Raw genomic sequence first — 72,089 nt, forward strand, 5'->3', positions numbered from 1 at the left:
GTGTGATATCATAAACATTCGAGGTTTGTCTCTACAAAATATTATTTCTCATAAAGTAGAAAACGATGCGTATATTTTTATTGTAGGTTTTATCTATCTTACGCATCCATGGTAAAAATTAGTGAAAATTAACAAGGAAAACGTATTTAAGAATAAAAAAAAACCAGTGTGATTAAATCATATAAAGTACAGGATACTAAATTAATAGCATTAATTAAAATGACTTAACAATGACTCGTTTAAGATATAGGTCTCTGAACTTTCTTTTCTCCTTACTACATAGAACCCGGAGTTCCGGTTGACAAGGACTATAAGTCATATTTACTTTGACATTGTTTTGGCCTATAGTCAGCTCTAAATCAATAATAATCTGGGAGCTTTGTTATTTTTTAATATACATTGCTTTGTTTTAATCTACATTATTTATACAAAGCTAATAAATGAAAGCTCAGTTAGTCTTTTATTTGCTTATTAACTTCTTACGAGCATGAAATTTTGGCATGAACATGATGACCTATTTTTTTCGAAATTCAATTTCACAGATAATTATTGTACAAAAATGTGATACTATAATAGTAGCGAGCTTATCTGCAACATGTAAAGCATAATACATATTATGTTATAGTTTGTTATTTACGTACCTTCATATAATATAGGTAACTACGTTAAATGATAGAATTTCGATAATAAACAGGTATGCTTAACAGTTTGCCATAGTTTGTCAACTGCTAACCGGTCCAGGGAATAACCTTGTTAGTGGTTAATTCTACAAAAATATCATTTAAATCTATTAAATATTATAATAATAATATTGCAAAAAGGAATTCTATTATCTTTAACACCCTGCAATACATTAACTTTTTACCAGGTCAATTTATTTTTATTAAATACTTACTATGAGAAGGTATATGACTATGAGCGTTGAGTGCGAAATGTATCATTTGCCTACTTTCATTACATTAATTCTGATATTAATACCGCTTTTAAAGTATTACGAACCGTACAAATTACACGTTATTAGTTATTTTTTTATACTTATATCCATATAGACATAATATAATTAGAATTGATTAGATACTATTAACGTTTATGTTAACCATCATTTACAATTACGACGATCTAGGCTATTGTAACGGTCACGATTTATTACCGTATATTAATATACATTAATGGATAATACAAATTGCTTTATTGTGATGCTGTGTCGTCAGCATAAGATTATCTTCACTATTGTTACTAAAAATAACTTGTTAGAATGATGATCAGCGTACTTTTCAATAAAGGTACGTCATTAGCCTACGTTTATGTGAAGACGTCAATATCACAATAAAACATAGCTCATTTATTAACACATGAAAGAATCTACTAATATGGAAGATACCACTTATAGAAACACAGAAATTGGAATATCCCTGTGGAATATCCAGTAGCCGCGAAATAATAACGTAACGCATCATAGCATACAATATGTACCTAGGTATAACTATAAAAAACTTCAATTGCTTTGATAATCACATTAACTTTATTGTGATTTAGAAATACAATAGGTAATTTTTATATTACCAAACAGTCTATATGTATCTTAAGAAAATCGTTGATTGTACCTTTTATAGTTGCCTATATAAAAATACATTAAAAGTAAAAAAATATTATCTAATCAGTTTTAATTCTTTTATATTCTATAATCGTATTTTTATGAAATTAACCATCCGATTCATTTCATAAAAATTATTAATAAAATTGTTGCAGAATTGTTAAGTATAAGAATTTGGTATCCATTAGTAATTATTAAAAAGTAATTCTAAGAAAGCGTTCATTTGCAGAATAACCCTCAACACACTTACTATGAATAGTCAACGGCCAGTGCCGGATTAGCCACGTAGCAAGAGTAGCAAATGCTACGGGCCCCGCGGCTCGGGGGGCCCCGCGGTCTAATACCTGTCTGACCGTAAAAAAATATCAATTTATAATACACGTACCGTAAAAAAATACACGTACCTACCACGAGAAACGTTGGTATCAAAATCTACAACAATAATTTAAAATTTTAGCACGTTTCTACAATTGAGCGCTGGCTACACCAAAAGTTGTGTTGTACTGCTTGCACTGCGCTACACGCAAGTTGGTAGCACGGCAAAAATAACAGGGGAATCCCCTGATATTGTCATCGAACGAGCTAGTCGTAACAACCCGATCAAATAAAATAGGATTCTATCGACTATCAAACCTTAGATTACAAAATAAAAGGCCCTTGTCAAAGAAAATACGAAATCAAAAACGAATACGAACCTCCGCCAGTGCTATAGCGATTATAGTGTCATGCAATACGTCAAAAGGGGTTTGCTATTTTAGTAATTAAAACGCTGTAAAATTTGTTCCCGAAAACAAACAAAAAGATGAAACATCGTTTTACAGGTTCTCTGTAGATTATTTGGCTTATTTAATTTTGTATACAAATAATAATTTTACATACACGAATAACGAAGGAATACAAAACTTCAACGTATGCTGCCAGTATTTTGAAAATGAATTTGCCATTTTTATGGGTAAAACGGTAAAATGGTTAAAAGATCTTCGAGGTAGTGCTGTTGGATTTTTCGATCGTGAATGTGATTATTTGTATAGTGCAATAAAGGTTCATGATCATTATAAGATAATTTTAATAAGCATAATACTTTTTTTTGTTACTTTTATATAGCATAAAAACGTCAGAGACGTTTTCGCCCGCGATTTAATTCATTTGAACTCCGTGATGGATATGACAAAATTATTATTATTCAGGAATTATATTTATTTATTATCCAGTAAAGCAGCTGACAATGTGGATGTCGTAAGGTGTCACTGAAAATCAGTGTTAAGGTATTATGCCTCAGGTATCCTGAGTGGCTTCCTTTTTTAGCGCAAGCAACCATACATAAATTTATGTTATTGTTTTCTATTACCTATTATTCATAATTTACAATGCTATTGTTGTGTGTTTGTGTGTATTGGAATAAATGGTTTCTTCCTTATTTCTTTCTAAAAATAAAATGTCCCGTGTTCTAGACTAAAAACTACCGCTATCCGCATTCATATATTTTGAAAATAAAAAATAATATAGGTAATCATTGTAATTTTGAAACATTTTTTTATGTAATTTATTTAATTAAAAATTTATCGTTTATGTAACAAAAGAATTTTTACAATATTATAAAAATTATCATATACAAATATTTATATTAAAATTAAAATTAAACCCTGACAGCTAATTATTTATGTAGAACGTCACTAACACCACTACCATAATAATTCAGATGATTGCAATGTCACCTCATAAATCAAAATCGGTTCAGCGGTTTATACTGCAGGGCGTGCCAAAGAAATATTATACATAGATACACTCGAAAAACATAACCCTCTTTCTTCCGTAGTCGGGGAAAAATTTGAGAAAATTTTCAATATCTGGTAACATAACACCCACACAGAAGCACCGTGTACGTACAGTTTTATTTAATACCCTTTAACTTGAGAAACTATAGCAAACGAAGGGCCTCTTGACAGAATTTGCTACAGGCCCCGCGCTGGCTTAATCCGGCACTGTGACAACGGCTGACGCTATAAAAGGCTTCGGCACTACAACATTTCGCATTTCGTCATCGATCGCAATCACATAATATAATATGATGGATAAATTATATCTCATTATACTCCTATACATCATGGAAGTGAACACTCGTACTTTATATTATCCGATTTATCATTCGCCAAGTGCAATAGTGTTCGATGGACCCACAAATTATAACGAAACACTTGGTGATATTGTGCCAAGTGATGAAAATAACAACGAAGTCGATAATGAATATTTTGATATCGATGTTCGATTTGGTGAACCTTCAAAATGTCCCTCGGGATATCAATCTGTTGGTGACTTGTGTTATCCTGACGATTAAGTGCTATTCATAAAGGTGTTAAATTTACGAACATTTTTCATTGGAAATAAAGAAGAATTGAAGATATGGAAGAGGTTTTTTCTGAATGCAAAAGTGATAAAGTGGTACTTATTGTGACATCCTTCTTTAGTTTAAGTTAAAAAAGTGAATATGTTAAGACTATTTATTCTTAGGACTCTAACCAAAAAATAATTTATTTTCTTAAATATATTTTTGCGCTTTACCATCACATGTTTTTTGTCTCTTAGCAATCAGCCTTAATGATACAAAGAGTTGATGCAAAACTCGTTACCGTGTATGTGAAATACTATGTATATGACTATAATATAGTAAAGTTTTAAATTAAATATATACGGAGAAGTTATTTTCCGTTCAAAATTTGTATACAAAACAAAACTTAGATTATCCAAACTTGGATTTTGGAACATTTATTTCTATATGAATTGAATTCCAGAAGTAGAATAGCCATAATAATTTAAACATGGACTGATTATTATAATAGATTTGTGTCAGACTTTACCATAAAAGGTTATATTTGTAACTTTGTAAATAATTTTCGGACCACTGACACAGAATAGATAACCCAGTGCTCAATATTATATTAATATTATATTTAGAAGTTCTTTTATAAATGTACCTTATTATAATTAATTACTTATTTATATGGAATATAGATTTTAGGTAGGTAATTAAAATTCCTTTAATAAAATGCTTTCATAAAAGTTTACATAAAATATCGAGACTTAATAGTGGAAAAAGTTTATCTTGTCTTATCTATACATATGTTTTAACTTTTATTTTATGGCCTCTTCAATTCCGGAGCATGACACAAAAAAGGAATCGATAAAACAAATAATATCTTATGTAAACTTGGCTCATCTTCGTAAATCAAACGAAGGTCATTTTTTATGTTCCATAAATATTGTACTCGAGGCTTTGTTACTCAATATTTGTTTCGATGTAAATCATAACCTTATTTTCCGTCTGTCTAAAACGTATCGACAACCTAAAAAATTGTAGTCATTTTTTACATACTAATATTAATAGTTTATAGCTTCAATATAAGAAAAAATATAAGTAAACAATATATACATTCAGGAATATTTATCTTGATTTTTAATATTTTTGAACTTGAACCTAATCTGTAACGTAAAATTATTTTTGTCCGAATTCTTAAAAAATACTTACTGCAAAGGAAACACACAATTTGGAACAAATTCTTCATTAATTTGAAAAATTGATTATATAAAATAATCTATGATTAAAACGAGCTTTTGGATTTTGCAGGAAAAAAGAAATGGGATCAAAATCATAATGTATCTAGATAGTGTAGATAAAGTATAAAAAAATCTCTTAGTTCTTAGTGCTTTATTTAATTATAATATTATAATAATATTATAACATTTATTATGCATTACAAAATTGCAGTTATTTAGTCATTCAGTATATTCCTACAATTTTTTGTTAAATTTTTACGTTTCTAAAACTCAATTACCTACCAGGTAAACAATGCAACTTCATCTGCGAGCTTTTTAATATTTTTTTTTTTCTCATTGAATTATAATAATTTATGTTAAATAATGCATATCATAATCATAAACCATTACATTAATTTCCTGCTAAACCTTATTAATTTGCAAAAAAAAAAATATTTTTTATACAATTGGTTATAAAAATTCTACATTTGCGGTAAGCCACAATCTAACACAAGGCGAAGTAGGTAATATGTATAGTGTAATCTATCAACATTCTTCATAACATTTTTTTATGTTTAAACATCCGTATAAATCTATATTCAGAGGTTTATAATATTGTAAGAAACTTTAATATTATGGAATTATTGGTTAATGTTTGAAAAAATGTAGTGAATTGCACCCACAATTACTATGCATAATTAACGCCCGATAGAGCGATAGGCATAATACTAAGCTGCGATAGAAGTATAATACCTATTACTCTTATTTTATTTAAGAAATCGAACATTAATCCAGTTAGCACACGACTATAACAATAGATAAGTCCCAAGTTTAAACCCCTGCAGTAGAGATTAATTAAAAATGTCTCACTCTATAGCAAGACACGGAAGACGAATACTCTTGTCCGCAAAGTAAATCAATCAGTGAATAGATGTGATACGAGAAAACACTGTACACTAGTTATGCCCGTTGTCTTACCGGCATTGCTCCTCTCCTATTTTACTTAGCGTATATAGTCTGGTGACCCGACCTCTTAGTAATATTAATTCAAAATTTGAAGTAAATCCATGCCTACTTTTTGAGCTTAGCCTGGACATACATACATACAAACAGACAAAAATTCTAAATACTATAATTATGCCTACTATTTTAAAAAATGTTCAATGCACAGTTTTGACTTTCCTACGATTTATTATATTATGTATAGATTAGAACGGCACATAAGCATTACTCTATTGACCCAACACTCTTATATTAAAATCCCATTTGTTCGACTAAATAATCTATATCGCTTATAAAATGGATTCCGAAGGTTGAGTCAACATCATTAAGACAAGAGTGTGACGTGTTTCTGCATGCTGTATGGATATGTGATGTTTTCAACACATTCATTTGATTACCGTTTACTCTTTGTACCTATAATATAATATCGAAAGAGGATTCTACATATTGTTATAAACAACTTACTAACTAATATAAAAATTGATTTAATATAATATAATTTACGACATAACATAAGTAAGTCAGCAGTGTATCCTCAATCTCAAAGAAAAATAAACATAGGGATCTCGTACGGCACACCACATTCCTTTCTCTTAAATAATGATTTTTGTCCAGCCTTCAATTCATAATAATTATGTAATCACACTTACATTTACTAATACTTGATAAGATTTTCCACCATTCTTCATAATAAAATTCTGACAAATTAGATTGCGACCGCATAGAAAAGCCACCATAAATTACTGATATCCAGATAGTAATTAATCAAGTCTCTGGAACATAGTAAATAATAGTGGGCTATTAAAAAGGGACTGGGTAATAATAGTGTCCAAAGTAAAATCGATAAAGTTTTCAGCTGTTCAAACGAGTTGGAAAGCCTTTCCCAATAAAACTGGAAGGTTTTAAATGAAATCGAAAATACAGTCCCAGCTTTGATGGATACGCGTTTTCGGGAAACTCTTTGAATGCAGTTGGTTCAAAATAAACTTGGAATAAGGGCTCTACTGTCATCGGCCTTTATTCAATTAATATTACAATAGAGAAGATTCATTGCGTCTTATCATTCATTGTATAATGAAAGAATGAAGTGCTTTTTGCGAGTTCATTTTTTATTGTTTAAATTAATGCCACTCTGAAGTTAATTAATGATGTAGATACCTATTTTCCGGCATAGTATGATGAACAAAAACAAGTAAGGTAAATAGATTATCTTTTTAGAAACTTTCGGTTAAGCGACCGGTATCTTGAATAGTCTATTTCTACTAACAAAGAAACGAATTTCTACAAGCGCGACCTTTCGGTCTTTATACTTTAATTATAAAAATAATAACAATTTAACGTCTATAAAAAACTAAAAAATAAAAATAAATAGAAGGAAAAGCAAACTCAGTGAAAATGAGCTTATAGCTAGGTATAAATAGAATAAGTTTTAACAAGCTTGACAATTGACAACACTTGAACAACAATTGAAATAATTACCTACATTCAATTTATTTATTTGATAAGTGCAATGCTTTCTGAAGTAAATAAAGTTATTTTATTTTTAATTGTTAAAAATATAATAAGTCTTCACAAAGACCATGTATCACATGCAAAGTAGCATACAAACTAGCATACAAATAGAAATTAATTGCGTCGAAACGTACTGAAAAAGGTTAAAAAGTTAGATTGTGGCAATAATTTAGGGAAGCGAGATTGATAGCGGCACAACGTGACGCACGTCTGACCGTCTCCGAGTGAAGATTAATGACCTCTGGAGGCTTTACAACTGATAACAGCTGATTTTATAGCAAATACACTATTTGTATAATTTGTATTGGTTTATTCGTTCTTGATTTGCTTAGGGTTGTAATTTAAAGAAAAATCAACGATAATCGTATAGGAGGTATCAACGTTGACAAGAGAGAATTTTAGTATAGTTGGTTCTTTGATATGCTGTTCCTCTTGCTATTTCGGTTATAGTCCGGGCTGTCTGGCTGGCCGCAGTGGTTGCGTTTATTAGTGCGCATCTTATCTTAATGACTTTTTTTTAAACGTTGGTAGCTCCCGTACCATAAATAATTAATTTTTATTTGGGACAAAATACGTGTTTCAATGGAATATGCTTATTGAATTCTTGCGATCATTAGAGCTCAACACTTAGAAATAAATTATATAGTATCAAACGAAGAGCATAAGTTGGGTTTGTAAGCTCAAAGTTTGAATTACCTATAGAAATAATTGATAAACGTTCACATAATATAATAATTGTGGAATTTTATATGCATTTCGTTGAATTTATAAATCATTTGAATTTTAGTAACTTACTAAGATAACAAAACTTGGACAATTTATTAAAAAAAAATGTTTATATAATATGTGAATGTTAAAGTTAACTCTTATAAAAGAAAGTCAAGTTTCTATTGTTTTTAATAATTGGCCCATGTTTCCGTAACTGTTGTTTGAACAACAATTGTGCGCAGACTGAAAATTACAATGCTGAACGTTTTTCTACGATACACTAGTTATTTCCGCCATATTGCTAAAAGTGCTTTTTTCTTGTACAATATCTAAGCCATTACGGATTCTTAAAGTATCATTCTGGTTCATTGTGAATGGATATAGTTCCTAACTTAAAATATAAAATAGAAGTTCTTTTATTATGCCATGAGACAATAGGCTAGCTAACACATCCTTGTCTTACAATCACAGTAAATAAACACAAGCAATAACTACTCACAAAAACTTACCCATTTCATATAAAGAAAGTTTTTTTCTATTTCCGGGTGAAAAATATGATATTTTAAAACGATTTTTATTTATAGTAATGTGGAACCCGCATCTTTGGTTCCATCCCATCGTCACCGAAATACAGATTATTATCAACGTGATTGTAAAAATCTTTGTACTTTGCATTATATGCAGAGAAAATGGGCGTATGGGACCGAAATACCACATCTTAATAAGAGATTTTGTCGCCGATCTTTATATAGTATTTTTTGTCTTCATTTAAAGTAATGCGATAATATTAAATCTAGCATTGTTTCATAGCATAGCATTAAATTTAGCATTACTACTATAATATATAATAAATACGAAACTAAATCCGGCGGAAAGAAGCCTTTTATATGTAAATTATATTGTAAGAGAGTTTACATTCTTTTGTCTATATAGTTTTTGCTAATAAGCTCTGTACAATTCAAATGAATTATGAAAATGGGTTACAACTAGTCCATAATTTATATAAACTATGACACAATAAGTTAGATCGGTATTATAACTACGGAGAAATTACTTATTAATAATTGGATCAATATCGCTTTAATAAAAATAAAACAATTTTGTTTAATGTTAATTTACTCTTCAAAGCAGCGGAATACCTCTCTAATTATTATTAAATAGACATCCCATTATGTATTCTGTCGCTGGTCGCAATGCTAAAACCACCCCGGGGCAGGATTATGAGGCAAAGAATGCAGGCTTCAGAATCTCTGGATTATTCCCTAAGCTCGTTTTAACTGATTAAATCGTCTTGGAGTTAAAACAAAGGCTAACTCAGAGTTGTGTTCTTGTGTCTTATCCTCTCTAACTAAATTAAGATCCATTCAGTCGTGAAAGATAGCATATGCCTTTATCTTATAATCGTATCTAATAGTTTAGGTTCTTTTAGTTTATTTCAATAAAATATAAATACCTGTTTACACAATATTTTCTTGTATAGAGAACGCGTATGCATTTATGATGATAATATAGGCTTTGATGATTCTGGAATGATACTTGTTAATGTACTGCTTCATTTCATTGCTAAATAAAAAACATTCGAGATATTATCATGTTGAAATATTGCCTCTAATATTTTATTATTATTCATCTTCAATACTAATGTGTGGGCACTAGAATTTTCATTGAAATAAATAAGTTTTGATAATTTTTCCATAAAAATAATATTCTATTACGCCTTTGTTATATCAAATGAGAAACATTAAAACATCTATCTATTTTGGCTATCTTTTCTTGTTTTTATCTTGATAATAAGAAGGGAGTTCTAAGCTTGTTAGCCCTCCAGCGGTATCAACATCTTTGTTACTAAAATCCAAGTTTTTCATCTAGCTATAAAAATAAAGGGAGTGAATTTTTACGCGTCTAATGGGGTCGAAAATTAAAGGTCCTTGTTGTCTTTTTAAGATTTTGTAAGAAAGGATTTGATATTACTTTGAAGATAATTGCAATTTACTTGACAAAGGAAATTACTTGATACTTAAACATCACGTTCTTTGTGGTATTTCATTAATATAGAATTATCCTGCATTTTATAAGATATATATACGTATGCTTTTCTCATAAAAAAATTCACGTTATCTCGAACTACCATCCTCAATACTAATTTTTTAAAACTATTATGTTAAAGAGAAGTGTCTCCTCAAGGGGGAGGAGATACACCCGTCAAAATGTGTAACAATAAGTTAGCAATTAACTAAATATTACTTGCAATAAATAATTTACGTAACGAAAAATTTACAGTATATTCGATAACACTCAAACAATTCGATTTTTATGAAATAAAATCACACATTTAATTGCGTATTAAAACCTTTGTCAAGCATTTCCTTTTAAATATTACTATGAGGTCTGGGAATTCACTAAGATAAGTTTATACCGGTATGGTTACCCAAAATTTAAACATAGTTAAATAAATGAAATAATCTACATGACAAGTTTGAAGCTAACTTAAATAACAAAGTTATATCTATTCACTCGTGGTTGAACAAGATTTGTTGAATAGAAGAGAATAGTTTCAGCATATATTGTGAAGTATTATGAACAGTAGGTATATGAGTTTCATACATTTATAATTCAGAAAGTGAGAAACTCCTCGAGCTAGTGCCAATCAAACTTTTAACAAATTAAATTTTGGTTTGTAATTTTTTTTCTTTACAAAATATTTGACTTATCTCTCTCTAGTTATATTTTTTTTATATTAATTATAAACGATACTTGACAAGATATTAAACAAAAGATATTAAGCAAATAGCTGAAGTACTAAAAACAGTTGATTGTATTAGGTGAAGCTTCAACGATTCTTCAATGAGTTGGTTAATTAATAAAAGCGAACATTATAAGAACAAAACAAAATCCCCTCTTCAAATAATCAAAACATTACAAGCCTCAGCCACAGTATTACAATATTATTTCCTACAGTAAGGAAACGCCTTTGATGTCGCGCGATGCCGCCGCCAGCGTAGGTACTTACGCTGCCACACGAAAATACGCTAGGGTTGCAACAAATGGGAAATAAAACAATTGTGATTATTAATATTATGATGAAATCATTTATTCATATGTACATTCAAAATAATTGCGATTATTAAATCTGATGTAATTATTTGTTCATAAATATATAATTACAGATATTGCACTGCTAAATATTATTTACGTGGACACTTTATTTTTGGATGTTCTTAATTGTACATTATACCATTTAACTAAGTAATGCATTCGCATTGGGATGTACAATCTGATTAGAAAATAATGAGGACAACATATACATAGCTTTGATTTTAATTCAACAGATACAATTAATACAATCTTTCTGAAATATTGTTTCCTTCTGGGATTTCAATGTAGATTTACATCCGTAAACGGAACAGTTTTTGCGCGCCATAATATAATATGTAAGTACCTATGTATAATAAAATTATTACACAAAAAATACGACTGCGTCGTCCCTTCGCGATAGTTAATGCAAACTCAGCGTGATTGCATTAAGCTGCCCGCGTCGCCCGACCCCCCGCCAGTTCCCCTCCGTTTCTCTGCACAAGTACATTCGTCGCCATACTGTAGGAAATATGGTAATACTGTGCCTCAGCCGTGTAATTATGTATGAAGATATTTTATCTTCAGTAAGTTCAAAACATCGCGCAATCCTACCCGAGAGACTCATAATACGAAAAAATATAATCTCTTAATACTTTTACCGCCCGTTTTATATTTGATACGAATTCTCGTAAGTTGAAGCGATGTTGGGTTAGGAATTTATAGAGTAGATGTTATGTGGTAACGATAATAAATAGTAAATACATCAGAGATTTAACGTTAGCCTTTGTCATAATAGCAATTTCTGTTTAGGTATTTTTCCTCTTAAGGTATGTACCTATTTACTTCTCTCTTAATTATTTTCCAGACAAACGAGATAGGTAATGAAAATACAAAGTAAATTTATCCTTTTATTATAAAAATTCAAGAACAACAAACATAAACTTTGAAACTCTAATATCCCTTTTAAATAAGGGCTCAAATTATTTCAAAGGGATATACTTTATAAAAGTAATTTATAAAATTTAAAGGAACATAAGGTTTTACCTTTAAAATACTAACAAATAAATATCGTTTTATCTAGTTATTATTATTCTAGGTTATTACAGATTAAAAGTTTTAAATTATTTTTACACGAAGTCAAGATATGTACATGACAATAAATATTTACACTACATTTTTCGTTGGGTTTAATATTCAATAACATGAATGGAATAAATTGAATATTACAATCATCTACGTAACGTGCTATGCACAAAAATTTACATCTAAAATTTACACAATTGTTAAATTATTATTAAACAGCCTAGTAGTGAAAGTTTATTCCTACAATTTAGAGAAGAATATTACATCCAGTTAGTATTTTATTTCATAAATTATCGATATTCCCATACATACAATCATATATCGATATTTCAATACTTATTCTTACTAACTTACTAGTTTACATTAACCACCAATCTTATATTGAGCAAATAAGAAGTTCAATAAATAAATTACATTTTCTATACTACATAATTATTTACACTTTATTTCTTGGCACACCTCACGGCTTTATACAAAGCAATTTTTTGAACGCTCTCCTAAAGTCCATATTAAATATCGTATATATTAAAGGGTTGAGAGCGGAATTTACATATCCGAGCCATGTAACAAAGTTTGTGAACTTGTTTGATAAGCAGCAGCTCGAACAAAACGGTATCACGAGATATAAGACGAAGAATGGGAGCCAACACACGACAAACACTCCCATTATTATTCCAAGAGTTCTGGCAGCTCGCCGCTCACGAGTTAATGAGATTCGTTGCTTTTCTTCAATGAACTGATAAACGGTATTTTGTTGATTAGGTTTAGGACGTTTGTATGATTTAGTGGAGCCAGCTTCCACGATTTCTATATCTTCATCGTGGGTCTCTTTGGAATTGCTTTCTGAAGACGTGTTACGATTTTCCGGATTATCTACCATGTCGCTGACAGAATTTTCATTTGATAATATAGGGACGATTAATTTGTTCTGTGATTTATCATCTTTACTCCAGTAGCGTCGTTTTGCTGGTTTTTTCTTAGCTTGTGGCTGTTTTTTGGGCTTTTTCTTCTTCTCATTATCAGATACAAGGCGCGTGACACCTTGATGTTCATTGTGATTAGCCTCGGAACTGACGGAATCTTGGTCATGATGATCACTATCTTTTGCTGCGTATTTGCTTTTACCAGTTGAAATAGTGCTTATTTTTGTAGCTTTTGCGCGATCTCTTAATCTTTTCTTCGTTGCCAAATATATTTCGAAGTATACCACCGTCATTATAACTAAAGGAATATAAAATGATCCGGACGAGGAAAATATAACGAAACCCGGCTGCGATGTCAATCGACAAGGCGTGTCGGGCTCAAACACTTCTGGCCAATCATTCCATCCCAACAATGGTGGGGAGCTAATGATGAGAGATAGCACCCATACTATACCGATCATTAAGAGCACCCTTTCCAAAGTCCTTTTTTGGGCGTAATTTATAGGGTCGGTAATTGCCCAATATCTGTCCAAAGCGATGGCGCACAGGTTCAAAATCGATGACGTGCAGCACATTATGTCGCAGGTCAACCACATTTTGCACACATAAATTCCGAAAACCCATTGTCCTAATATTGAATAAGCGACGTTTAGCGGTAGGACTAATATTGCAACGGTTAGATCGGCTACAGCGAGTGACACAATGAAGAAATTTTGAACTATTCGCAGTGGTTTGTACGTAAACACGCTGAGAATTACGAGGATGTTACCAACTATCGTAGATATAATAATTAGAGTGAGAACAATGGCTGTGCAAATAGCCTCCCATTCTGGCACGGCAAGCGTAATCCCCAAGCTACTAGGATATTTAGGATCATCAGCGACCGCACAATCGTCTTTATCCAACTCAATTATGTCATAGGGCTGCGAGTAATTTGATGAAGTGTAATTATTATAGACATGCGTGTTAGTCTGACCCATTTTATTAATATTCTAGCTTCATTTCACGTCGCTTTATTAACATTGTCTGAGAATATTCTCACATGGCACTTCCGAAAGTAACGTTTATTGGCTTTTGGATTATAGTTAGCGAAGAATGAACATTCCATTTTATATATTGACGATTAAATCATCTTCGTATACAAAATTCACTGCATGCCATAGCGAGTTTCAACGACAACTCGCAAAATCGCTTCGTTGTTTTGTTCCATTTACCTCTAAAAGCTGAATGTGTTCTTTTTATCCTTTTTGTGACAATATCTGAAACAAACAGAAAATACACATTAGATTTTCGTTCATAAAATACTCCTAAAATGATATAAACCCTAACCTGAATCTTATTTCGACAAAGTTATATCTTAGACAAAGGAATATTTTGCGCGATATATTATTCCTATTAAATCATCCGTATAATACTAGGTTCTGATTTTTAGAGATAATATTCGCTGCGATAATATCTTCAGTTTGCTCGAGGCGTTTATAAAATATGAAGCTGCGTGTGGATTTGACAGGAACGGCTTGAGTCGCGAAACACCTATCTCTAACATCTTCATATTTCCTCGGTTTTGCGGGTATAAAATCAATTTGTTTTTACAGCTTTTGTTTGTTTTTGTATGATAAAAATGTATAATCAATAATATATTCTTTGTTTAGACTTCCAAAAAATAAAATAGTTTCAATTGAAATGAGCTTGTAGTTGGATATGTGTAAAAATATAGGTTTAGCAGGTTTATCGTTCATGATCAAACCATTAAAAATATTATGCATATTATTATGTGAGTAAACCTTATAAAAGTAATTTTAATTATATACATATTATACGTTTATAAATCGTAGTTCCTCGTTTTAATATTATATTTTTTATAATAGCTTTTAATATTTCTACGAATGATATTCATTCAGTACGCTGCGCTATAAAGTCTACGGAATGTGTGAAATAAAGTGCCTTACATAACACATTTCTACATTTCTACATGATATTAAATAGAAGATTGACTGTTTTATAAGCTTGTTCCATGTAAAGTATACCCTGTCTCTTCCAATGTATTATCTCCATTACTTCGATGAAAACCAATAACCACGTAGCGTCGAGGTCAATAAGATTACAGAATTCCGAATAAGTGCTGCAAGAAATTTGTTGTACGTGTTACGAACACTTTAATTGTTATAGTTACTATTTATGCATTATAAATACGGATAGGCTAGTGGAATATATGCTTATAGTTTTAAGATGCTATGATATCAACTAAATTGTAGTGAATCTAATCAGGGGTATAATATTCCGAGTCTTGAATTTAATACATTGATGAAATAATTATGTAGATCTTCGGTATCCAATTTCTAGTCAGATTATTGTGAAACTATATATTATTAAATATATAATATACCAATATCATGTATGTGTTATCAGGTGGTATATTTAACATCCTTCAAACGACACAAAATGATGTTTCATTACGCCATGTTCGTTAATACAAAGGCATTTTTTATTATATTTAACAGTGAATTTAATATACAATTCATTTAATGAATTTCTCGCGTCACTGCTTTAAAGTGCAAATTTGCGGAAGAATGAGACTTTATGAAATATTTCATGATATTAAATGGAGGCGAAGACACACAATTTCACGTAATAAAGCAGCACTTCAGGTATTGTTTTGTTTTATTTTGAGAACCTTTTTGTTTGATGAGATAAGTTTTATGGAACATTGTGACGACATTGACTTGTGATAGATACCACGTACCCAAATGTTAAAGGTTACCTTTGATCTTTTATATTCTTATTTATATCTGCCCTTTGAAACCTTGTTAAAAGGTCGCTTAATCGGTAACAATGTTTGGTTTCAGTTTAGAACTTAAAAAACAACTGAAATTGTTTTGCATAAACACAATATAATGTTGTTTGGATATCACCCGTCTATGATAACAGTATGAACTTTTTAATTGTTCACTGGACCGGACTAACATAATAATTCGAGTGTGATTCGTTTGCGTATCGGTAAGCAAACACTGGTTTTTATTTAATAATCATGTTTTTATTCCAAATAGTGTTCTTATTTCTATCATCACCTCGTTTATATTATTAACCGAAGTATTAAACTATAACTAACTTAAGCCAACAAATGTCAATCGAATCTCTATCATATTTATTTGAAGTCAACATCGCAAGTTTTCTAAATTCAGATTTATTTATTTCTTAAATAAAACGTTTCGCTCAAACAATTTCTCAAGAAGCTGGAATAAGAGGATAAGTACGAGTCAGTAAACAAGCTCTGATGTGGTCACTTTGTGCTACACAACTTAACATTTATGAGCAAATGTTATTTCAACATTTCAGTTTTCTCTCAGGTATTTGTGGTAAATATATTATTATTTGTTGAGAATAAATTCAGCAGAACCACTTTAAGATTATAATTCATAATCAATAAGAATATTTTTATTATTGAGAAGATCCGTCAAAATAAAGTTATATAATTAATTCGCAGTTCAGTATTTAATTCATGAAGTATTTATACTTTCATACCGAACCTATCCAATAACGTCGCTCCGTTGAATAAGATTTTCAATAATTCCGTCAAAGCTGGGCTTAAATGTAATAATTTTAGGCTAAGAATTGTACCGTATTCTGACAGCTTTTCCAATACAGAAACTTTTCATCGAATTGAAAAAGTACCGTATAGAAGAGCGTTTCTTTTATACTCTGTTCAAATATACAATATGTAAAATGATAAAATCTTGGTGAATAGGTACGTTTGTATTGAATGGGCCGTTAAAATATGTTAATAAGATTCGAATGACGTATTCTTTTGCGATAAAAGCGATCATATATTTGTTTTCTTATATCTAAAGTTATCCCAATATGCAGTTAATATAAAAAATTGATAAAATCTTTCGGGAGGTAAAATTGTGCTTTAAAATAGGGACGTACACAAATACGTTTTTCGGCGTAACACATCATACCAACCATTAAGTCTTCAGCGTAGGTATTCAAAATAACACGTTATAAGAAAATTCAATTTTCTTACAAACGCTTTTACATTTGGATATCAATAAAGTCGAATTTGATCGACGTACTTATCACGAAGCTAATAAAATTGGACAGACATTTTGCAAGGGTATATATATCCAAGGCAATCAGTATTGATTCTATTATCGATATATGAAATATAAATTGAAGCATCAATATTCATGAATACATCATTGAAAATTAATCGATGTACATTAATTCATGCACATTACTTTTTGTTTTTGCTCATTCTTGTCGTTATTGGTAGATAACACTATTTGTATTTATTCATTATTTTACGTCATCTATCAAACGGTTGAATATTTTATGTAATTTTCTTGATAAAGATGGACTAATTAAAACAAATCGAATGGAAATATTTCCCTTAAAAAATATAATCTTTTAACAATATACTTGTACGCCACTCAATATAATTACGCTTAACTTGAAAATAAAGACGTCAATCACACGTCTCCAACATTTCAAGTTCCAACTTTACTAGGTCGTTAGCCATGTGAGAGAATCGCTTTAACTGACAGACTTTTTAACAGAACATCCTTACGACATGCTTTGCAAGGAAATTGAGTTACATTTTATGAACCACACAATGATATTTAATATGTATAAATATAAAATGCACAGTTTAAATACCAAACTATAAATTAATAATAAGTTGCAGTAGGTACTTCGGACTTCAGTTTCAAAGGGTCATTATTTTACTTTAAGTCCGGGACAACGCAGACACAGGATTAATAAAAGAATGAGATGAAACACAGGATTAATAAAAGAATTAGATGTCAACCACCAGTTCTTTTTTGAGTCATTATTTCGTAACAAAACAAGAGCCAGATAAAGTTAGCCTGACGGGAACAAATGAGCGGCAACTATTTATTTCACCCATTTTCTAACTTTAAACGACCACTATTAAACTTTTTATGAGCTTTTTATTCTCGAAGCTTGAGAAACTGTTCACAAACATTATTTAGTTTCTTAAACAATTTTTCCGTTATTATATTTTAAACTTGATTCTAGACGTGGCTTTTTATGTGGAAATGTTTTATGAGAGTTTGCGAAATAAAATATATTTTAAAATCATTTTAAAAGAGAAAAATACCGAGTTCTAAATTCAAATCATAAATACGCAAGACAGTAAACAGCAACAGCATTAGATAGGTAGATACTTATTTCAACAAAGAGATAAATCTACCAAACTCAAAATTCAGTTTGTTAGATAAAGCATTACTTGTGCAAGTATGCTGTGATGAAAAATAGTTGAGAACTGTTTGCTTGGTTTCACATAGATGAAGACTTCAAATTCAATTTCCGGATCGATATCGTATTTCACCGCATGAAGCAATTTTGTACAAACTCTATGTACCTTAGTATAAACTATTAGATAACTTTTCTTTAGACCGTAAATTAACCGCTTTTGTTCCTTTAATGAATGTTTTTATTAAAAAACTTTTGTTTGCTTAATTTCAGGATGAAAAAGTATGTTGTGAGATAATGCGATTACAATATTATAATCTCGAAAATAGGTTATCAGTTTGTTCGCAGGAATCACAGTTGAAAATAAGTAGGATTTATGACAGTCTTCCGTATCTATAAACATTGACATTGTTTTTTAATCTTTAAAACGGGGATTGAAGCCCAGAATCCCGGTTCTCAAAAATTACAATACAATACAACGTTGCCTGTTTCGCTTGCGTCACGGATGACTCTATTTATTCCTATACGTACCTACCTAGTAGAGGTAATATAAATAATAATAATTGTCGTACCTTAAAGAAAAGTTTTTTTTACAATTAGTAAAAAAACATTCATGCAGATATCATAATGACTACATTTATGTTTTACTCACAAATATCATAATATCTACATGCATGTTTTATTCTTTTTTTTTTATTGGTAATAGGGAAGCGCTTGACCACAATCTCGCCTGATGTTAAGCTGAGATGTGGTCTAAGATGGAGCGCGCTTCCCTAGAAGGTACCTGTTCACTCTACGCTTGAAGACCCCCATATTGTACTCGTCGGGGAACACAGACTCAGGAAGCATGTTCCAGTCCCTCGCGGTTCGGATAAAGAAAAAACGGAAATAAAATGTATTTGTGCCAATTGTGCGAGAAAAAAGGTAGTATGCCCTTAGGAACATATAACACGTAATAATTTAACGAAAAAGGTACCTACAATTCTGATCTCACCCTGAAATACATAATATAAATATTTACCTACTTCGTTCCCATTTGACAAATTGGTTATTACTTATTACAATTACTTACACGGAGGAAAAACGAAATATTCATTCAAATATTTCGTTTCTACGCAGATGAAACATAGATGTGTTTATTATATCAAAAACAGTTTACCGATTCGTTTCTTGGCTACCAAACGAGGTTACTGAGCTAAAAAATGCTTTTACTCACAGAAATCTTTATCATTTTTTCTTTACTCGGATAACTATCGAAGGTTTATTTGTTTCAGAAAAAGGTGAAATGAGTTCTCTCAATTCAACGGGAATATAAGTTGTTTATCATATTCTACTGACTTACTTACTAACCAAATTCAATATAGTACCTACTACGAAATCATAAAAGCATCAAAGTAGTTTTCCTTTACAATCGTTGCGAATCGGAACAAATAAATTCAGAGATGAAAGTCCAATAGTGTTTTGTTTTTACACAGAACATAAACTACGCTTGTAAAAGCCAACGCACGGGAACCACTCAAGAAAATTGTGCATGCAATTTTGTTAAAAGTGAAAATAAAACTAGAGATTAATTAGGATACCGTGCATCGGGCTATTCTTTACTGCCATCGATGTTTTGTTTTCTATCGCTTGCCAATTATCCTAAGAAATTGAACACTCGTGTACCTATTGTTGAAAGAGGTAATTGTTTTCTTGTTACCCCGTTTCCTATATCAAAACAAGTGATGTAATGATCTGATATAATATTTCGTTTAGCTGTTTATTTAAAATATTTCATTTCATTTCACGCAGATACGCTTTTCTTTTAGACGTGAATAAATATGTTACACATATTTTTTTTATATTTTTTAAATTACAACAAGAATAAATCTACAAATTATAATTGCAACAAAATTATTGAACAATGTAAATTGAGCAAGTTTACAATTCAGGCAATTTGAGTACCTTTTGAAACGAAAATGTATGAACAAAAATACTTTGAAATCGAACCGAGCCATACGCTTCGACGCTTTTCCCGAGTTGCGATGTCGGTAAAGCTCTTGTGTATGATTTTAATTTTTGTAAACCACAGAAATGGTTTTACGTATTTCTCTTGGATGTTTACGTCATAGGCATTAATTTTATTACCTATTTTTACTACCTTATTTTTTAATGAAACCAAATATGCCTCACGTTTAATCATTATTTTGTCATTCAATCACAATTTCAATACATTATTAATTACGAAAATTAAGTATAATAGTTTCTTAAATTTTATTGTTGAGAATATAATTAAAATCATCGAGCAATATGCCCAAATAACTTTTCAGCTCTAAATAAATCGTGATATTGAAATCATAAAATATAAAATGAGTATCGATTTCAGAATTGAGGTTGATTTCGAGTTGAAATAGATTTGATATGTCAGCGACTTACTAGATTTAGTTTGAATAAAGTGTTTTTCGTTTACCAGATTCAAAGTTATTACATAAACTAGCTTTGCCCCGCGGTTTTACCCGCAGTGCTCCGCTCCTGTTGGTCTTAGCATGATGATATATTTCTCTATAGCTGGTAAATGTTTAAAATATGTAATGACGATTCGAAAGTACTTGGTTTTCAAATATTTATTTGAAATTTAAGATGAATTCAGTATTACTTTGGTACTTCAATTTCTGGTAAAGTATTCTTCACATGTTTCTTCGAATACAATTCATGTTTGAAAGTAAAAATCTTTTGAGTGTGTGATATATAAATTTATTTCACCTAATAAATAAATAAATATTTCAGGACATTTTTCACACACGGCACGATCTGATCCCATACGAAGCTTTTCGCTTGTGTTATGGAAACTAGATCCACAAAGCAAACATCGATCACACAATTAAAGTTTCTGCCCTGAGTGTGAATCGAATCCAGGACCTCTGACTTGGTAGGCAACCAACCCAGCCAACCGGTCAGTCATTAAAAATCGTAGAAAATAAAGAATTGTAAAAGATTTTATACTTTTACTTTCAATAAAGAAAGAATGAAATATAATAAATTAAAGGCCTCTCCACAAGCAATTATTTGAGTTTTCCCCTTGAAATAATTTTAGATGACTTTTAATAAATCATTGACACGTATCTATTAAGTATCTTTGAATCTTTAGCGCTAAAAGTTATAAGTTTGTTGACACTATTTAACATTTACATAACTTTTCTCATTATCAAAATACTAGACAGTTTCATAGAACAAATAATATTGTTTTTAAATGATTTGTGCTTGACTGGAAATTTCAAGAAACTTTTTCAAATATCACTTTGCATAATCAATAAGAACATAAAATAAGATAAAAATGCGACTCATCTGTTTTTCTATCAAAAATTTATAAAAATATCAATCAATCTACCTAGCAACCTCATCAACTATCTTAATATATATAAATCTCGTGTCACAATGTTTGTCCTCAATGGACTCCTAAACCACTTAACCGATTATAATAAAATTCGCACACCATGTGCAGTTCGATCCAACTTGAGAGATAGGATAGTTTAAACATGTAGGTACCACGGGCGAAGCCGGGGCGGACCATCTTAATATATATAAATCTCGTGTCACAATGTTTGTCCTCAATGGACCCCTAAACCACTTAACCGATTATAATAAAATTCGCACACCATGTGCTGTTCGATCCAACTTGAGAGATAGGATAGTTTAAACATGTAGGTACCACGGGCGAAGCCGGGGCGGACCACTAGTAATATTATATATTTTTTGTATGAATTGTGAAAGCTAATATTTGGACATTACATTGTTTAACACGATTTTAATTGAAAAATATAATGTAATTTCCTAAATGAAGTGTGTAATGTATTTAGTTCTTAGATACTCTAATTTAAACATTCAAAAAGTTAAAAATTATAACATTAAAATATATCAAACGATAAGCGACTTCTCCTATCTTGTTATGAAAATTGCTTCCACAGGGAACATAAAGTTTATCATTAGCACATAGAGAAGCATACACAGTACAATGAATTCACGTACTAGATTCGTGCTTTTCGTGAAACACGCGTAGCATATCAAATAAAAGTAGAATTTCCTTGTGACTTAAGCTTTAATAAAACATCTTCTATGATTTTTCACATTTTATACTGGACGTATTTATGTGAATGCATCTACGTACAAATATTGTTAGCAAGCATCTAACCTTTGGGCAAGGGCATCTATTTTTATGGGACTTACTAGCTGCGCTCCGCAGTTTTACCCGCGTGGCTCTACTCATGTTGCTCTTAGTGTAATGCCTTCCTCAATGATGAGCTATCCAACACGAAAGAATTTTTCCAATCGGACCAGTAGTTCCTGAGATTAGCGCCTTCAAACAAATAAACTCTTGAGCTTTATAATATTAGTATAGATGACAAGAGCATCGAACATTTGTGTTCTTTAGTAACTAACTTAATACTAATATTAAATACCTAGGTTAAAATTTACATTATTTTATTAAAGTGAAACTTTTATTACATCGTCTCAAACTTTTTGGTCTGTGTAGCGCATGTCGCTTGTATCGCGGCTGCCGAGTAGGTATATACCTACTCGGCACGCGACATGCGCTACACAAAGCAGTGTTCGGAACCGTTCGAACAGTTTCACTTTACCTTGGTTTCATAAAAATTAACTGCGTTAAAAACAACCGACTTCAAAAACGGAAAAGTAAAAAATAAAAAAGATTTGATATTATTAATTACTACATATTATTTAGATGTGCTATTTATTAAATAGGTTTGATGTCGGTGCACGGGCTTAATACTAAGTGCTTAGTGTTTGGCACCGACTTCAAACCTATTTAATAAATAGCACATCTAAATAATATGTAGTAATTAATAATATCAAATCTTTTTTATTTTTTACTTTTCCGTTTTTGAAGTCGGTTGTTTTTAACGCAGTTAATTTTATTTAATACTTTTTAGTGTAATTTTCAACACGAATCAAACGAGCCCAAACTCGATAAAGTTGAGTCAATATATTACTGAGTTCCTATGGCCACCTTCCGATTCCATCATCAAATCAGCTCTATGTCATGATAATGTTTCATCGCTATCCAATTTACACACTTATACAAAATTTCAGCTCAATCGGTTACCGGGAAGTGAATCAAAGTTACTTGCTACATTCCAATTAAGTCATCGAGTACAGACAAAAATGCTCATAAAATAAAAACTACTGGGCCTAGCCGAATAAAATTTTTATGGGACCAATTCGACACCATCCTGCATCGAACAAAAAAAGAATCACGTAAATCGGTTCAGAAACCTCGGAGTAATCGGTGTACATACATAAAAAAAAAAAAAAAAAAAAAAATATACCGGCCGAATTGATAACCTCCTCCTTTTTTTTGAAGTCGGTTAAAAACCACACCCTTGAGGTGCGTATAAATTAAGCGCGGCAGCCGCGCGAGCCAATGTTCGACCAGAGTTGACGATCATTTGCTGCGCGAGCCAATATGTAGATATATTATTTTAAGTTGAACGTAGTTGCCGCGCGCGGCAGGCGATCCATCACGAACATCTCTTCTGTAGGACGCCAAAAGTATAGTCATTTTCTTTTTCAAGTCAGGAATAGGTATATCTATTTTTTTACTGATTTCTACCCACGCATCATACCTTACCGATTTATTGTGGTATTGGGAGGAAATCTGTTCCACAAAAATTCATCAGCGCCATACAATTGTATTTGTAAACGGCATTTTTCGTTGTCTATTTTTACGTATACGCCGCGCGAGCCGAATCACCAAAATTACAAAACGTCCACACGGCGCGCGAGCGAACGACTGAAGCTCCTTTGATGCGGTCTCAAAAACCGACAGAGAGCGGATCGCCCCGCGGCACGTTCGAGCGCGGCAATGTTCGGGTCGCCGCGCGCGGCGATCCCGTCTACATAGTGCGCGGCCGCCGCGCGCGCCTATGTTCGATGGTTTGCCGCGCTTAATCTATACGCGGCTTTATTGGATATGTCGCCATGACCTCACCTTCACCGAGTAGACCAAGTATACCACACCAAATTCCGAGTAGACCAAGTATACCACACCAAATTCCGAGTAGAACAAGTAGACCGCACTTTCATAGAGAAGACCAAGTAGACCGCACCTTCACCGAGTAGACCAAGTAGACCACACCAATTTCCGAGTAGACTACATCAATTTCCGAGTAGAACAAGTAAACCGCACTTTCACAGAGAAGACCAAGTAGACCGCACCTTCACCGAGTAGACCAAGTAGACCATACCTTCACCGAGTAGACCAAGTAGACCGAACCAATTTCCGAGTAGACTACATCAATTTCCGAGTAGACCAAGTAGACCACACATTCGAGTAGACCAAACCTATTACCGACACCGAGTAGACCAAGTAGACCGTACATTCGAGGAGACCATACCTATTACCGAGTAGACCAAGTAGACCGTACATTCGAGGTGACCAAACCTATTACCGAATACCGAGTAGACCAATTAGACCGCTCCTTCGAGTAGACCATACCTATTACCGAGTAGACCAAGTAGACCGCACCGATTAGTCCAAGTAGACCAATCCTATTATCGAATAGACCAAGTAGACCACATCAATTTCCGAGTAGACCAAGTAGACCGCACCTTCGAGTAGACCAAACCTATTACCAAGTAGACCAAGTAGACCGCACCGATTAGTCCAAGTAGACCAATCCTATTATCGAATAGACCAAGTAGACCACATCAATTTCCGAGTAGACCAAGTAGACCGCACCTTCACAGAGAAGACCAAGTAGACCGTACCTTCACCGAGTAGACCAAGTAGACCACACCAATTTCCGAGTAGACTACATCAATTTCCGAGTAGAACAAGTAGACCGCACTTTCACAGAGAAGACCAAGTAGACCTGTCCTGTGTGGAGCTGGAGCGATATATTATTGTTTGCGTTTATAGACCCCCTTCCAGTGACTATAATATGTTTGAGAAAGTCATGGAAGAAATATTAAAGCGTCTAAGCAGGAGTAAAAAAAAAGTTATAGTATGTGGTGATTTTAATATTGATTTACTTTTACAAACACAAACGGCTACACGAATTGTTAATTTATTTCAGTCATTTAATCTATATAAACTTTTTAACGAACCCACACGAATTACACCTACTTCTGCAACCTGTATTGATAATATATACTGTGACTGCATCTGTTTAGAGAAAAATATTCTCAATACATTGACTTCGGATCACTGTGGCCAGAAAGTAGTTTTTGAATGGGATTGCATACCTACATTTAAAAGGATTAATGTTAGGCCTATAAGTAAAAAAGGCATTAATAAATTTAGAGATAATATTAATAAAAACCTGCCCGTACTGAATGATCAATCCTGTAATAATAATCCTTGTGAAATGTTTAAAAATCTTTTCAATTTAGTTCATAATGAATTTGAAAAAATATTTAAAGTTAAATCTTTAAATATTACCAAGGATTTACCATTTAGTAAATGGGCGACACCTAGCATACATAAGTGTAGGATCGTTCTTTATGAGTTATATGGTATGAAGCAATATAATAAAGACCCATCTTTTCTTAGTTATGTTAGAAATTACTCAAAAATTTTTAAAAAAGTTTGTTTTACTGCAAAGCGTTTGTATATCAAAGAAAAAATACGCGACTCTGATAATAAAGTTAAAACAGTCTGGTCTATTATTAATGGTGAAATGGGTAAAAGCAAATCAAGTAATACCATAAAACTTGTAAATAATGACAGGGTTATTGACAAAAGTGCTGATGTTGCGCTTGCTTTTGAAGAATTCTTCAGTAGTGTCCCTGCTACTATTACTAATAGTTTAAATTCGTCTTCAGCACTTGCAGAAACCTTTTTGAGGGACCATGTTGCGGGGTGCAGTACATTATTTGAATTACGACACGTAACTGCTAGTGATATTGTTACTGCCTTTAAGACGCTTAATCTAAAAAATACTTGTGATCTTTGGGGAATGTCCGTAAATTTAGTTAATAATATAATAGAAAATATTGCGAAAAATTTAGCTTTCATATTTAATAAGTGTTGTGACTATGGTACATTTCCTAATTTACTAAAGCTTAGTAAAGTTATACCTCTATTTAAGAAGGGCGATCAAGAAGACTGTAACAATTATAGACCTATCTCTATTTTACCAACATTAAGTAAGGTATTCGAGAGGTTGATATTAAACCAATTGAGTAGTCATTTTGCATCTAATAATTTACTGCACACCAAACAGTTTGGTTTCACAAAGGGGCGCTCAACCACAGATGCTGGAGTTGCACTTCTAACACATATTTATAAAGCATGGGAAAACTCAAAAAATGCTCTGGGGATATTTTGTGACCTCTCCAAGGCATTTGACTGCGTTGAACATTGTACTTTGTTACGTAAACTTAATCACTATGGAATTACAGGAAAAGCCCAGAACCTCATAGCGTCATACCTGCATGATAGGATACAGACTGTAGTTGTTAATGGAGAACGTTCTAGCGGTGCGTCAATTAACATTGGTGTTCCACAGGGGTCCATTTTAGGTCCCTTCTTGTTCTTGGTATATATCAATGATCTTCCCTATTATTTGCAGGATAGGTGTGAAATAGTTCTGTTTGCAGATGATACCTCATTAATTTTTAATGTGGATAGGCATGACCCAAATGTTGACGAAGTGAACAGTGCTCTTTTACACATATCTGAATGGTTTACTGCCAATAATTTATTATTAAATGCCAAAAAAACCACTTGTGTTGAATTTTTACTTCCTAATGTAAAAAAGTTGAACAGAGATATTACCTTGAACGGGGAGGTATTGCATCCTACTGAGTCTACTGTATTTCTAGGGTTAACATTGGATGAGAAACTACAGTGGGGAGCCCATGTCAACACCGCTGCAGGTAAGCTCAGTTCAGCTGCATATGCAGTCCGAAAAATAAGGCATCTCACCGATGAAGATACGGCTAGATTGGTTTATTTCAGCTACTTTCATAGCATTATGTCCTATGGAATTCTACTGTGGGGCAAGGCTGCAGATATAGAAACTATATTTATCTTACAGAAAAGAGCCATTCGCTCTATATATAATTTACGTGCTCGGGACTCACTAAGAGATCATTTTAAGAATACTGGTATCCTTACTGTACCATCACAGTATATATTTAATAATATTTTGCATGTTCACAAAAACGCCGACTTACACACAAGAGTAGGAGATAGACACGATTATGGCACAAGGAACAGGAATAGAATTGAAATGCCATTTTTCCGATTAGCTAAAGTTAAAAATTCATTTATGGGTCAAGGTATACGCTTATACAATAGAATTCCTCTCAATATTAAAGAGTTTAGTAGTTCTAAATTTAAAACTTATATAAAAAATGTACTAGTTCAGAGAGCGTACTACAGTATTCAGGAATATATGGACGATAAAGACCCATGGAGGGTTGTCGCGTAAAAACCACAGGACAGTTCTTTGGCATATTATGATATATTATGTATAAGTTAGATATAAGTTACATATTATGTAATATTGACATGATTTTAAAAGAGCAACTATGGAGTTTCTTGCCGATTCTTCTCCATAGATACTGCTTTCCGAATCGGTGGTAAATGTTAAAAATACTTATGTAATGACGATTCGAAAGTGCTACTAAATAGTAGTCTAATTGAATAAATAAATGTTTGAGTTTGAGTTTGAGTTTGACCGCACCTTCACCGAGTAGACCAAGTAGACCATACCTTCACCGAGTAGACCAAGTAGACCACACCAATTTCCGAGTAGACTACATCAATTTCCGAGTAGACCAAGTAGACCGCACATTCGAGTAGACTAAACCTATTACCGAGTAGACCAAGTAGACCGTACATTCGAGGTGACCAAACCTATTACCGAGTAGACCAATTAGACCGCTCCTTCGAGTAGACCATACCTATTACCGAGTAGACCAAGTAGACCGCACCTAGATTACCAAGTAGACCAAGTAGACCGCACCTTCGAGTAGACCAAACCTATTACCGAGTAGAACAAGTAGATCGCACATTCGAGTAGACCAAACCTATTACCGAGTAGACCAAGTAGATCGCACATTCGAGTAGACCAAACCTATTACCGAGTAGACCAATTAGACCGCTCCTTCGAGTAGACCATACCTATTACCGAGTAGACCAAGTAGACCGCTCCTTCGAGTAGACCAAAATGCATCGGTCGAACCGTACGATAATAATTATCGTACAAATACGATAATTTTGTGCCTAAGTTTCACTTTTACCGTGGTTTCATAAAACCACACAACATTTTTTTTATTTACGGTATCGAATTAGCTGATGCTGTATTGATGTTGTATTCAATGACAAAAAATGTACTTTTTAACAAGATGAGGGTGCAAAAACGAAATTAGTTTCTTTAAATTTCTCAGAATTCAGGCTTTTAAAACATCGGATGCTGGATTGTAGCCTCGTCTTCCCAAAATTCTATAATAATCCTATCCTATCCTACTAATATTACAAATGCGAAAGTTTGTGAGGATGGATGTATGTGTATGTGTGTATGTTTGTTACTCTTTCACGCAAATACTACTCAACCGATTACAATGAAATCAAATAAATATATTCTTATATAGAAAAATGTTGTCCCTTTTAGTTAATTCAATAAACAATATCAAATCGTCTCAAGCCTTCCACACATGTTCATATTAGTTTGTATGAAGATTGTATTTTATATTGCCAAAGGTGATATTATATGTATGAACCACATTATTTGATTTTTATTGAAGACAAATTGAGTTCTTGTCATATCATAGAAATAATAACATCTCAAAGAAAGTTATTGGATCTCGGATATAAACACGGTATATAATGTTTTCGGTTCTATCTTTTTTATAAGATAATTGAAGTCATGGCCAAAAACAAAAATTTCTTTGAAAAAATATTTATATATATAAACTACAAAAGGCTTAAAATAGATCTATAGAGTTATAAAGACGTTATAAATCCTGAGCAATTCGCTTAATGTTTATAAATGTGAACGTCAGTCCGTCTGTAAACTTATCACGTCTGAACATCTGAATCGATTTTAAGGAGAATATTTTAAAGAAGAGAGAGTCGTAGGAAATATCTACTTAATATATTTTTTGTCATATAAATCAAAGTTGAAACTAGTGAAAATGGAGTAGTTTGTATGGGAAACGGCTTTCGCTTAAAAACTAGAAGTGCGCAGTGCCTGGAGCCGGAAAGCTAGGCATATAGCATACTTCAGAATATCATATTCAAAGCATATCTTTTAGGATTAATAGCCAGAGTTTGGTTTAGTCAAACGTCAATGTATTAAAATATAGGCTAAACGACTACATGGACCATAGAAACCACCCATACATAAGTAGGTATATTATAAACGAAATGACCTCTCCAAATACAGTAACTATTCAATATTAAGTGCATTATAACAAGGTTATAAATTCTAACATCGTCCACTTATTGTATAAATAAAGTATTAAACCGAAATTATTTATTTTAATAATTACTTAGAATATACATTCAACATATGTGTAATTAACCATGCTCTTTAAAATGCAATGCATATTTACAACCAATTACTGCAGTTAAATTAAAATTATGCCAGTTAGATTAAATCGTTTTGATTTAATATTTACAGTGTACCATTTTGCTCTTTATTTATTCATACCTTTTAAGTACCTATGAAACGTGTCAAAGTGATAAATATTTTCAAATAGAATTATTAATACAATATAATATGTTATGATTACTCAGGTTGTACTTACCTCTCAATTTTACCATTTTGAAATCAGTCATAAATCGTAGCATAACGTTGCATTTACATCAAACGACCGAATGCTCATTCTAACCCCACTATGTCAAATTATTTTAGTGTAAACAGGCGTAGAACATTATTTCGTTGTTCTAAAAGATGTTAGTGCGTTCGAAAAGATTCTATGCAATGTTCTTATTATGAACAACACAGATTACGAGTTTTCGTTTATACTAAAAGATCACGAAATAATGCTCTAGCTATGGTTCTATGTTCTTTTGATATAAATGCACCGTAATATAAATTTTGAAAACATTCAATATACTTACAACACGTCAAAATATAATTTATATTAATCTGCATTTAATCCATACTAATATTATAAATGCGAAAGTAACTCTGTCTGTCTGTTACTCATTCACGCCTAAACTACTGAACCAATTTTCATGAAATTTGGTATGAAGATAATTTGATACCCGAGAAAGGACATAGGCTACTTTTTATCCCGGGAAAATGACGCATTCCCGGAAATCCTACGGGAACGGGAACTATGCGGGTTTTTCTTTGACTGCGCGGGCGAAGCCGCGGGCGGAAACCTAGTAATAATATAAATCAACAAACAACTTATCGAGATATTACAGCGCTTTGATTTATTAGTACAGGCGTCAGGCTTCAATGCAAGCGCTTTACCAGCATTAGCGCTGATTTATAAGCTAGAGATGTGTACAGTTGACAACTAACGTTTGGTAGAAACATATTTAAAAATTATATATTTAACGCTTAATTTTTTCACAGGATCGAGAGTGATGACCAGGATTCCGGTATATTTTTCTACTCAATACACTGACGTTTGCCTTCCCTGTGTGATGCTGTGGAAGGCCAAATCAACGCGCCAAATACAGAAGAGACCACCGAGACAACACCGTCTATACTCAACATCCAAAAGGATAATTTTTCTGGATTAATTTACATAAATTTCTGTAAAAACTGTGAGGATTCTATACTGAATTATACCACTCAAAAAGGCGACTTTTTCATAATATTACGAAAAACTTCAGTATCTGTAAGATCCTTCAACCATTAATTCAGAAACTTTACGGATTACCCTTACATAAATTACCATAAGCCGGATATATATCAAAAGTTTGCAAATATAACTATCATATAAAAACAATCGGAAATCCTTTTACTTATAGAGCAAAAGAAATACATAATATACTATCTAACTCCATCTATGCATTTTAATCAAACTCCCATCCAGTACATCGAGAAAATACTGTTTACTTGTTTCGTAAACGTTCGTTTCGTATTCTTAAATGTATGTGTGCTTTTAAGTTCTGTACGTATACTATATTATTATTAATATACATATAATAAATCTGTAGAAGGGTCAATTCTGTACATTGAAAATATTGAAAATGTAAATAGCAGGGGGTGTTACTGGATCGATACCAAGCCCAAATATGTGATTAAAAAAATTTTTGTCTGTCTGTCTGTCTGTATGTGAAGGCATCACGTGAAAACTAACGGTTCGATTTCGATGAAACTTGGTATAATTATACCTTATTATCCTGGGCGTAAAATAGGATACTTTTTATCCCGGAAAAATACGTAGAAAAAAAATAAATCTAAATTTTTCTTAATTTTTTCCGCGCGGACGGAGTCGCGGGCGGAAGCTAGTTAATACTATGTATAAAGAATGATAAAAAGTAAAACAAAAATTGTAAAGCTTAAACCTGTAAACTTGTAAACATTAAACTGTTAGTATTTTTAAATAACCAACCAAAATCTAAAAATATAATCCAAAAAGATTTTATTTTTCATATCCATCACGGGTTCATGAACAAAAATATACTGCTAATATCACATCTTATGTTATTAAATGTATCGTTAAGACTACAAACGACACTTGACGTTCATCAGCGTATGTTTGCTTGAGTTATCACAGCCCCGCAATTTGTGAATTTTTCCCTGATTCCTCCGCGTTTCGCTGTCACAGCCATTTATATTTATCTCCTTAATTATGTCTGAACAAATATGTATCATTATTTATTCTGTATTTCTTTTATGGTACATGTTTGTTTTGATACTTTAAATGTATCATAGAACAACTAATAAACAGAAGATATATTTTTCAAGAGTTATTTAAATGTTTTCCTGACTCGTGGTGATTCATAATACCTCTTTTTCAAGTCTTTAGAATATGTTGCGGTTAAACACAAAATGCGGTCACATTTAGGTTAAGCCGCTAAGAACGTTGATGTGGAAGGTTTAAGTAAGTATTGCATAAAAGTAAAATAGAACGAGAATTGTTCATGTATTTCAATTTTTTAGTAGATGTGATATCAAGAAATTTAAGAAGAAACAGAAACTCAGGTTGTGTGTACTGTTATTTTTTAAATAATAACTTCAATACCATATTCATAGTTTATTTTTCTTTGTTATTACTTAATAGAAAATAGTCCAAAAAGTTAAGATCGCATTTTGCTCTATCAACTTTAACATAAAATATGAAGATAGTAAAATTAGAACAGGCTACTGTCATTGTACTCAGTTCCAATTTAAATTGGCAGAATACCAAACTGAGTTAAGTGGAATTGAATAGACGTTTCAATTTCTCGTATTACAGTAGTAAATTCTTTGTAATAAACAATTGTGTGAAATTGTAAAAGCATTTTCATCTCGCACCTGTGTTAAAGTCTCACCGCAGATAGAATCAAAATCAAATCGTTATTTTTATCAAAAGTTATGCAGCGATAACGCCAGATATTCGTTCTGAAAAGCTTGATTTTAAAGTTGGCTATAAACCTGAATGACGTATATATTTGGTAGTGAGTGTGTGTATGTGTGTGATTCAAACACATTTTTTATCTATATCGTTATCGAATAGATGTGGTACAGTTTTTTTCGTACCTGCTTCACAGTAATCATGTCTATAATTATAGCGTCGATGTACTCATAACTCCCATTATGAACCAAAATGTTAGTCTGTAGTCCACTAACAACATTAACACTAATGCTAATGATAATGTATGATTAGAGATACACTACACATAATTAAGGTAATGTAATTGGAGTAAGCAGTGGTGGCTCAAGAGCAGTGGTGGCTCAGTGGTGAGACCTCGGACTTTGAATCGATAAGTCCGGGGTTCGAGACCAGGCGAGCGCGCAGGAAATAAATTGATTTTTCAATTTATCTGCGCATGTTGTAACATCACCACTGCTCGAACGGTGAAAGAAAACATCGTGAGGAAACCGACATGTCGAAGAATTAAAAAGTTCGACGACATGTGTCATCCGCCAACACGCACTTGGCCAGCGTGGTGGATTATGGCCTGTACCCTCATAGGAGGCCCGTGTCCCAGCAGTGGGAACGTATATGGGCTGATGATGATGATGATGATGATGAATTGGAGTAAACTGATACATAAAATTATTCCAACGCATTAGAAACGATTGATACTTACCCTTTGTGATCTGTAATTAACCCAAATGTCAGCTGAGTTCTTACTGGGGTCTTATCCGAGATTAATGTCTTTACAGTTAGATCGAACCTGAGAGATTACAGTTACAAGCCTACAATGAGATCCTTTTTTATTTAACCCATTATTAAAGCGGATTTTGTTACTCGACTTGAATTTACGACTTTCACACATTACTTTTCATTTTACAATATATATCCTGTTTGCTTAAAAAATGTCTTGAAATTTGCGAAAATAAATAAGAAATCCTTTATTTCTTATTTATTTCCTCTCCAGTACATTAATTTATCTTACAGTTTAAAATTAAATTCAAATTTATGGTCTAATTCAGGACTAAAATATTTCTAGGTAATAAAAAAGTAATACTTTTCGTGCGTCACACTTCTTATACTCTTCTTTAATAGAATATCTGTTCAATATTCCCTAAAAGAATAATAATTGATTACATAAATGTTTGTGGGTTAGATAAACCTAAAATAAATATTGTATCAAAGATTTTACAAGCATCTTAAGGGGATAAGAATTGCAAAGTAAGGGATATAATAGAATTTGCATTTATCCTGAATACATTTATCTCACGCACGGCTGTCAATAATGATTTCGTATTCTTAGTTGAAGATAATTTCTTGCAAGGTTCAAATAAATTTCCATATATAATTTTGTTATTTTTGTTGTAAAAATATCACAACCACCCAAGTGCCACTCATATTAAAACTTCAACAATGTTGTTACAATACAATGTAACACAATGTAGTTTAAGTAAAAGGTTATAATATTATTATTTCAGAAGTATTTCTCCAAAACAAACGATAATATAATACTCATTGACTCAGATATATTAGATCGGTTCGGGATAGTAGTATGCTTGAATTATAGTTTGTAAAAGTTTAAATAATCTATGCCATGTTTAAGATTTCAGGTCAACGGTTCTGGGAATGGATAGTGCAGAAGAATTTTCAAACGGAAATGGATTTTCATCCGAATTTTCAATAAAAGCCAATCAGGAAATTGAAGTCACCTCAATGCGTGGTCGGTGAAGGCTGTGAGCGTCACTTATTCCATTTTTGAGTTTACTTAACAAAACCAAGGGGCGAATTTTTGGGTCAAGTATGATTTGGAAACTCGATTTGTTCCGAATTTTTACATCAAAACAAACCAATATTCGTTCGCTTCATTTTACAGCACGCTCCAAAAATTTGAGGGTAGTTGCAAAGTATTCTTTCTTTACTATTACTGTTACGAGGGATTTTATTTTAACGTATTTCTATTTCATTCGTTGATTTATTGTATTATTATTATAATAAGAAAAAAAGCATTAGAATCTTAGCTATATTTAAACCACCATCAAACCAATTTTATGATTCTGTTCCTCTGCATTAAAATTTATTACAACATTAAGGAATGAACATAACGTATAAATTTTATTATTTCACTGACCGAATAACTAACATTCAATATTGCTGTAATTTGAACCGAAATAACAGTAAAAATCGTCTAATAAATTCCGGTAGATAATTCAGGTGATCTCAGGAATTTTGCGAATTTAATCCGTAGGCACAGAAAGTTTAAGGTTCAATTTTTGATATTCACGTTATTTACATTTAAGCAGTTTCCTACTTTTACCGCAGCTGTTCGTCCAGTTTTGAAATGTTATTTGGTTGCTTCTAATTAAATCTGAACTTGTATAACGTGTTTCGCTGAAACCCTTTAATCGCAGACGTTAGTTACATAAGCAGAAAATTTTAATCAAAAAGTAAGATCGCTTTCGTCCCTCATATATTCAACGATCTAAGCTTCGTGGGTATATATTATAAGTAGATTATTTGGATTTCGTAAAGTCATCTATTTTTATATTTAAGTTCTGGCTGTACATTCTGTCTTAATATTAATTGAATAAAAAGTCTACGTACTATGAATCTAGGTACCTATAAGTAATTGAACCATGTATGTACCATAAAGGTTTTACACATAATATGTATTATCTATCTACTTGTTATACTTGTTGTATATACTTAAAAAATTTAAATGTAGTATTACTGATATTGTATAAAAAATAAACAAGTTCAATAAACCATTCCTTCCCCCGCTAAATGGATAACGTATAAACTTCGGCCGCATTACATGCGTCCGCTCTTGTTTATTATGATCTTGATCGTTGTTGTTGGTTTAGATTAAAACGGAATACAGTAACAAATGCAATATAGCCTGAAGTTTAATTATACCCGTGCTGAACTATCTTAATTGCTGGAGATGCGATCTGTTAACCTCGATGTTCATGTTCACGAGATTAAGATGAAGTTGGAATGCAATTATGACTCGCGCTCGCGCGTTTTAAGGTTTTGCAGCTGCTTTTGGGATTATATTTAGCAATCTCATGATAAATAATATAATTTTCTTAGAAACAACAAAAAAAAAAGGCAAACGTCTAAAAATGTAATACTGAAATACTTGAAAGTTAACTACAGAACTACAGTGTGTCTGTCATTTGTCTAAAATTCATATATACATGGAAGATTTCCTTGAAAAAAGTGTGTATATTTAACAAAAACGCACATAAGCCAAACAAAATTTAACCAAAAGTTGTGAAACTGGCTAGTAATATCATACATTTCAATGTTTTTAATTAGTTAACAAAAATTAAACGAAATATGAAGTAGGTATTCAAATTGTACTTTTCATTGTTCCTTATAAAGGTCTATAAGAAATATACAACTATAATGCACTTTTAATCAAGCATTGTATCGCTTTAAAAAAAACTCTTATAATCATAAATCTACAATATTCTGCACGAATAGTAGAGAATAGTGAAGTATTATATATTACTTTTGATACAATGGATTTGACTACAGAAAAGCTAACTCCAAATTACGACTTTTGAACACGAAATTATTTCAATCACGCAAGAGCTTGATACAAAAATAATTTCGTGAGAGGGTTGAGTGATACGGTTTGGTGATAAAGTTAGTCTGATTATATAAATGGCTTAGTAGTAATTTCTAGAAAAAATACCCTTGGAATTAAAAACTCTCATCATTTTTGAAAACGACGGTTAAGAGGCTAATTTTTTCATCAATAATTATTTTATCACTCATTGTTAGTAATATTACGACTCTTAAATAATGTAGTAGTTATAGTTCCAATAGTTCTCTTCCCCCAAGACGAAGAAGAAAAGTAGACGAACAATTTGATGAATGTAACCCACAAACCCGACGTTCAAGAATGTCACTCGTGTCACCGTTCCCTCATAAAGTCATTGAAATAACCGAAAACCAGGCATTCGTTCGCTGATTATCCTGAACGTTCTGACGATGCCTACCATTACACGCCTGATACCCCGCGATATTATGATCGCGGAGCGTTAAACGAGCACAATTACCAGCCGTTTAATTAACATTATACAACGCTGGGGTTCAACTATTTGACGCGAGTCGTCATGCCTGTTCATGTACGCTTAATCCGTACCTCAATGGCTTATATGGCCTATTCTTCAGGCATGGCAATAAGGTTAAAATCAATGTAACCTTGAGACATTCAAAATCGGGAATAATTGAGTGAGACAAAAGTTATATAGGTAGTTCTATACACGATATAAGATGAGCAGTCATAAAATATGTATGAAAAATTGGTCACTACTTCATAAACTATTTATACCTACCATAAAAACTAAAGTTTAAATTTTGCAATTGAAAAACAAATTTCGAGGAACACAATATGATGCATGAGAGAGCTCGCTGACTATAAATTAGACTTTAGAACTTGACTTTTAATGCTCATATCGCACTTAATATTGGTATAAGATTTGCATTCACTTTATGAAAAGGACACCTCAGCACCAAGCTCAGCACCAATATTTTGACATCGACCGTCACCTGGGTAGGTAGGTGAAGAGTAAATTGATGTTTTTGCTTAAATATTTCCCTAATACATCAATCTACATGCTATGGCATAAATGTCTTCCTGGTTTTTATCGTAGGGCTGACTGATGACTTTGGCAACACTCTCCTCATCTTTAAGTAACTGCATTAAATAAATTTATTGAGGCCTATTGGGACTTCCTTCTTTGTTATAGGGAGGATTTAGAGGTTAATAGTGTTGAAATTATACAACAGTGTTCAATTTTAGTTATAAAGTTGAACATTTGGTAAACTCCACAAAAAACTTACGAAGCATTGAAAGCGTAAACGGCGCATTCCATTTGCACAAAAACCCCGAACAAATAATTCATCATATAATAACGTATTACCACAGAACATGCAATTTATTCACAAAGTAATTATGACTATACATTGGTTTTTAATATTTTTTTTATTCAGTACATCATTAGCACAATTCATATAAAGCAACGTCGTTTCTATTTAGCATACAGAGTAAAACAAAGTTAAATTTACATGTACGTTTATCACACACGTCACATAACCATGTAGAGCTTTACTGAAGTTAATTAATTTAAATACACTGATTACACGCCACAGATGTACTTAATAAAATAAATTGCGAGCTCTGACAAAACATCGCTAAAGATATTTCAAGAATTGTTTGATGTCTATGTGGTGTTGCGGAAAAATTGGAATTAGATTTCAATGGTTACTTAATACGGCTATGTTTTTCCATGTAAATTGTGTAATCCTCAGAAAAGACAATAATAAATAGTTATTCGACATCGAGACAGTTACCAATGAGTCAAACAATTTAAAACACAATATGTTTATTAATTACGATTTTAAAAAAAGGTCTAATAATGATTTTTAGAGTTTGAAGTTGGTCCGTAGTACCCTTACTTTTCGCAACACCGCAATATCATAGAATTAGTACCAATTAATACCCATCTTGATAATAAAGCGTGATCAAATTTTTAATAAACATTCTCAACTACAAATAGATTAGTCTAGACTCTAGAGTCTAGAGTATACCTACTAGTGAATACTAAGTGAATAATATCATTCCATTACGCTTTATATCGTATCATCAATTTAAACAAACATTTGTTTAAATTGATCTTGCGTTATTCATCACTACCGGCAGTTAGATTGAATTATGATTTATTATTAGAACAAAGAAAAGACCCCACGCTAGACATCGACAATCTGTAGTATTGTCTAGTGTTTGATTTTACGCCAGTATTATACATTTAGATTTTAGACTAAGCATTTAGAAATTAACGATTAGGAAAACGTCGAATTAGCGAAACGTCGGGATAATAATATACTAACTATTAGGAATAAATCGCGTTTAAGTCTTTAATTTCTAAATAGACAATGTATATTTTTATCTATATCTTTAAGCATTATGAAGAGAAAAGACTTGTATCTTCGAATGTCTGTAACGAATAAATTCAAGAACTGGATCGAATTTGAAACTTCTTTTAACGCTAGAAAGTAAGTTAATGCCATGTTGTCTAGATATTTTTTTTAACCCGAATAAAGTTTGTTGAGAGTCGAGTTTCTTAGTTATAGTAATAGAAGTATCTGAAATACTTCTTTCCTGTACTATATTTCATATATATTCGGTCATAACAAGTCATGAACAAAATTTAATTTAAAAATTTATACTGAATAAAAATAATTAAAATCTTTACGAACTCCAAAAAATCGTTTGAGAAACATAAGTGCAAAAATACTTAACGAATAACATGACCTGAATACATTTATTAAAAATTTGAGTTCTGTATTTATGATTTCTGAATAAGTAGAAGATATGACTGAATATTTTTTTTATAAAATATATACAATATTAAAGTCAAAACATATTTTCGTATTTTTATTTCATTAAAAAATATATAAAAGTGTTTTTCGTACTTTGATAAATAAAACCCATATAATAAATGAAATTTTTTTTGCAGATAGGTTGTTATTTTAATGACACTTAATTTGGCTTTATAAAAAAATGTCTAATATGAGTTAAATTAAAATAATGATAGTCGTTTAAAAACTTTTATTGTTTAATTGTTTATTTTCAATTTTTTTTTATACAAGAACAATTCTAATTTTTGACCTAAAATCAAGCGATGAAAACGTACGCAATAATTTTAAACTGTTTTCATAATAAGTAGGCTGTTAAGTAAGGCATTCGTATTTCCTAAAATTAAGATAATCTCAAGTCTGAACTCAGCTTCCCACTTAGCTAGACTATGTCATTAGTTTACTACAGGTTTTTCTAGTGGTCATTTTTATATCCATTCCCGACTTTTTAATTAGCTAATTTTAAAAGCTTTTAGGGTGGTTTATACAAACAAGTAATTTTTTTACTTGGGTCTAATTTATGTAATACTTAAAGAAGCCCTTTTTTATGGGCGCTATTAAAATAAAATTACGTTGTTATTACCTACGACCTGATACTTGCTTGTAAAAGTTCAACTTTTTAACCCTTGTAGTTGTAAGGTGTAAGTTGTAGGTAAATTTATAAATAATTTACATCTGTCTTTCGTCTGTAAAAAAATCTTTTACACAGTATAAATAATACCGAACGTACAGTTATGATAATTTTAACAAGTATTTTTATATTAATAAATTATAACAAACGGATTTTATATATTTATATTTTAATGAAAACGATATTCTCATTGGAAAATCCAGCATTGATACCAGGTGTAATTAACGAGAATCTAAATGTATACGGTACCTATTGTTCACCGGTTTTCAATTAACGAATGTATCCGAAAATAGCTCTAAATAAATCACAACTATGTTCTCTGATGATACCCATCAACCGTAATACGTAAAGTTGTATTTAAATCAAAATAAACATTTTAAATGTACTAATAAAGTTCTCGAAATTATGAATACAAAGCATTGTTGTCTGGAATTGTAATCAAAAATTATTCTGTAGACGATTGCCTGATAATATTACCTACTTTTTAAGCAGAAAGATATTTAGATTAGGAAATAAATAAATTGAAAAGCTAATTTAGAAATTCATTCGAATTTACCAACGCTACCGAGGCTTTTCTCACTTGGAATTGAGACGGTATTCGGTTTATATTTTCTTCAAGAGCAATATTATATGACTGCAACAGATTACTTTGTCCACATGAGTGACCACATGTTAACTCTAGTTTAGTGGTTATGACGAATAACTGAAACAATTAATATATAAAATAAAGTTTTAATAAAATAAATTTAGAACTCGGTTCTAAATTTATTTTATTAAAACTTTATTGTTTTGTGAAAACTGTAACTATAATATAAATCGATTGAAATTGACAGTGAAAGGTCAGTATCGCGAAGCATTTTCCACGTGAGGATGCTCGGTCTATGTTGTAGACATAGCTCAGCCGAGTAACGGCGACACACGCGCTTTTCTTTGCTCCTTATGGATTGATCTATTGACACAAAGCTTGCAAAACTTATATAGCTTATCCACGATGACAAAGTAACAACCTCGGAGTCTTCTGAATGAATATTTCTTAGACGACAAATACGATAAGAGAGAACATTTAGATTAGAACTTAAACTAGCAATTGAACATGAACTCTACTCTAGTGGATGGTAATTAGTATTCAGCGCAAACGCAATTAGACAAAAATATATAGCCAAGTAACTCACAAGAGTACAAAGTAGTTTGGAAGCATTCTCAACCAGATATAGCTAGATATTTCATAGACAGGGTCAATCTATTAAAAGGCATTAAACACAGTGCAAATAGTGAGAACTTACCCATACCCATATTGTGTATTATATGTCTGACATTTATTTATTGAATATAATATCAAGACACATAATATAACATAATTCATGAGTAAAAACATCCAACCATCTTATAATTTGTGAGATGGTTTATGAATTTAACAAGTACATTTTTATCACATAAAACATCAAAAATAACAACTTCAACAACAAACTCAATAGAATCATTATTTCAATAAATCTTACCAATTGCACTTTTTTATTCTTTATTTGTAATTTTTAGCATATTTTTCTTTACAGAGCTAACATGAATTCCATCATTATAGAAAGTGGTTGTGAGCGGGTATCAGAAATTCTATTTACATGGAAGGAAATGACTCGCACAAAATGGCCTCTCAAAGCTTTTATACATAAACGATACAAGCAAATGGAAAAGATTATACAACAAATTGCAGAACACAATACGCTTATAAAATAAACTATATGAATTTTGGCAAGCGAATACGTTTAATTATAAAAATATTTATATGTAAATTTAAATATTTTTTTATTATAAAAATATTTAAATTTTATTATGTTTATGAATCTTATTGTATAATTTTCACAATAAATCTAAAAATATTTTTGTAGCCCGACATAAATGTGAGAAACATAACAAACAACAAACAAGCAAGCAGTTATTAATAATTTTTGATGAAGTAAAAACAGTGTGCATATAAGAGCTATATACATTATATGTATATGTTGTTACGATATTACGCTCGAACTGAGGTACTTACGGTATCTTTATGATATTATATTACAAAATATGTGATTTATTAAGTGTGCGTGTTTTTTTAGGAATACGGCTGAAGAACCGTTGAACCATGATTTTCGTATTATCTGTTATCATTTTATTTTAAAATTGAACGTAATACAAGATAAATTCGACTTTTCTCTACCTAATACTTGTTTTATTGATTACCAATTACAGGTGAGGCGTTACATTATTTATTTCGACTATAAAACCTCTTCCTATGTTATAAAATAGAAAAAGGTCCCGCAGAAATCCCAATCCCATTAAAGTTTTACAAATCCGCAGCAGATTAATCTTGATGAATACAGACTTTTTTACTATATATAAATTGAATAAATAGAGTTTAAAAAAAAACAAAAACCAAATTTTAATAAGGTTTAAAACTCCTAAAAAGTTTGTCACCAATCCTTTGTAAACAAAAAAGTTTAAATTAAATCTTGATTTTGGTCCACCATTATAAGTGAGTTAAATCGAGTTTTAAGGAGGTAGTTACATACAAACACTCATGTAAAGCTAATTAAAAGCGCGTTAAATAATATATTGCGAGAAACATCAACAAATTGAAACACAATTCCCGTTCTAAATTAAATTCATTCAACTCAAAGAAGATCTTTACTTATTACCTGACCATTTCATCAAAATTACACACGCTTGGTTACCCTTAGTACGAATAATTTGAAACGCTTTGAAACAGTCCACAATATTTCTTATCCCATGAAAATTCGTACAAATGCCTGCTTATTATCCTTTCTTGATATAATATTTTGCTAAGAAATTGTGTGTATGTACTGATTTACATATGTGTATGTGTATTGTAAGTAAAATATTTCTGGTTATTTATATTATGTCAAAATATGAGAAACCATATTATATGCATAGAATAATTGTTTAAAAACTCTAACAAGAGATTTGCAAGAGATTGAAGAAAATGTTTTGAAATAAAAATTAAAATTATTTATAATTTTATAATTAAATCAAAATATAATGGAAAAAAACGGATGAACGAATCACAATACTTTTAAAAACAACGAATATATCAAGTAATTTATTAGGATACAATGCAAAGGTATCATTGGATCAAATAAATTCAATAACTTATCCATATCAAAGAAAATATAAAAAAATACAGGAATTACATAGGAATTATATAGAAAATATAAAAAAGTCCGCAAAAATTGAGATATTGTTAGAAAATCATAATCATAAAATATTTTTTTCAATTCCCATATCTCAGAGACATACAACTTTTCAACGTACCTTTGTATTACTTGCAATGACGTCAGATATTTGGAATTCATATTGGTTCCCCTCATGTAATGATCGATGAACATAAAATGTGTTTCATGTCTTTTTACGTATTATGCTCTTGATGTTGGATAAACCCTTTGAAAACCTTTTATACGATACATGAAAATCATTCACAAATGGGTAACAAAAAGTAAATATATGTTAAGGAAATGGAATTACTACGTACCTTCTACCTCATTTAATGAAAATAGCTTCGAAGCCTGGAGGTTACCAAGATTTAGGATTTAGAGGTAGATATTTGTTTCACAGTACTAAAGGTTCGTTTAATAGTGAATATTCGCAGCACAATATTTAAAATGGCAATAAAAATAATAATTGGTTTAGTTACGCATAGTTTTCAGTTTACAAAAAGTTTTTCAAAAATATTTTTAATACATCTATTAAACCAATATTTTTATCACTGTCCAATTAAATTACATTCATAAAAGTTTTAACACAAACCATACCTATATAAATTTATAAAATATGTCCCTTAGACACATAAAACTGAAAGAATAAATTCGCTCTGGCGGTCACGTGTGGTCACGAGAAGAAGACAAGCTCCTAGTTACTGAAAGAAAGATCCTAAGAAAGATATTTGGGCCAGTGTTGACAGAAGAAGGGGTTTGGAGGAGGAGGAAAAACCTAGAACTTCAAGATCTAATGGCCGAGCCAAACATCATTGGTGAGATTAAAGCCCAAAGACTCCGATGGCTCGGCCATGTGGAAAGAATGGGGGAAGATCGAGCAGCGAAACGAGCGTACCTGGGACAGCCATCTGGACGCCGTCCTGTTGGACGTCCCAGGTACCGTTGGAAAGACGAAATCGCCAAAGACCTGCGCACCCTCCAGATTGAAAACTGGCAATAGATGGCGCAGGATAGAGTTAAATGGAGGCTCTTATTGTCGGAGGCCAAGACTCACTTTGGGTCCCTGCGCCACTCTAGTAAGTAAGTAAGGAAGTAAGGTCACGAGTGGCCGAGTTGGTTAGGCATCCGCCCCGGTTTGGCGCGAAAGGATGCGGGGTCGAGTCCCGCCTTGTGATCGATTTTTTTATATTATTTATAAATTTATATTTATAAAGCATTTGTATGCCATACAACCAAAATATCAAATTCAACAAAACATACTTATTACCTAAAGGTATTAAAGTTAGAATATCTTGTTAGTTGTTAATCTACTCCAAACCAATAAAGAAACAATTAACCGCCATAATACAATCGAGATTAATTTACATAATCATTGTTTGAATAACAATCATCGAAATGTGTACCTAACGTAGCACTCAATTATAATGTCGATTTCGCGTCAATAGTAATTGGAATGGTATCCCAAAGGGGAATATGCTGCAATTCTGAGAATTGCTTCCATACATCATCTGTGGTTGGTCTTACAGTAAGTATACGTGCTTTATCAGGTTTGTAGACGAGGCAGAGTCCATATTGGACGTAACGAAAATGATTAAAATAAAGGGTGTTTCAGAATGTTTTTCTTTTTTTAATATGAAATAAAAATAAGAACGTTTAGTTTAAACTAGTTTTATTTAGCATCAAATTAAAGGGCAATTCATGAATTTTATTTATGAAAAACGATCGTTTGCAAATGCACCCCATTAGCTTGTTCACACTCGTTTAGTCTAGAGTTAGAATTTTGAATCACTCGCTGGAACATTGCTCTTGGATTAGCGTTGATTTCTTCAGTGATTCTTTGCTTCAAAGCATTCAAGTTGGGTGGCAATGGGTTGTTAACTTTTCATTTTAGATAGTCCCACAAAAAAAAAATCAGCAGGTGTTAAATCTGGGCTTCTTGGTGGCCAAGAGATGTCTCCTCCTGAATTTCATTGTCCTGCAGAATTCGACTCGTTTAGCAGGATTATCGGGCTTCATTTCTCGAACAATAACAATTTTATAAGGGTGAAAATGCAAATCTTGGGAAACAATGCGATGTACCGTGGATTTGTTCAAATTTAAGGAAGTTGCGCGCAATCGCAGTGACTGTTGCGCGTCGTCCATAACAGACTGGCGAACGCGGTCGACGTTCATGCTCGGTCTCAATGTTCTTTTGCGCCCCGTTGATTCATCCACATTGTATTCCCAGTCTCTTCAAACTTATGCACCCAATGCTTGATCAAATTAGCACTTGCCACATGTTGCTAAATTGAATTGAGACGCCGAACAATAGTGTACAAACGCTCGCACGCAAAATGCGCGCTGCAATCCCATGTAATTACTCATCACTACTAAACTACAGAAACCCGCCAAGCGTTTGAGACCTCTCCCCTCCCATCACTATCAGTGGTTGACGCATAACGGTCAGTTGAAAAACGAAAACATTCTGAGACACCCTGTACTTAAATATGTTTTATGATACTCAATATATTGATCAACTGTTTATTATATGAACCACATCACCCAGATCTAAAAGAAAAGTACATTGTTCAAGTCCCATTATTCTATTAATGGCATTGAACTTAGTTCTATGTCAACCGACTACCCAAAAAAACTGTCACTAAAGTGTGTGAATATCAAATAAGTTCTGGTCGCAAAAAGTAAACTAACCCCTTTGTATGTGCTACAATTTGATTGGAATTCATAGTTTTTCAACAAAAGCGTTCAATTTCAAACAAATAGTGTATATAGTTCGACCTAAACTCCTTTTTGTCGCGTTTCAACAATAGCTATAGCGAGACAATCAATCTTACTTCGACTGAAATAATTCAGCTACTGATAGTTAACCCTCTAGATGATGACGCGACGTGAATGAATTCCTTTGTAAAATTTATAACTTCTTAAAAAAACACGAGATATAAGAACTTTCAAATATAATTTTAATCCCATTCTAGAGAACTACTTTAAATCATGGTTGTATTATTTTATACACTTTACATTATTAAACATATACCGTATAATCGTATAAACTTTGTATATATAATATATTCCAGCCTTCAAGTCTAAATTATTCGGTAATATGACCCAACTTGACCCCCTTTCATAGAAATTGTCATATTACGAGCGTGTAGGGTAGGCACGTCTCTACATCTTGTTAAGTGTTAACGCGAGATCATTTTACTATTAATGGCGTGCTAACGGCTTGTAACTTTCTCTGAGGTAAAAGCGTTTCGTCGAAACGCTAAATTGAACCCAACTAATGCTCTTACTTTTAAAGGAAAATGGAATGCTTAAACATTAGTTCCATACGATAATGTCTGCATTTTGTTTGTTGTTCAGTGACATTGGTGCCTTTCCGGCCTTTGACGTATAAACTTTTCTATTGAAGTCCCCAATGTCATGTTTATTCCGCTGAGTTATAAATTCTTTAACATTCGATACATTCGCTATTCCTCCGACACGTAGGGAAATATACATAGGAAAACACATAGTATGGCTTTTTAAGGTGTTGTGAGTGAAGCTTATGCACACATAGTAAACATAATTATTATCTGCATCGTATAATATAATATAATAAAATACTTTGATGTTTTGTAAAACGATAAAAAACGATACGTGCTTTTATGTGACGTAACAAATCATCGAATAATTTATATCGGCACAATATGGGCACATCAATCTTCAATTCCCAGCATGAACAGATTATTTTTACCCCATACCAGCTAGCAGATGTTATAAGTTATTATAGTTTTCATTAATCTCCTCCGTTCAAATATACTTCTCATGATTTATTTCATATTATAAAATTCTTAACGGAATTCTCATATCCTTAAAGGATTCACATTCATTATGTACGTAAGTAACTTATAACCATATACAGTGCATCCAGGACACATGTATGTAATAATTACACTGAACATTCTTATGCCATCACTCTAGCTGACGTGTCATTTAAAATTAAAGCAAACCAAGTTCCATTAGCTTTAGTAATGTCACAATCTCCGGTAAATTTCATACCGCGTTAACCACATAATCTTATATTGTGTTGTCTATGCACGCATTAATGAAACTTGAATTTATTCACTGAATTATTAAAATTACTTAATGCAAAACCAAATCTCAGATATAACACGTTGAGACAGTTTGAAAGGGGAACAAATTTTGGCGTAGGTTAAATTTAGAAAGGGTACAACACTATTTTAATATAGGTAAGAATACATTATCTACATTGATAACGCTTATAGTCAATATTTGTTTTATCCGTCAGATTACGTCCGCTCCATAAAAATGATATTATGTTTCATTCACAGGAAGTTTGTTCTTCGCATAATATAACGCTTAGGTAATACACATTTTTCTAGAGTGTTCAACAAGATTTTCATTAAACATCTGAAAACGTATTTATATACTAAAGCTCAGAGCATCCACGTTGCAAATACGCTGGTATTGAAATTACGCTCGGTCCTTTTGAAATAAATAAATCAAAATCTCTTGACTTCTCGCTTCTATTTATAAATTTTACGATGTCCTTATAAAACGCAAAACTGTACAAAACGTTATGAGAACGCTTCACGTTTAAAAAATATACATTTCACAAGGTTTAAGTGTTCGTACGAGCTGAATGTTGAATATAAAACGCTCTAACAAATTAAACCAGTCGAATTTTTTAAGTCGCTTTCAAATAAACATGTTAGCGTATGTAAAGCTCATAGAGGTTTATAGCAACTTTTATTTAATTGCTCGCAAACACGTATGGTTTCAAACTTGTATCGCCAGATTCAGTGTAGCGAATTAGTTAATTAAGTTCTCGCGAGTTATTTAGGGTTAATTGCAAAAATATTGTTTTCAACAGTTTGTAACCTACCTGGCGTACACAGCTATTTAGTTTTACCGAAAGTTTTAATGTATAGCTTAATTTGCAGTTTTCCTCGCGCTTAAATCGAATTCTTGGAAGAAAATAACTTTGTTCATTTGTTCCTGTGTCAAGGTAGACATAGTACTTATTTATGGGAAACATTTTTAAAGCCAGGGAAATAAAATAGCCTACATTATTATGATAAATGAAATGATACTTTCATACTCGAACATGTAACAGAAGCTTTTCATGCCGAGAATGAATAGGCCTCTGTTAGCGAGCGTGCTTTTGACCAGATCACATTGCCATGTAGCGTTACAAAGAGCTTAAAATATATTTTGATATCCAACTCATTTACTTAAAAACCCACACATTTAAAGTATAAAGTAATATAAGATTACATACAAAATATTATAAAAGTAACATATTTGAAGAATATTATTCCTAGTTCTTCACACGAAATTTTGCAATATGTATGTACTTTATTGTATTCACTCTATGAAATCTCATAAAAAACGTCATAAAGTTTTATGGCATTACGTGAGTACTCTTTGTTAAAAGAACTCTTTGATAAATCATATCTTCTTCGGATAATAATAAAGTACCTACTGCTTATAATGCATATTGTTAACACTTGTAACATTACAAAGTTAACAGTGGTAAATGTATCAGATATTCTTGTAAGATTTAAAAAAAATTATTTATTTTACGAGTAAACGAATAAAATTGTATAAGGTATAGGCTATCAGTTATCTATTAAGGTAAGTGCAACCGGTCCCTAGAGTGCAAAAGAACATTATTGAAATATTCAAATTGTAAAAAAATCTTTTCAGTTTATCTCATTGGAAAGTATATTGATAAATAATTTTTCATTTTATACAATATACAGTCTTTACTATATTGCCCACAACTACGCCGCGTGGTAAATGGAAACCCCGACGGGATGTTACAACGTGGTAAAACAGAATATAATACAGAATATATCTCACTATTTTAAAATCTTAATCACTCAGTTTCGAAGTGAAAAAAAGACAAGCAAACGATTTTATATTTAAGTATAATATATCACTTCAGATGACCGCATTATTTATACAATTGAAAACGGATAATAGACGAATAATACCAGAAATCCTATAAGAAAAAACTTAATCAGTGAAAAAAGTTGTAAATGTTGTAAATGCATTCGCTTCAGAAGTTGAAGTCATGAAGTGGGTTCATTAATTACACATAATAACAAATATTTATCCTGGTATGGAAGGAAAATATTCAAGTGTTTTCTTTTTTTATCTTTCAATTACCATGAGAGTTTGCTTAAAAATCTTGACCAAATAATTCGTAGATAATAAGGTCTCAAAGGAATTATGTTTATTACATAAAATGTCCGCTCATTACTTTTCACGATGCTCTTACAATTTTTATCTAAATTTAAGGAACCTCGCTGTGACTTCTTAATTATTTTAATATAAAAAGTTCATTCATTCTACTGTGGAGTTAAGAACTAACTTAGGTGTCAAGGTAAAAGTACTGGATCTATCTTAATAGGATGGTTTGTTTTAATGAGACGTTTAACAAGAAGAGAAACGGCTTTTCGGTTAATGGCAAAAGCATGTTACTTTGCATTTAGTTACTGAACTCCCTTTTGCATTTAGTTACCTACATATTTAAGGAAAGACAGGTTTACAAATTGAAGTTAGTTATCATATAAAGCAGCCTTTTTGGGTTAACTCTCAATGGACTTTTGTACCGTACGTTTTACGTATTTAAACGAATAATTTTATTATTTTTTTAGCTTTAGGAGGCGTTTTTTCAAACCTCGGTCAAAACTTATCCATCTGATAGATGGATGATGGATAAGTTTCGTTACATATCAAAAATTTTATGTGATATGTTTCGAAACATATAAAAATTGGTCGATTAGAACACATTTTCGAAATGGTTGCTTACTGGACGAATTAATTTTAACCAAGGGTTGAAAATTTGGGCCTACATAATGTTTTACACGTATATTCGAAGTGTATTCGATACTTTTTAATGAACGATGGAAAATGTGGATGGAATAGTAGAAATAAGAGTGAAATTAAACAAAATGACAATCAACTGCCACATTGTCGTCCTCGATCGTAAATTGTCCATGCTTGTGGTGTAATTGAAATTCAATCAATCATTTTATTCGCGATACAGATGGCGCTTGTATAACAATAACAAATAGTATCTATTAGACAGATTACTTTATCTGCCAATAAATTGTTGAAATAGCATGAAGTGAGACTTAGTTTCTTATAGGTAATTACATAAAATGAGAAAAAAAGATAGATTAAAAGGCAAGGTATAAATCTTTGGTATAATACTTAAATCTTTTGTATAATACTTAAATGCCAAAATATAATAATTGAAACAATTGCCATTTAAATGTTATTAATTTATTTAATAACCATTTTTATTTTTATGAATAGATACGATTACCTAATCGAATTACTCTTGAGGGAAGAAAAATTGCCGTATATGATAAATTCGATTTATTCGCGTGATCCCATCCTGCGCAACGCTCGTAATCTAAATAAATTACTATCTATTATTTACGTTAAAATAACTTGATAGTACCTTAAACAGTTACACCATGTCAGAATTTTTATGAAAATTATAAATAGATGCATACAACCGTTTGATCACAAAATCTATATCTTTATTGTATTAATCGATATTCATACTATGTATTCATAGGAATATCTAAATTTCATGTATGTTTCGCTATGAAATTATCTCCCATCTTGAGTATATTTTTCAAACATCTTCTCATATATTTTTTGCTATGTAAATATAATTCAACAATCAATACCTTACGGCTTTATATTCAGAAGAAATAAAACGAAGATTAATGCAAATCCCTTGTATAAAAAGGTATTGCAAGCTCGTCGTTAAATTAGAGAAATTTTTCTTCTCATTTCCCTATTTTTTATCAGTATTTTAATTTTAATTGTTTTATACGTTTATAATCATGACATTATTATTGTTTCGTTCCCAGCCGATTACTCAGCTTTTAAAATGATATTTATGTTTCTTCATAATACAAACTGTATCGTAATAAGCCTATGAATATTGTTAATCTGTGCTTCTTCGACGCTGTAATAAAGTGCTTCTTAAGTTAACAAAATATTTTTCTTTTTTTGTTTTTATTGAAGAGTGCACAAAATTTAATTTTGATTTTCTATTATACGAGCGTAATAAGGCTACGCGTTGCAATATCCTTCAGCTGTGCTTGTCCGATGCTTTCATAAGGTGCTTATTAAAAAGAAAATATAGTAAATACCGTCATTGTGTTTTAATCTATCTATACTAATATTATAAAGCTCAAGAGTTTCGTTGTTTGCTTGCTTGAAGGCGTTAATCTCTGGAAGCGTATCGTAAATTTTTTTCACTGTTAGATAGTCAATTTATCAAGGAATCCTATAATTCTTTATATCACTACGAACAAAAGGGTGGAGCAATGTTGATAAAACCGCGGGGCGCAGCTAGTATTGCAATAAAGTGTTTTTTTTTTAATAACGTATTTCCTCACATTACCGAGCCGTCACAAAAATTATTGATGGCTCTCCCAATTTCGAATTCCAAGATTCAAGAACAAACCAATTAAGATAGAATGGAGCTTACATTATTATGCTAATTAATTCTCAACTCACCAATTTTTCATCTTCCAACAGTTTATTGTTTCACTCCCCATTTTAATAACCGCAAACTTCAAGAAAGAAAAATAAGACGACATTAAATGGTCCATTGTCTATTGTTAAAAAAAACATAAAACTAAAGTATATTTATTTCATAAAAAACTAATTTCTCATATCATAAACAATCAATGTAAGTCATACACCGATAATATACGAATAGGTATAACGTAGAAAAGTTTGCACAGACCGTAGCACGTAGCGTGTGCACGACGTAGCGCTCTGTTATCAACTGACGCTACGAGTGCTCTACGTTGTAGAGCCTTCGCCTTTCATGGTGTTGATTGAACGTTCTTTAGAAATTCATCGATTCTGATTTTTGTGATAATTGCATTTAAAAAGGCTGATGTTCTGCGAACTTCATGAAATTCTAGATCAATTTATAATCAAAGAATATGAGATGGAATACACGTAAATTAAATTTTATGTAAAAGAAGATGAAAGTGGATTTATGCATGCAAATTTTAAATGGATTATATTTTACTCTGCCTTATTTTAGATATCTGTATGATTCTCAAATTGGATTTGTCAGTATTTCGATTTGTTTTAATGGAGTCGGAGTGATGCTGTCTAAATTAAATAAAACAATATTCATTATTCAATTGAATAATATTTATAAATAAATTATTAATCGATTTACAAACTTCTCTTTTATTACCAATTAGCGGTACGCCCGGCTTCGCCCGTGGTACATATTCACGTTTTCTCTACATAAGAACCATCCTCGTGCTTCAAGGAATATAATAAAAAAAGAATTAAAGAAATCGGTTCAGCTGTTCTAAAGTTATTCGCTTACCAACACATTTTGGGATTCATTTTTATATTATAGATTGATTAATTTATTACCTATGATTTATATTGGATAGTACAATTAAGTCAGTAAAGTTAATGAAACTACTTTAATTCCGTAATGCTAAAATTCTAAAATTAGTAATGTAGTATGTAGTATCACAAATCACATCGGGCGGCAAGTGACATGAAAAAACATCAAGATAATTGAAATATCATCCACATATAGTTATTACAGTAAATACTTTTACAACATTTTTATTGAAGATTATTTTTTATTCCATTAGTTCCTGAAATATTTAAAATCAGTCTCTTAACATACAGGAGATGATAAATACGCGATCATTGGCTTACCAATAAAATTATTAGTTTCAATATTCATCAACGAAATTCAGTTTATCTATAAATGTTACCAATAATATCGCCCTATAACTTTATGCGCAAGTTGGGTTACCCGGCTATTGCATGCTTTGTTAGAAACTTCAGCATAGCTTACAATGCTTATTCGCTTAAGAGATTGAACTTCATTAGCAGCTCAAAGGCCAATGAATAATTCAGTTATAACGTTTAGTATAGGAATTTAGCACATAAATAGGCGAAACTACACACACTGGTAATTTAATGTTAAAGCTTTGTGCTTCCGTGCAGTGTTCGGAACGCATATACTTACTAGCTGTCCCTGCAAACGTTGTTCTGCCTTACTCTCATCACTTACCTTACGGGTATGTAAATAGATGTTGTTCGATTCTCAAACCTACCCACATACCCGTAAAATACGGTGTGATAAAAAGTTGACGGGCTATCTACTATTACTATTACATTATTATTTATATTTTCAGTAGAACTTAAACTCGAAGTAAGCAACGATTAAAGAATTATAATCTTCTAAGTGCAAGTTTATCAAAAAATCTAATTTGATAATATTAATGAAAACTTCAATAGCAACTAAAAAAGATAGAAACGGACAGAAATAACGTCTATATTTTCCTACATCTCATACGATAACGGCATGGGTCGTTTCTTCATGTAATTTACATTTTTTGCAAGTTTCGTAACAATACACAGTAGATCATTATTTAACATCTTTACATGGGAAAAATAGGTAGCAATAGCTAAGAAGCTTTTCTCCAATAATATTTAAAATTTCGCCAAAAGTCGTCGTGGTTAAAACACAAGATGTTCAAAATGCTTTGGTCTCTTTTATAGTACCGTTAATCTGAAATATTCCTTCTAAAACTGCAAAATTGTTCGTGAACAGTAAAAAACGCGAACTATAATCCGCGAGTGAATTATGTGTTATATTAATTATTATACATCAATGTGGATTAACTCATAATTGCGCCTTTCACCTTGTATATAAATTTGGAATGCAATAAAATGTCGCGTGTACATACCAAATAAATTTAAGTTGACGCACCCATTTGTTTTTTAATATGCGAATGTACGTTTTTTTACAGCTGTAATGCCCCCTTAGCTTTTTATTGGCACTGAGGGTATAACTTCCGACTACGCATAGCAATTATATCCACGAAAATATTACTTCAAATAATTTTCCGTAGGTGAGTCGCGATGAAAGACGTTTAAGTGGTACATGGCGTATTTTCCATTTCGGTTATTACTTTGTAATTGTTTGTAATTTCTTGCTGACGTATTTTTGTTTTAGTTAATAAAGTAACTAACAACGAGAAGGCACGAGAACTCTCCTCTTAGGTTAGAATTACAAACCTTTACAAATTGGAAAAATTTACAAAAACGGTCTGCCAGTTAGTTATGCTAAAGCAAGTGCTAAAGTGTGTTGATGTCGAAGTAATATTTGACGTTTCGTTATGCCGTAGAGAGATAGCAGTGGTGCGGCCTGTCAACTTGCCACTCCAATATTAACGCATAGTTTTCTCGACGTTTTCTCTGTCTACAAAGTGAACGGTTAATAATAATAAAATACAATCATACATTTTATAGAACAAGAATTCTCAAAGAAATTATATAATAAAGATGTTTATATTTAACCGCATTGGTTTAGTTATAATTTGAATGGACCATTATTATAGATCATTATAAAACACGATGTAATAAAAAACATATAATTACTATATAATACTATTTGTTATTTTTATTTTCATGTAAATTTTCTTAAATCCCTTACTAAAAAGAACTTACAAAACTTCATTTCATGGATAAGGTATATCTAAATATATAGTCCATTTATGATGTTAGTAGGCTCCGTGAGTACTAACATTCCTCACATACTTAATCCATTAGGAACAAAAGAGGTAGGTGTTATGAACGTCTGCTTTATATCCATATTTCTGGTTGTAGGTTCAAAATATATACAAGTACATATTCCTCGATACAATTACGCACATAGGTACTAATTACAATGATATTTATTGTATTATGTATACTCTCCTAGTGATAGTTTTCAAATTCCTCTGAAATGGCCTTCCTAATTATTATGACTTTTTAGAGTTGTAAAAAAATGTATGCCCCTAAAGCCTCGTATGCATTGTTAATTGTAGAGTTAGTTAATAAACATTGTTGATTTCGAATAAGAATGTTGCTGGAAACTATTTATTATTTGAATGTTGTCGCTCCTCGGTCGAGAACTTTTGAACGTGCCGTTATCATCTCTGCAACTGCGCAACGTTGATTCAACTTTGTCGCTAAACAAATGTCTACCATGAATGCGAGGCTTAACTGATATGGCGAAACGGTTGCAGCTCTATAATGTGTATTATTTTACAGTATAAGCCGAATTTAATAATATTATGTTTATCATTTATGGTTGGGCTAAACAGTAAACTTCTATATTATTTCATGATCAGCTTATGTCCACTGCAAGAGCAGAGACCTACAAACATAAGGTCATCAACCACACAGGCTAAAATATCAGTTTACAATCGGCTTTTAAGCTGGCTTTGTGGTAGGGACCTAAACCGCTAAGCGAGGGTTAAGGTTCAACGCTCTGTATTTTATTATTTATCATTTAAAAATAACTAAAACATAAATACCATTCAAAGAACCGACACTTCTAAGAATAAATTGATAAAAGGAGTGAATTGAAAGATTTATTTATATCTTTAAAAAACGTGCCACGAGACAAGATAAAAGAAAGTCTATTACAGAGAAATGATTACATCTGTTTCTAGTAAAATCTTATTCAGCTCTGATTATGGCACGAACAAAGGAGTCTATTCAAATTCTTGTTTAAGGTTGTGGATTACTGAGATATGTGTACGGGCTCGAGATTCTATAGCTCGTATGGTTCAAACCACAGGGTTGGTTTTAAATACGTTATATTTATATTATCTTTTCATTATGAAAATAATCCTAAGATCTCTTTAAAAACGCGTCGAGCTTTTTCTGAATAATCCAAAATAATATTTTGTTTATAAAATTTATTTTGATTAAACAAAAAGATGCAAAAGTTATATTTTATTCAACTCATACTATAAACAAATGTCTAAAAGCCTGATCGGATTATGTTTCAATGGCTTTCCCTAATCCTTAAAATTTTCATGATTATTATTTATTTATATGAAGGATCACAAAAGTTTGTACAGGCGACTGTCAACTTTTATTTATTTTACAATAAAAGATTTTGGGTGAAAATTTTCTTGAAATATAATGGCCCCATTCTCACAACTTTGAGAGTTTTATCTGCGAAGAATAATTTAAAAGCATCAAGGGTTCGTACAATTTTATCTTTTAGTGAAAATATATTGCTGTAATTCACGCAAGTTCGTATTTTTATTTCGCTGTAAGTTACGCTCGTCTTGTGTGAAGACGTATTACTCTAAGATGATACAATTACACCAAACGAAATTATGAGATCGTAATATACCTAGTGCCTTCATGAATTCGTGAATAAAAGAATACATGAATTATGATTTGCTTAAATTTTATTTTGTTTCTTGTTTATGGCGTGTTGAAGACGAAATTTAGGTAATAAATATGGATATCATGAAATGAATAGCAATGAAAAAATGAATATCAAATAAATCATTTGATAAAAAGCATCGGTCCACTAATTTTGAATCAAAATTTACCTGAATAAATTTTTATTTGATGTCCAAACAAGAAATAAATTAAGTAACATTCGTTTAAAAATTATGTTAGGTACATTTTTAAAATGTAACGTCCCTAAATTTTATTTAATTCTCATACATTTTTATACGTAAATCGAGTCACAAGCAGGTTTAAAAGAACGCTTCTGCTCTCGTTACCCAGTGCCTACCTCTTACTATACAAGAATGCTAATGCTGTCCCGTTTAACTCCGCATACAAGTAAATACCTTATGAAACTAGTCGTGTTATACTAGGAATATACATTTTCTTATAAAAACTATATTCAAGAAAAAATTGGCAGAGCGCGGTAGCAATACTCATACTTACACTCCTATTGAAAATCATATCGGGACTGGCAACAGATGTGATTTCTTGTTGAAATGAAAGGAAATATTAACTTTATTAAAACGGTACAGTGAGGTTTTATTAGCTCTTATTTAAGGCACACAAATCCACTTTTTGACTTTATTAAAGATTTTTTAGTGAAAATCAATAGAAAAGTACGTACATAAAAATATAAATCAACAGACAACCACTAAATTGTGTCTTTTTCGTATTTGAGTCACACTAATGTGATTTATGTTAACTGTTTTAGTTGTATTTAAAATCACTATATAAATTACATCAAAATTCATAATAAAGCATGTAAATTATTTAAAAGTTAAATTTCGTTCATTATTGTTCTCACACTACAGCTTTATGTCATTTCAATTGTTTTCCCGAAGGATTTGGAAAGAACAGCATTATAAAATATGAACAGACGAACTTGAAGGTTGGCTTGATTCAATACAACATTGTCAAATTGATTCCCAAAGGGCGTCACAATGGTTACTCGCATGATTGAAGTCACGGTACTTGGTACTATCTAGTTATTTATTCGAGTAGTTGACAACTATGTTTGTAGTTCGGAGTACCTTTGAAGTACTAGTTGTTCAATTCCTTGAAACTTTAATTAGACATAAGCCTTAGATCATGATCTAAGACTTTGATAGATATTTGAACAATTGATAATATCGTTTAAGTACAAATAGTAAATGGCTGATGGTTTTTGACAATTCTTAGATGTGGTAGATCTTTGTAATTTTTGTGTAAGTGTACCTTATAGAAATTACTTTAGATGATCTTCGACGGCAAAGTTGATATTAAAAAATTAATTGAAAACTGTGAAGCAATAATTTACGAAATACGAAATAAAAATTTATTAATTTTTAATAAGCCTTTTATTATTTCTTATTCAAGACTTCAGTCCATTTTCATTAATCTGAAATAAAGAAAAGACGCCGTTAATACTTTGTGTCGAAATACAAGAATAATATTCTTCCTAGTTTTTGTAATGTTAAATATAATTGCGCTTTGTACAAAATTTTCTTAAGACCTCATCAACTTTATCTTAAGATCGATCGAAGCGATTCAATTAAAAAATCATTGGGTAACTTCGAACATTGACTAGATATGACTATTCAAAACCGATAACATAGTACTTTGTCACTCATGTTCACTCTGTTAGCGGCATTTGAATTTTTATTCAATTATGAGCCTAGACTGACACAATAGCCTAGATTCAGAAAGCAGCATCTCGTACAATGGCGTAGAATTTAATTTCCTTCTCTATATTTTATAATACCCTGTACAGTGTACACTGCAGACCATAACAGTGTATGAATATATAGATGAAGATACAATATGTATCTATTGGGTGGGATTTCAGCAGTCCATTGTTCTGTGTGGGTTTTGCTCATACCTATTTAGTATTTAGGTCCTCATACCCCGAGTTCGATTCTGTGATCCTTGTTTTATTATTTTACGAAGTCTTTGTTTTCTATCTATACCACAAAAGCTTCTCTTATTGTGAGGCATTTACGTCTGTTCGTTATTTTGTAATATATTAATAAGTATTTTGAATATTTAACTCGCATATATTTATATTATAGTGGGGTCAGACAACATTTTTTTGAGGTAAATAATTGTCGATGTAAAATTATTTTTATATTATAAATGCTTCATATAAATAGTAAATAGTAACAAAGTCTTACCGTCAATACTCTTATACAATATGCAAATGGTACCATCAATTACCTAGTTGCAATAAAATTTAAATTCGATTAAAATACATCCATTTAAACTAAATGCTAATGGTATGTCCAGATATCAGCATAAAACTAAATGGAAAATAGATAGCATCTTAAACTGCCAAACCCGTGTTGCAATAGAAACTGACCGAAAGAAACAGGGCGCAATTTATCGTTAACCGTTATCTTACAATTTATCAAATTAAATTCACTTTGTACTTGTGCGATAAACTATTTGTGTGACTTTGTACAAAATTGATATAAAATTATACTTGCGTAATTGTTAACTACTTAGATGAATTTGATAGATAGGTAATATTTGGTACATTTTATTATTGGGTATAATTATTTTCAGTGAGTACCTATCATCGTTTTCAAACATCAATGAGTAACAAAAAAAGGTTTATTAATTATGTAACACTCATCATCATCAGGCTCTATTGTCGCGAGTGGGCCTTGGCCTAGTCGTTTGATATTTGTTTCTTCCAGGTGTCGCCTGTCTCAGTCCTTTAGCCCGGGTTCTCCAACTTTTCACACCAATCTTCTTCAAGTCCTGTTCAACGCCATCCAACCATCGGAGCTTTGGTATTTGTCGATATCTACGCCCATTTGGTTTTCCATAGCAACCGTGGTGTTGTCGTCCAATTATGTAATTCTGGCGAATATAAAACAAAGGTTTAATTTATTTACATTAACATAGCATAGCAACGAAATATATAATATTTTAATTACATAAAATTTAGATTGCTGTAAATGCTGTTTAGAGGCACATTCACAGCAAACAATACGCAATTTTCTTACATGATCAATACTCATTTGATGCGTCGTTTAATTCAGATAAAATTGACATAAATTCTTCTTAATAATATCGATACCCGAAAAATATTATGTAAAACTAGCACCTCGACTTCGCTTAACAGCGCCTACAAAAGTATATAATAATTCATTACATGAATTATAAACTTTTTAGGCTAAATTTCAACCAAATTAGATATAGTATATTTGCAACAATACTATTTGACACGCCCAAACGTAATACTTATAATTTCATTTTTATAACTTGATACGTAACTATACGTGGGATTAACTTAATCCAGCACACCTAACATGTGACTGACTTCAAGACCCGTTATTTTGTAAAATTATTTTATATTTCTAATATAAATTACAAGAGGTAACTAGGTACTTAACAAAACTATAAAAAAAATATTCTCCATACAACGCAATAAAAAAGTGTTTCTAAGTGAACAGGATTTCTATAACTCCTCGTCAGCTAAAAACCAGAAGTCAGCCCTATATATATCATTCGATGTCGTAAATCTATCAGAGCGCATCCTGTCCCATTTATGTCTATAATAAATCGAAGAAAATAGTGTTAAAAAAATCACTAAAATATTTAATTCAAGCTCAGGAGAAATCAGGTGAAAAATAACTAATGACAAATGAAAATAATTTATTGCTTTCGTGAAAATCCAGTTTCTCACTAGCAAATAGTAAAAGACGAAGAGAATTTATTTGAAAGGAAATACGTTAATAAGACATTAATCCTTAGCCTATTAAGTAAAGAAGATATTTTGATCATATTTTAATCAAGAAGTTGAATGCTTGATACGAATCTGTTTACCATTTAGAAACTAAAATATTTATTCCATAAAATAGGGCCAAATTGTGTTGTGTTGTCTAAAAGTCAAATGATTTTAATAATAAACTTTACTATTACAAACAACAGGAAACTCAATAAGAGAAAGGAATATCTTCGAAAAAAGCCATCAGTTTTAAAAACGGTTTCGTTTTAAATGAAACTGCATTTTGCCGGTCCAAAATAGTTCATTTTACTGGAGTGCAAAAATAAGAAAAAAAACGACAGGAAAACGCCAAAAGTGATGCATGCTGCTTGTATGCATAAGTGTGGCTCAGGTATCTACATATATGAGTCGGAATACCAGGTATAAATGAAAATGTTTTTTTGATAAAACCATCGTTTTATTTTATAAAATCTCTGTATATATGAATATTGCATCCAATTGTGCTCAAAAACCCCATCCATCATATTATGAACGTAATTTAGTAACATAAACTGCCTTTTTAAATTTAATATAAATGTTGTAGATTTAACAATTAACTTATAAGAAAAATATAAGAAGACGATTGTTATTTTAAAATAATTTTAAAATAACAATCGTCTTCTTATACTTAAATAATTAAACTTACCTATAACTTCAACAAAAAGCTATTCTATAAATAAATGTACCCTGTATTCTTAAATAAACTGTTATGTGGCTGTTAAATTGAAAAGTCGCGGAAAGATTTATTTTCCAACAAGTTTATCTAGAATCTAGATGCTCTTGGAGGTTGCAGCTGTGTACTAAATTTTCTTTTGCGTCCGTTACGATAGTCGAACGTAAATAAATTAAGTATTTCGTTTGATATATTTAACAAATCAAATCAAAAAATCAAAATCAAAAAATCAAAAATATTTATTCGTTAACAAATATGTTTACAATTATATCAGTCATTGAGACATCCTTTTAAGCATTTATAAGCTTGTGGTAGAATATCTCGCTCTTCCTAGAGTACATTACCATTTATTGTTACACGAATAACATTTCCTTAATAAAGTAAAAAGTGATATAAAGATAAATGGGTATGTAAAAACTATTCAGATATACTTTATGGAACAGAACAGGTGTGTATCTTTGTGTATGTGTGTGTGTGCGTGTGTGTGTAATGTGTAAGTATATATTATATATGTTGCTTTATTTAAAAAAATATTTAATTTAATTTTAATAATTCCTCTATATCCTCATAATTTTTATATTTTAACCACTTAATGAGTTGTAATTTACACTCCTTCGCTGTTTTTGGATATATATTTAATGCTTTATTTATTAAGTTATATAGGCAAGAAGATTGTTTAGCCTTTTGTCTTCGAGCATATGCGGTTTTAACATATACGTTGGGAACCACACATATTTTCCTCCTTCTATTATCAAGGTTAGGATCATATTTTAAACTCTTGTGTTGTTTCAGAACAATATTTAATATGTACAGCTTACGAACTGTAAGAACATCACACACCGAATATAATTCTTGAGTCGGAAATCTATAAGGTTTAAAATGGATAACCTTTAATAAAGATCTTTGTGCCCTCTCTAGATCTAGGAATTTTGTTTTGGTAGCCCCTCCCCATACGGTAATACAATATGTTAGCACCGATTGAACAAGTGACACATATACAATTTTCAGCAAATCTGTCGTTGCAACATGTCTTAAAGTCTTGAAGAACCATATAAACTTTCTAGTCCTTGTCATGAGGAGTTCTAGATGGAGATGCCACGACAAACGTTCGTCTATGATTACTCCAAGATATTTTGTGCTAGATACTTTATTGATTTGGTGACATGAACAATTTAATGTATTAAGGTTAGGGCAAGAATGAATTTTTATATTAATATAAGGTTGATTTCTACTATAATTTGTAAAGCAGATATAGTTAGTTTTATCTATATTAAGAGTCAAGAGATGCATTTCTAACCAGTGTGCGATTTTAGCTAGACCAATTTCAGCACTATTTTGTACTTCTTCCCAATCTCTTCCACAAAATACAACAGCTGTATCGTCCGCATAAGAAAACACACATCCATTTGTCAAAGACATATCGCACAATGAATTTACGTAAAGCAAAAATAGGGTGGGTCCCAATACACTCCCCTGCGGAACACCATAATATACCTTAGAATCGTCACTACAATGCTCTGCTATCTTAACCCTTTGTCTACGATCAGTGAGATAACTCTGAAATAGGTTTAAAGCAGTACCTCGTATACCGATTTGCTCCAGCTTCTGCACAAGGATGGGGATAGAGACACTATCAAATGCTTTTTTTATATCTAGAAATACAGTTAAACATTTGTTTCCTACATCTACTTGATTAACTATTACAGACGTCAGAGCTGTAACAGCGTCTTCAGTGCTTATACCATGCCTAAAACCAAATTGCGAGTGAGATAGTAAATTAAATTTTTGTAGGTAAGAAGTTAAACGGTTATTTAATAATTTCTCTAGAATTTTTGCCATTACTGGGAGGACTGAGATAGGTCTGTAATTATTGGGATCGTCTTTATTCCCACCCTTGTGCACAGGCGTTATTAAGGCCAATTTCAGAGCGTCCGGAAAGACTCCTGTTGCAAAGCAGAGGTTTATCAGATGAGTCATTATAGGCACAATTATTTCCCCGGCCTGCTTTAAAAATTTAGTAGTGATATTATCGTAACCTGGTGCGCTATCTGTTTTAAGACTCATTATCACAGATTTAACCTCATCATCATCTGCCTCTAACAAAACAAAAATACTCTTATGTTTTTAAAACGTAAACGCATTTATTTAATTCAAATTTAGTATAATGCCAACTTTTAACAAAAATGCTTAATATACTTAGCGCTTTTATTTTGCCTTGTATTAGACATCTTAAATTACCTACCACCATCCTACTACCTACATAATTGAAATTTAAGAATATTAGAAAATAATTTATAGAGTGTTATAAACTATTATTAATAATTTGTTTCCATGTTTCAAATATTACGTGCGGTAATGCTTAATGTTTCATGCTTATTATCAGTTAAACACACATTAACAAATTGAAAGCAAAATTCAATCGAATGACAATAATTAGACTAATATATAAAATCCCTGGGTTAAATTAATATTACAAAAATCTCCTGGTGAATATTACAAACCTAGGTATGTAAAAGAGCTTTCATACTTGTATATTATAAAACAATTCTTACAAAATATATAGCGCAATTAAAATTAATATTTCCTAACAAAGCTATAAAACAGTAATGTATGAACTACCCATTTCGTCACGCCTTATAATTCATAGCAATATCCCACCTCCTTGCCTTAGTGCTTTTAAGGATTAATCTATTAAATTGTACCTAGTGGAAAGAACATTACATTCGTTTTAACTTTTATGGTGCTTTTCCACCAGAGATGTGCGAGCGAAATCTTATACGGGCTAAGAAAACAAGTGATAACTGCGTTACAAACAACCGACTTCAAACTTGCACTTGCAACATTAACAAATCTAGACAAAAATGCTCATAAAATAAAAACTACTGGGCCTATCCGAATAAATTTTTTATGGGACCAATTCGACACCATCCCGCATCGAACAAAAAAAGAATCACATAAATCGGTTCAGAAACCTCGGAGTAATCGGTGTGCATACATAAAAAAAACAAACATACCGGCCGAATTGATAACCTCCTCCTTTTTTTGAAGTCGGTTAATGAAAAACTAGACATAATATTATAGAACAGCTTATATAATTCTTTATCACTTATTCCTGAAAATTATCCCAAAAAAACTTACTTTCAAAGTATACAAATGCCTTTTAATTAGAAGTTAAGAATAATGTTATAAACACAAGAGCCTCCGTTTTCTTAATATAAAAATAAAATTGTCCTGTTTTGTTCCGACTCTCCGTAATAATTTCAAAGTAATAAGGCGCGTAATAGAATATATTAGGACGAATTATTACCAAGGAAAAGAACGTATTTCCTTAAATTTAGCGTGAAACAAGCGTTGTTTGGGCATGGAAACAATATTTTAGGGACTCAATTAACTTCTTCAAGTCTCTTTTATATGCATGGAATATATTTGTCAAAATTTGCAATAAGATTATGAAGTCTTGATGTAAACACTGATCTTTATTTCTAAAACGAAAACAAACTGTTGTTGCAACTAGATTGCGATTGAAAATTATGTAGGTATTTACACCATTCAATAATTATTATCAACTTCTATTAATCCTGTAAGGTATTACATTAATTATAATATAGTATTAAATACGTTAATATATTAATAATAGCATTTTCCGTAACTACGCCTACACGAGAAACCGGAATATTTATTGCAAATAAAGGGCAACTACCTAAAAATAACAAATTAGCTGATTTGTGATGATCTTCGGCAATGATACGTATCTATCTACGGTTTATATGAGCTGAAATTTGGGTTAAAGATTTGAAAACAATTTAAATTATTCTGTTTTCATTAAAAGTAATTCACAAAATTGTTTTAAAAAATTTTTATCACCAGGCCAAAACACTGAATATTTTCGAAAAAAATTAAATTATAGTGGATTATATGGATAGTGGATGTGTTGTTGAATAGTGTCATGTTTAATAAATAATTTTGACTTGTGAATGATGAAAATATAAATATTAAAATAATTTACGACGAAATAGAAATAAATTATTGTAATGGATTCACATAAATAGCTTCGAAACTCGCCGAAGTTAGAAAACTACCATCAAAGTTTTTAATACGGGTATTTATATTTTCAATTAGCAAACCCTCTCAGGGTTTCGAACCTAAGGATGGAAGGAGCAATTACGGTATGATCTATTAAAAACAACAAGAATAATAAGCAAATGGCAGAAAATAAATTTTCGCATATTTTTGAAATTATTATTTTACAGATCACTTTTCGCTAAAAATTGACTAAAATTGATATTAAATAATGTAAAACCAAGTAAATAATATGCAATGCTATCTCATGGTATATTTTAATAAATATTTATATTAATTTAAAATGTAAATTTAAATTTCCTTCCACTCCTTTTTTCTCATGTAAGGCCATTATAAAAATTTATACGGACCATAAAGCCATGCTATTAATATCGTTAATTGTTTTGTGGTCAGTTTATCCCAGCTTTAAACTCAGATTATGTTATTGCTTTTATTTTGTGGGATTAATAATAAATTCATATTGGTAAGCGTATTTTCCTAGATTTAAATTTTAAAGTCTAAATCATATTTGGACAAAATAAACCCCATATTTATCAACAAAAAATTCAATTTTAAGTTTTTCCTTATAGTTTTAAATGCAAGTGAAAATGTTTGCCTTTCCATTTAAGCTTAGTATAAACAGTAACCATTAACCAACCAAATATGCAATTGTAATAAAAGCAATTTTAAGCAATGGAAAATCACAAGAATTCCAAATGATATTATCATACAGTTCAACAATACTGTCTCAATTTGATACAGAATTTTACACGAAAAGCAAAACATAAGAAGTAGTGAGAACCTGTGTAAGGTAAACGCAGCTATCAACGACCCATCGAAAATCTGAAGGTATTACCGACCTATAAAAGTAATTCGAAATTTAAACGTTTCCAGAACTATTCTAGCTATAGGTAGGCAAAGTTATACACGAATGTATTAATTGAGCATCGTATACTTTAACGTTAGAGTGAGTAACTGAGCAAAAAAGAGTTAAAATGCGTAAGTTGCTGCGGGGTAGCGTGGAAGCAGGACGTGTCGTATTGTTCCGTTGTTCCTTCGGGTAAGTACTGTGAGTATCTTTTTAAGACATTTACAAACAAATGACATCTATACTTTAATTTATATTACTAAATGTCAATGCATTTAAGTGTCAACTTTTCATTTCTTACAACATTTTATTAATAAAAAGTAATTTGAAACGATAAAACTTAAAATTAAAATGGGACGGTGTTAGCTTCACCAGTTTAAGTCGTGGCAGGTATCAACGACCCGTAAGTCGGCAATGGCAGCAACGTAACTTTTTGTTTTATTTTCTTTTATGTTATTATATCACACTAACACAAGTGGTCTTATGGACCAGTTTAAATCTAAGCTATGAGTCTTCATAAAAATCTATTAGCGACTAAACTTTTTTGTCTAGTGTTGTGTCTTTTAGCGTTGTCAATTTATACAAAGTTATGATATTTTCGAGGATCCCTATCGAATAGTTACAGTAGTAAATCATTGTTTTTTTTGTTTAAACAATATGCATTTGTTCATATTTTGTATGACATTAATCAATTATAATCTATTTTATAGTCTGATGGTCAAATGAATTAAAATAACCATTTTTTTATGGGTCGGTAATACAATTTAGGTTTATACTTACATACTTTAATACCGACCCATGTGGGTCGGCAATAGCAACTATAGGAAGCTATTACCGATCGAATATAGATTGTTTAGTTTCTCATCTACAAATTCAAATTCAAATTGCTTTATTTGCAGAATGTAGAATAAAGATGTTTGTATATACAGATAATATTGATCCTTAAACATTCCGCTCGTAATTGAGCGTGCAAATATATTTTTATTACTTTTATGACATAATAGGTACCTATTAAAAATTATATTTTTTTTAGGTTCAATTAACATAAAACATATAATTAGGTATATTTTTTCCAGAAATATGGAGCCACGAAAGCGGCGAAAAGTATTCAGTAAAACACAACTCGCCGAAGCAATCAATCAAATAGCATAACGAAATATCCTAGAGTTTGAAATCCTTAATTTAATATATGTACATATATTAATAGTATTATGTTGATTAATTTAAAAGTTTGTAATTATTTAGTTCATTACTAAAAAGTACTCATTTGTTTTATTAAAAATAACTACAATAAAAAAATACGAATATATTTGCATTTTTATTTCATTTTATTAAGATCGGTAATCATCATCATCACTAGCTTCTATACATTCCATTGCTGGAAAAAGGCTTCCTCTCACATACGATCGGGAATAGCTGCATAAAAATCGTTAATAGCTTCACAGCCGTTTTTATGGGTCGGTAATAGCAACAATCGACTAAGTCACATTGTAAATTATTTTTTACAAGATAATCCTTTATTAGAATGTATTTGCTTCAATAAATACATTTTTTATACATAACACTAGCATATAAAATGAAATTATAAATCTTTAGAAGAACCAGTATACTTAAAAAATATGGTTGATTTTGAAATTGCCTTAGAGGGGTCGTTAATACCTGCGTTTACCCTAAGAGGATTTACCAAAGTATTTACTTTCTTGTAAGATTGTTGTTAGTGCAATTTCAAACTGAGGATTTTCAATGGCGAATAAAAGTTCAGTGCATGTAGGAATTGTATAGGTGATTCAAATAATCTGCTTCAGCAAATATTTTGCACTGTGGTTAATCTTTGTTTTCTGTCAAAAGGTAGAGGGTTAGAGATTAGATTCACCCAAGGATTCACCTATCAGAATTACATGGATTCGGTAATCGAAATTTATCACATCATATTTCTATAAAATAAGTAGTATTAAGTAGGTAGTTTTTAAGACTTAGTAATAAAGAGTTTGACAATGAATTTATACAACCCATACACCGGTGTATTTTAAATTTTTAACCCGTATCCTATTTATATAAAATATAACTAGTGAATTATCCATGACTGTATTATAAAGCCATTACGTACTAGCCAACAGAAGCACAAAATGTGTAACAAGTCCCATCCCTTCCTGCAATAACATCCTTTTCTTTAATCCCAGGTGGGCGACAAATAAGAAGATTTATTGCAAATACTTTTTTCCAATACAAGAAATGTTTTGATAGTGTCTTACGTATAACTCTTATTTTAATGTTGGAATCTAAACGGATTTCATCTAAATGTGAACATTATAATAGAACGGTTCTATTTTTTCCTTATAAGTAACCAAACTTCTTAATTCATCTGACATCCAAAATTTTGTGGAAATTAGTTTAGTAATAATGCCTTAATAAAAATATGATTCGTTACAGAACGTTTGTAGTTTACATCAAACGAATCACGTTGTTTGAATTTCAAAGTGACGATACCAGCTCGCTTTGACGGTGTTCCTGTCACGACTCTTTGTGATCTCATTTTCAAAGTAACAAAACTTTGTATTCTATTTGTCGACTAGCCACACCTGCAAAGGCTTTATTCAAATTGCGCAAAATTATACTTCGCTTCGAGCAATTATATTTCACTCTACCATCCTGTATAATTACGTCTCATCTAAATAATTACATTTTATATATAAAAACACACATCATGGGTTACAGCAATGCTAATATTTTAAGGTACCTAAAAGTAATTCTGGGTGCGTGTTTTTTTCTGTCATGTGAAATAAATGTTGATACTTGATAAAATTTGAATTGATATTCATTTACCTGCAAAATGTGTCTTAAAAATAAATTCGGGTTCAGATTACCTAAATCCTTAAAAATACGGATCATTTCTTTTCTCCCGGGGCCCATTTTGTTCAGTACTAAAGTCATGAGATTGCGCTATCTATGGTCCCCTAAGTGATAATAATAATAACCTATAACTCTCGGACTCAGCAAGGTAAGTGATAACAGCACCCATAGTTTCCATTTTATCTGGAGCGCCCAAAAGGCAGTGACCCGCATTACGGCGGGGTTAATCCTTGGCAATTTCATAATTTATTAAAGGTTAACCCTGCCTGAGATTTGACGTATAAAATCTCGCGCATACAGAGAACGTTAATGTGTTAATTAAAACTGTTTATTATACATGTGGGATAAGAAATTGTAACTATTATACAGGGAACAAACCGGTAGGGGAAAACAATGATTATGTAGAATTATGATAATGGTTGCATTTAGGTAGGTACAAAAATCGACGCAGTGATTATAATACAAAATAAGATTAAGAGAATCGAGTTTTTAATTAATAATGAACAGTAAACCTCCAAACATGGGAATTTGAAAACATAATTAAACCGAAAATGTTGTTTTTATTTTTGCAAAAAACTCGTAAACATCGGTAGCCGGTCGTGACCGATTAGCATCTTTCGAACCGAAAAATACAATGTGCCTTTTAATAACGACCCAAGGGTATAATCGCTTTGAAAAAAATCGTTTCCAATTAGGACTGGAAGGGAATCGATGGACGAAATAATGATGCCAGCTCTGCGCAGAATGACGTGAAGATTGATTGTTACTTGCCTTTGGACCTTGAATTCTGTTTGATGTCCATAAGTAGGATATTATATTAACGACTGGAAGTTATGACAATTTTTTTTATCATTCTCTGTATTGATACAGAGATACAGAACGAGAATTAGTTTATAACAAACTTCATTATAGTTGTTGGTCATTATAATAGGCTAGCAATTAATTATGAAATTGATGTAGCTCTATTCATCGTAACCGTCGTATGAACTTGTCTTTTAATCAATCAATCGTTTGTTCGTTTACTTCATTGTAGTCATGCAACTATACAAATATTATGCTAAGGTATATCATATTATTGTTTTTATCTATTTCACGTTTGAAGACATATTTTATTATAATATATTCTCTTCGCAATGTTAAGAATTCAGCTCGAGCATCGTGGAATTTTAATATGTCCATCTTAATAATGTACGTATTTCGTTGTAATAATAAACTGAAGTATGTAAAATACTATCTAAAAATAATTGTCGGATGATTATATGTCGCTCAGCATAAGATCTTTTAGTTATTATAAAAGCTGAGCTAAAATTTATTTCAGTGTTATTAACATCACGCCAACACGCTGATTTATATTTAACAAATATTTAAACAGCTAACAAAAGCAAAATAGCAAGTGTTTATTAAAGTAACATTTTTAGTAATCGAATCATTGTGAACACATAACCTAATCATTTTGCCAGCTATAAGGTAAGAAGAACTTGTATGTATGAATTGCAAAAAAATTGTTTCGTATTTGCTTGAAAGCCTGTTCTAACTTATTAAATAAAGTGCTACACTTTAAGCTCGTTTAAATAGATGAGAATGTGAAACTCAAGCGAGGCGGAAGAAGAACCGAAGCGCACGCGTCTTCATACAGAATACAGTTTTCTAGCATAAAAAATGTTGTCGAACTCAGACGAAAATAATATTAGGGAACTCAGTTCTTTGACACTCAACTCACTTGGCAACAAATAATACATAAAGAATCAAATGGTAGATCTACATAGTACAACGATTTGCCTCGCGAGGCTGCTTGATTTATGTGGACGCGTCTCGCCGGGGAATAACAAACTAATTCGCATCCGATCCTAGAAAAAAACTTTTAAAATTAAATAATACTGAAAACTAAAGTAAGTCCATATTTAGTTTAGTTTCCAGTATTATTTAATTTTAAAAGATATAGGTAGGTATATAGGTAAGTTTTATTTTCCCTCTTTGTTTGAGATTTATAAGGATAATTGAATAGTTTTACTTAGTATTATTTGAAATACCTTGAATTTAAAACCACTTACTTAAATTCTTAAATTTCAATGTGATTTATTATTCAATTACAATTTGTCTTTCTCCATCATTTGGTACTGTCGTAACAACAATTCCAACTACGTATCCATATTGTCTGACAGGAATAATTGAATCCACGGCAACATTTTATTAAGCTGTTCGCTAAACGACTTTTATTGACATTTGCTCCAACACTTTGTACAAGGAAAGAAAGTTATTTCCCATACAAAATTTTCGTAATTAGCGGAAATGCTTTAAACGTCGGCTCAAAAGAGAAAATAATGAAAAGTAATGTAGACTGAATTCTTCGGCCTAACCTACGGTCACGTTTGCAATAAATCTATTTATTTGACAGGTCATCTACACATTTGTAGCTGGAAACAGGCGAAGTGTGAGCTTTAAAGTAATCTTTTGAACATTTTATTGTTATCCTTAGTACAAAGTTAGTAATCCTAGTACCTTTCTCATATTTTGATAGCACTTAGAAAACTGTTGAAGAACAAAAGTTAGTAACTGGCTGGTTGTTATAGATTAATTAATTAATAGAGAAGCTTTTGAGTGGTTAATCTTTAATTTATGTTTACTGTCAAATGTTCAATTTGCTAATAAAAATTCATCAACTACATTGTACTTTCTCATACTTAATTATTTATTCTATCAACTTTTTCTTCAACATCATCGCCTGTAATTTTCAAAATTCATATCTCGCAACGGGACTCCAAAAATAGCGGGCAAGATCATAAACTATATCAACGTGGCGAGGGAGACAGATGTCACGCAATATTTTCAAATAAACACAATAGCTATTTGACAGAGAGGGATGGCCTGAGTCAATAAAAGGTAACAATGGAATTTTATAGACACCGACCTTAATGTGAGTTCTATCAATGTACGCATTTGTCAATTTAGGAGGATGGTTAACTTGTATTTTATTCACTTTAATACAAAAACGTATTTGTAAAGATGTTTCTGTAATACCTTATGTTTCTAAATCTTTTCGGCATTACCGTTGAGAGCTATTTTTTAGCTATTTTTAAATACAAAGTAGGGACTTCTTATTAATTAGCATTGTTCTA

General features: G+C 31.4%; 1 protein-coding gene across 1 annotated transcript; it reads right to left on the minus strand.

Annotated features, from left to right (window-relative positions):
• Positions 1–12,404: 12,404 nt before the first annotated feature.
• On the minus strand, positions 12,405–52,219 carry LOC123696954 (octopamine receptor). The gene is made up of 2 exons (XM_045643350.1): positions 51,994–52,219; positions 12,405–14,687 (listed from the first exon to the last, which is right to left on the minus strand). Exon 2 carries the CDS (start codon positions 14,406–14,408, stop codon positions 12,966–12,968), a length of 1,443 nt encoding a protein of 480 aa, XP_045499306.1. The 5' UTR covers positions 14,409–14,687; positions 51,994–52,219; the 3' UTR covers positions 12,405–12,965.
• Positions 52,220–72,089: the final 19,870 nt, after the last annotated feature.

This window comes from Colias croceus, chromosome 13 (genome assembly GCF_905220415.1).
Source record: "Colias croceus chromosome 13, ilColCroc2.1".
NCBI lineage: Eukaryota > Metazoa > Arthropoda > Insecta > Lepidoptera > Pieridae > Colias > Colias croceus.

What these genes read in the sequence shown, in the direction of transcription:
- LOC123696954 (XM_045643350.1), bottom strand. Translation starts at nt 14,408, where the DNA reads ATGGGTCAGACTAACACGCATGTCTATAATAATTACACTTCATCAAAT.